Source organism: Rattus rattus, chromosome 12, assembly GCF_011064425.1.
Source record: "Rattus rattus isolate New Zealand chromosome 12, Rrattus_CSIRO_v1, whole genome shotgun sequence".
Taxonomy (NCBI): Eukaryota; Metazoa; Chordata; class Mammalia; order Rodentia; family Muridae; genus Rattus; species Rattus rattus.
In genome coordinates, this window is record NC_046165.1 from 72,432,395 (window position 1) to 72,490,085 (window position 57,691).

Below are 57,691 nucleotides of genomic sequence, written 5' to 3' on the forward strand. Positions count from 1 at the left end.
AGAGCTTGCATAACCTGAAGCATATGGCGGGCTTAATAGAGCTGAGTTCATAGGATAATTGAACAAGAACTTGAGCCGAACATGGTGATGCACAGGTGGAGACCAGATGACAACCATAGTTCTCGCTTTCAACCATATTAAAGGAGGGATGGGAGAACTTAGGCCAATCAGGAGAGCAGGAATATGCCCTACCAAGAGGGGCTGCGCCTTGCTTCTGATTGGTCCCTGCCATGATCCCAATTACTACAAATTATTAATAGCTAGAGAAAAAGAGCTTACCAAGGGAGGATACTGTCGGTGGGACAAATCAGGGAGAAAGAGAGGGAGTCAGGAAGGGGTGGGGCGGGGAGCCTACTAAGAAACCCACCCATGGGGGCTGGAGAGATGGCTCAGCAGCTAAGAGCACTGACTGCTCTTCCAGAGGTTCTGAGTTCAATTCCCAGCAACCACATGGTGGCTCACAACCATCTGTAATGGGATCTGATGCCCTCTTCTGGTGTGTCTGAAGACAGCAACAGTGTACTCATGTATATATAAAATGACTCTTTATACATATATATGTATATATATATGTAATCATATAATCATATCTATGACCTTACACAAAGCTCAAGTCCAAGTGGATCAGACACCTAAACATAAGAACCAAATACACTGAATCGAATAGAAGAGAAACTGGGAAAGAGCCTTAAACTTGTTGGCACAGGGGGAAATTTCCTGAACAGAACTCCAATGGCTCAGGCTTTCAGATCAACAATTGATAAATAGGACCTCATGAAACTGAAAAGCAATGTAAGGCAAATGTCACAGTTGATAGGACAAATCAGCAACCTACAGATTGGGAAAAAACTTTTATTAACCCCACGTCTGATACTAATATCCAACATATATAAAGAGCTCAAGAAATTAACCTCCAAACCCTCCAAATAACCCAATTTTAAAAATGGGGTACAGAGCTAAACAGAGAATTCACAGCAGAAGAATCTTGAATGGCTGAGAAGCACTTAAAGAAATGTTCAAAGTCCTTAGTCATCAGGGAAATGCAAATCAAATGACCCTGAGATTCTACTTTACACTGATCGGAATGGCTAAGATAAGGTGACCACAGATGCTCATGAGGGTGTGGAGAAAGTCCACTCCTCCATTGCTGGTGGGATTGCAAACTGGTACAACCACTCTGGAAATGAACCTGGTGTTTCCTCAGAAAATTGGAAATAGATCTACCTGAAGACCCAGCTCTAGCAGTCTTGAGCATATACAGAAAAGATGCCCTACCACACCACAGGGACATGTGCTCCACTATGTTCATAGTGGCCTTATCTGTGATAGCCAGAAGTTGGAAACACCCCAAATGTCCCTCAACTGAAGAACAAATACAGAAAATGTCGTTCATTTACACAATGGGATACTTTTCAGCTATTAAGAATGAGGACATCATAAATTTTGCAGGCAAATGGATGGGACTAGAACATATCATCCTGACTGAGGTAATCCAGGCTCAAAAGGACATGCGTGTTATGTATTACTAATAAGTGGATATTAAGCAAAAAGTACAGAATACCTAGGATACAACACACAGACCATAAGAACTTAAGCAGAAAGGCCCAAGTGAGGAGGCTCCAATCCCACTTAGAAGGAGGGGAAGAAAATAATCACAGGAGGCAGAGGGAGGAAGGGATCTGAGTGGGAGAAGGGGGCGTGGGATGGGGAACAGGATCAGGTATGGGGTGGGAGCCAGGAGAGAAGACCAGAAGGCCAGCAGAATGGATATGCAGCTTTGAGGGGTGGGAGGTGGGGGAAGCCTCTAGAGAGTACCAGAGACCTGAGAGGTGAGAGACTCTCAAGACTCAGTGGGGTGACCATAGCTGATGACCAACAATTGGGGGAGGGAACTTGAAGAGTCCACCTCTGGTAGATAGACAGGGCCTCAAGTGGAGGCAAGGGGTTACCAGCCCACAGTCAAAATTTCTGACCTAGAATTGTTCCTGTCTAAAAGAACTGCAGGGGAAAAAAATGGAAAAGAGACTGAACGAAAGGCAGGCCAATGACCAGCCATCTCATGGGGTTCGGGGGGCTGCCTGACACTATTACTCATGCTATGATGTGCCTCCAGATAGCCTATCATGGCTGTCCTCTAAGAGGATCCACAAGCAGCTGACTGAGACAGAGGCAGATACTTACACCTAACCATAGGACTGAAGTTGAGGACCTGTCTTCATTAGGGTTTTACTGCTGTGAAGAGACACCATGACTAAGGCAACTCTTAAAAAGAACAACATTTAACTGGGGCTGGCTTACAGGTTCAGAGGTTCAGTAAGTTATCATCAAGGCAGGAGCATGGCAGTGTCCAGGCAGGCATGATGCAGGAGCTGAGAGTTCTACCTCTTCATCTGGAGGCTGATAGAAGACTAGCTTCTAGGTAGATAGGACTAGGGTTTCAAAGCCCACACCCACAGTGACACACCTACTCCAACAACACCTCCTAATAGTGCCGCTCCCTGGGCCAAGCATATAAAAACCATTATATGTCCCCTATCATTGAATTAGGGGAAGGATTGAAGAAGCTGAAGGGGAGGGTGGGTGACCCCATAGGAAGACCCGAAGTCTCAACTAACCCAGACCCCTGGGAGCTCCCAGACACTGAGCTAATCCTTAAGAGACTTGAGGTCCCAGGGAGGGTAGAGGGCTGGTGGTGAGGAGCACCTTCTCTAAGACACGGGGAGGAGAAATGGGACGAGGAACTGTGGGAGGAAGGACTAGGAGGGGAGGCAAGGACTAGATTGTAATATATATTACAATATATTACAATTATATATATAATATATATATATATTAGCTTTGAGGCCCTTCCCATCTCCTTGATGGGAGCTGTTCCTGTTATTTTATGTTACTTTTTTTGAGATTATAATATAATTGCATCATTTCTCCCTTCCTTTCCTCCCTCCAAACCCTCTCATATACCCACCCCTCCCATTGCTCTCTTTCAGATTCATGGCCTCTTTAAAACTTGGTTGTTATTACACACACACATATATGTATGTATGCATATCTATGTGTGCATATATATATATAATAAATGCAGAAATATATTCCTAAATGTGTAAATGTGTAAATGCAACTGGCTCAGTCTGTATTTTATATATACATATATATATATATGTATATATATATATATATATATGTTTTCAATGCTGACCATTTGCTGTGCTCTTCCTGGGGAAGACTGTTTGTCCCAAGCCCAGCATCCTTTGGTTGTCTCTGTAGTTGTTGGTGTAGGGGGAAGCCTCCTTGGCTTTCCCCAATCTGTGTTAACATGGCTATTGGTGGCATCTTTGTTCAGGTCATGCTTGGGCAGCCATAGGGGACACTTCATGGGTATAGCCTCTGACATTTCTAGGAGACACAATCTCATAGCAAATTCCTCGATCCCCTGGGTCTTACAATTTTCCCATTCTCTCTTCCACTACGACCCCTGAGCCTTAGTTGCAGGAGGCGTTTGTAAATGTATCTGTTGGGATTGGGGTCCACAACTGCAATTGATTTGATTGGTTGCAGTCTTCTGCTATTGGTCTGTGTCTGTTGTCAAGAGACGTTTCCTTGACGAGGGGTGAAGTCTACACTTGCCTGTGGGTGTAAGAGAAAATACTTAGAATGTCCTTAGGGATTGTGCTGGATAGTTTATGTCAACTTGACACAAGCTAAAGTATCCGAGAGGCAGATCCTCGATGGAGAAAATACCTCCATAATATCGGGCTGTAGGCAAGGATGTAGGGTATTTTTTAAAATTCATAATTGATGTTTGAGGGCCCAGTCCATTGTGGGTGGTAACAGCCCTGGGTGGTGGTCCTGGGTATTATAAGAAAGCAGGCTGAGCCAGCCATGGAAACAAGCCAGTAAACAGCACCTTCCATGGCCTCTGCATCAGCTCCTGCCTCCAGGTTCCTGCCCTGCTTGAGTTCCTGTCCTGACTTCCGTGAACTCTGAACAGTGTTGTGGAAGCTTAAGTCGAATTAAACCTTTCCTCCCTAGCTTGCTTTTGGTCGTGGTGTTTCATCGAAGTAATAGAAACCTTAATGAAGACAGGGATCATGATGACTTAGTAACAGACAGTATGTCTGTCTGTTTTAATAGGTTAGCCTTTTTGTCTTTCCGTTTGCTGCCCAACATCTCCCACCTGTCACTTGCATTTCCATGGTGTCTGCTACTGCTCTTCCTTCCAGCGTTCTGCATACTGTCTTTTCCCAGAGGCCCAACCAATCCTTTGTTACCCACAGAACAAACTCAGCTGACTCCCTAACCTGCTCCCTCTTTTCCCCAGTCCACACTTAACAATATCGGTTCTGAGGATCAAACTCAGGGTGTCAGTCTTGGCAGCAAGTGACTTCACTCTCTGAGCCACTCAGTTTTTTTTTTTTTTTTTTTAAGCTTTAATGTGCAAATACAGTAAACACCAGAGGAGGCATGGATCCCGTTGGTTGTGAGCCACCATGTGGTTGCTGGGGTTGAACTCAGGACCTCTGGAAGAAATGCTCTTAGTGCAAAAAGAACTTACTATGGAAATTATGGAATGTTCAACACCTATGTTTCTAAAAAACCTAAGAGACATCAGTAGTTCAATGGTAGAAATAGAGAAATTCTCATAAATATCAGGGGATGGCGCAGGCAAGCATAGTTGGAAGAATGAAAGCTTATTATAAGCCAAAGTTTTTATTGTCTTCTCTGTTAAAATCTGATACATAGTCACTGTATGAACAGGATTATAATTTAACTACTGTTTCTTCCAGGTAAATATTTTAAGATTATATGTGAGCCTAATATTTTTGTAAATATAAGTAACAGAACCATGTGCAGAGTGGTTTTTTTTTTTTTTTTTTTTTTTTTTTTAAAAAAAAACGTTGATTTGTTGTTGACCGGGGTGTTTTCACTGGCTGATTCCCTTGTAAGCGTCTTTGCAGAGCTCTGTCCTTCCCTGTTCAAAGTCTATCTTCTCCAGGATATTGCTGGGAACTCCCTAAGCCCAACACACTGAGTATCCCTGTAGTTTGTGTGTTGTATCACCACCCTTTGCCCTTGACAAGGTTTGTTGAATCAAAGTGGAGGATAGCAAACCGAGGACAGCAAGCAATTTTAATAGATGAAACAGTCTTATCGAAAGGACTTCCGGGGCCTGCCAGATGGCTCTGCTGGTAAAAGCATGCTGCTAAGTCTGACAATGGAATTTGATCCCTGGAACCTTCCTTGTGGAAGGAGAAAGGCAACTCTCCAAGTTATCTGACCTCCGCATGTGTGCTACGGGTGTGCATGTATGTGTGCATACACGCAAAGTAAAAATGTAATAAGAATGTTTAGAAGGCTTCCAAAGATTGGAGGGATGGGATAACTGCCAACTTAGAGGCAAGTCAGTGTAGATATTACCCTTGTCCGATGGCCACCGGAGCTCAATGTCACTCAACAACTGTTGGGGTGGGGTTAATAGAGAAAGTGTGGTGGGGAAGAAGAGATCTTACGGGAAGGGTGGAGAAGGAAAGAAAGAAAGGCGATGGAGTGACGTAAAAGTAGAAGGGGAACTATTGGGGGAAAGGAGTGGAAAAAAGAGGGGGACAGAGAGTCAGGCGGTGGGGGAAAGGGTAAATGAGCATAAAGTATAATGATGCATACGAAAATGTCATAGTTATAAGGGGAGAAGTGGGGTGGATATAATCAACATACCCTGTATGAAATTATCTAAGAATTAATAACAATATTTACAAAAGAAAATGTCATAATTAAGTCCATTACTTTGCATGTTAATAAAAAGCAATGAATTTTAGAGGCTGGAGATATGGCTCAGTGGTTAAGAGTATGCACTGCACTTCCAGCAAACCTGGGTGCAACCCCCAGCTCTTATGCCAAGTGACTCATAACCACTTGTAACTCCAGTTCCAGGGATTCAATTCTTCTACACTACCCCTCGGAGGAGGGCACTCCTGCACCTGCATGCTTGCACGCGCGCATGCACGTGCAAACACACACACACACACACACACACACGCACACGCACACGCACACGCACACGCACAGATGTTTAAAATAAATGCGAAAAAAATAGAAATGAGTGGTTCTCTAAGCACTTGGAGATAAAGAAAATATGAGATTTTAGAACTAAACAAATTCAAGGTGGTCTCTTCAACTCTTGACTTGACAAAAACTCCCAATGCAACAACGATTTTCAGCTAAAGAAAGAATGCTTCAATTCAAAGAAGGCGCTGCTTGAAGTAGGGCATAAGGAAGCAAGTGTGAGCAATGAGCACTTAGCACCTCCAATTAAAATGCGGGCTGAGAGGGCTGGAGGGAGGGCTCAGTGGTTAAGAGCCTCCAGAGGTCCTGAGTTCAATTCCCAGCAACCACACAGGGCTCATAACCATCTGTAATGGGACCTGATGCCCTCATTTGGCACACAAGTGTACATACAAATAGAGCATCATATACATAAAATTTATCAATCAATCTTAAAAGGAAAGACAAGCTGAGTTTGGACTTAGTAACCATCTTTTTTAAAAAAAAAAAAAAAACTTACTTATTCTATATAAGTACACTGTCGCTGCCTTCAGACACACCAGAAGAGGGCATCAGATCCCATTACAGATGGTTGTGAGCCACCATGTGGTTGCTGGGATTTGAACTCAGGACCTCTGGAAGAGCAGTCAGTGCTCTTAACCACTGAGCCATCTCTCCAGCCCTCCGGCTTTTTATTTTTTGAAATAAGATCTCATCATGTAGCCCCAGGTGGCCTGGAGTTTGGTCTCAAACACACAGGGATTCTCTTGCTGCCTAACTGCTTGGACTATGGGCATATAATTATGCCTGTCAAGTTTTTAATGTATATGCTTATAATTCAGGCTGGACAGTGTACTCCTTATTACACTCGTTAAACAAAAATCACGGGAAGCCATTGTTTTGGATTAGGTTTCTACACCGTGGCTCAACCGGAAGTGGGGGCGGGGACTAAAACTGAGAGCTGGCATGGTAGAGCAGGCCTCTAATCCCACGGCATTGGGAATACAGAGGCAGGACTATATTCCCACTTCAAGTTCAAGGCCAGCCTAGTCTACATATTGAGTTCCAGGCCAACTGGGACTTTGTAGTAAGACTTTATTTCAAATTGCCAAACCAACTGACCAACCAAACAAATAAGAAAACAAAAAACAAAAAACAAAAACCCACGTTATAGCTTCACAACACTGAGCTGCTCGCCTGAACTGAGAAATCGGATCCCAGGGATGGTGGACACAGGTCACACAACCCAGTTTCAATTACTGTGGCAGGGAAGATTCCTTTGCTTTAACCTTATATAAAAGTCACTAAAATCACTTGGTGTTAACTAATTGTCTTTCTATTGTTAACTCTCCCTGCTCAGCAGCTGTAAGGAAAGTCACTGAAATGCCCAACCTGCCTTCTGTTCTCTTCTCTCCGCCTCCTTCAGCCTTCCTGTCTATAAAACTATTGTTTCCTGCTTAGCCTATGGGAATGCATATTTTCTGAAGTGTTGCTCAATTGGAGAATGACCTATCACTAAGATTGCAGAGCACTTCCACAGTGAGGAGCGTTTTTGTACTTACAACTTTGAATGATTCTGCCAGTCATTCATGCATATTAAAAATGAAGTTTTAATCCCAGCACTCGGGAGGCAGAGTCAGACGGATCTCTAAATTCAAGGCCAGCCTCCAGTGAGTGGCTACAGAGTGAGTTCCAGGATAACCAGGGCTACACAGAGAAATCCTGTCTCAGAACAACAACAATAACCCACTAAAATTACTGTTTATCTTTAGGGGGTTTTCATTAATTAATTAATTTTTATTTTATTTTATGGAGGCAAATGCTCCCTAAGGAATCTGGTTGGAGCTTGAGACCTTTCTGCTTCAGTCTGTAAAATCCCTGGAATTATAAGGTTATACTTACTACCTGGCTTACTTTACAAATAAAACAGACCTCTACCCCCCTCCACTTCGTGTTTATGAGTATTTTGCCTTTATGTTCATACCAGTTGCTCTTGGAGGTTAGAAGAGAGCATCATGGGTAATTAGAATTACCAATGGTCGTGAGGCATCAAGGTGTGGGTGCTGGGTACTGAACCTGGGTCTTCTGCAAAAACAAATTCTCTTCATTTCTGAGCCATTAGAAGTCAGCCTGGTCTACATTGTGAGCTGCAGGCCAGCTGGGGTTATATAGATAGACCTTGACTAAAAATGAGAGAGCCCAAACTCCCAAAATCAAAATTTAAAAAATGGTATTGCTGGACATGGTAGTGGTGGTACATGCCTTTAATCCCAGAATTTGGGAGGCAGAGGCAGGAGGATCTCTGTGAGTCAGAAGCCAGCCTGGACTACACAGTGAGTTCCAGGACATCTAGGGCTACTTAGAGAGTCCCTATCTGAAAAAGAAAGAAAATTTTAAGGAAAGGTATGGTTTAGTATCTCAGATAGTTTGTCGCAGTAAAATAACGTAATGATGACTCAAATACCATGGGCAGAGTTAACTCTATGAACTCCCTACCGGAGTCTTCTAAGTGCTGGGATTATGTTGTGCCACCATTCCGAATCGTGTTTTCAGAGGTTACAGTCAACAATCTCTTGTCCCTCTTGCTTTGGCGTATGGCAAAGCAGTTCATGGATGGGGTGAGGTGGGATTGAGTTGGGTGGTGAACACTGTCAGAGGAAAGTGTTCACTTCCGTGGTGGATGATAGGAAGCAAAAGGGAGAGAGGGGACCTGACTTTCAAAGTCCTGTCAAGGGCACACTCTCAGCGATCTCTCTTTCTAAAGGTTACCACCTCCCAACAGCTGCCCCAGGCTGGCATGATTTTTAGCACGTAAGACTCTGGGTTATTTTCAAGATACATATACCATCAGAAATGACTGTATTGGGTGGAAATACAACTCAGTAAAGTTGGCCTAGCCCGGAGTATGAATCCCTAAATCGTTCAAATCAAACCGGGTGTGGCCAGCACAACCCTGCAATCCCGGCGTTCGCGATTACTCTGCCCTCGGCAATCGCTCCCTCAGCTCCGCCCTGGTCTACCCCGCCCCCAGCTCTGCCCCTCCCCTTGCCCAGCCTCGCCCCTTCGCCTCCCTAGGGTGTTGGTTTCCTTTCAGTTCTCTTTCTTTAACCTATCCACTGGCTGACCTAGGCCGGTTTCTGCTCCTTGTTGCGGAGAACCAACGCGCCCCTCACTGTGCACAGCTTTTCCAGTCCCGAGCGCAGGTAGAGCCCTGGCGGAGACCTGTGTGACTGGACTCCGGGAAGGGCCTCAGGGCGAGCGTGGTGCCACTGCCTAGTCCTTCCGGGCGGCTGGCAGGGAGGTGGGGTGGCCTTGGTGGGGCCGAGGGATAGAGGCTCAGAGAGAATGAGTTCCTTTTGCCTTAAGTGCTCCTAGAGGGAGGGAGTGACCGTAGCAAATGAAGGGTGTTGCGGTCACTTTTAGCAACAGAAACTCACTTGACTGTCACGTTTAACAGTGATGGACACTAAGTTGCCAACATGGCAGGCCCTCACGACTTCCTAAGAAAAGAATAGCGTCTGAAGTGTGGCCCCAGGTGCGAGGTCAAAGAAAAGGGACAGGAGGTAGAAGTGGTGGCTGATATACATACTAGTATATGCACAGAATGCCAGTATAAAACTACCAATACCAGTTATCTCCGGAACTTGGGGAAAGAACTTCTAAGCTTTCAGAAGTTCATCAGAATCTCCATAAACTCCAAAGCGTGGGGGAGGGGCCGGGGGGGATTACAAGTCTTTATTTTTCTGTTAATTTAAAATTTTATTTGAGAACTTGATTTTCAGTCTTGGATTATGCCAGATGTGGCCGTATATGCCTTACCCCTGTAGAGGCGGAGGCAGGTGTTTCTCTGTGAGTCGGAATCTGTTCTAGGTCAGCAGGTCAGCCTTTTTTAGTGAGATCTTGCTAAATAAAAAAATAAATAAATAAATAAGATAAATAAATAAAATATTGGATTAATCCTGATATTCCTTATTACTCACTGTGTGTACGTGTGTGTACATCTTTGTGTGTGCAAGAGTATGTGCATATGGGGATACATATACAGGTATGTGGAAGCTAGAGGGGGACATCAGGCACCTTTATTCTCTTGCTTCCCATGTTACTTTTGGCAGACTGGTTGGCCAGCTTGCTGTAAGAACCGCTGCCTCCCAGTGTTGGGATTCTAGTCATAGGCTACTGAGCCTTACTTTCGTCTCAATGCTTTCTTTATCAACGGACCTATCTTTCTAGCTCCCCACCCTTTTTTGGGCAAAGTCTCCAATATTCCAGGGTGACTTTGATCTTTGAATTTGCTATGTAACCAAGGATGACCTTGAACTCCTAGCCCTCCTGCCTCCTCAAGCGCTGGGAGTGCTGCCCTCTCTGCTTTTTTTTTTTTTTTTTTTTTTTTTATAGTATAGGAACCGGGACGGGAGGGGAAAAGCAAGATACTTTCTCTTTTGAGAAAGAGAGTGTCAATGTAGCTCAGATGGACCTGAATTTGCTATGTAGCCCAGGCTGGCCTCCATGTTCTTACGGTTTCCTCTTCACTGTGATTCCAGACAGGTCACCGCCATGCCATGCCAGGCTTTCTTTCCCTCTAAACTTTTGCCTTCCCTTTTCCACCTGTTCCCTTAGAATTATGCCTGGGTAAATCAAAAAAGGGGGGCAGCAAAATGGTTAAGAGTGACTGCTGCACAATCCCGACCACCCGAGTTCAGTCCCCAGATCCCACTGTCAGGGGAAGAGCGCCAACTCCCAAGGGTTGTCCTCCAGCCTCACACATGCTGTGACACAAATGCCCAAACTTACAGACACACTTCTCTCTCCCTCTCTCAGCACACACACACACACACACACACACACACACACACACACTAATAATAGTAATAACAATAACATAATTTTAAAACCGTTCTTTGCATAATACTGGCACAAACAGAAGAATATGGAGTTGATATGTTTCTAATGCATCTCATTATCTGTTTTCTCTTCTAAGCACATATAGATTGTGCTGCCGCTATGGAGAAACTCTGTGGTTATGTGCCTGTCCACCCAGACATCCTCTCCTTGAAGAATCGGTGCCTGACCATGCTCTCTGACATCCAACCCCTGGAGAAAATACATGGACAGAGATCTGTCAACCCAGACATCCTGTCCTTGGAGAACCGGTGCCTGACCTTGCTCCCTGATCTCCAGCCCATGGAGAAAATACATGGACAGAGATCTGTCCACCCAGACATCCTCTCCTCGGAGAACCGGTGTCTGACCTTGCTCCCTGACCTCCAGTCCCTGGAGAAGCTATGTGGACATATGTCTAGTCATCCAGACGTCCTCTCTTTGGAGAACCGATGTCTTACTACCCTCCCGACTGTAAAGAGCACTGTTTCGAGTGGCCCCTTGCTCCAGTGTCTTCACAGATCTGATACGGCACAAGCTGATCTGCGTGACCCGAACATTCGCAACTGCCTGTTCCCTGAGCCTCCTACCAAAGAGGCTCCATGTTTCTTGAGGGAACTAGACCTTCCAAGTGGACCCAGGGCCCTGAAATCCATGTCTGCTACAGCTCGAGTTCAGGAAGTAGCTTTGGTATTTGCTTTTGGATACTTGACACTAACTTTTTGCTATATGTTCTTTTTTTTTCTGTTAATTAATTTATTTATTTTATGTGTGTGAGTACACCGTCGCTGTCTTCAGACACACCAGAAAGGGGCATCAGATCCCATTACAGATGACTGTGAGCCACCATGTGGTTGCCGGGAATCGAACTCGGGACCTCTGGAAGAGCAGTCAGTGCTCTTAACCACTGAGCCATCTCTCCAGCCTTTGCTATATGTTCTATTAGTAGATTTATTTCAGTACCTTAGTTTCCACCTCTGATGATCTGTGTCTAGGAACCTTCTGTTCTTGGCATTTTTGGTATCGGCCCTTTGGTTCGTTTTGGATAGTTCTAGGAATTGAACCCAGAGGAATGTACGTGGTAAGTAGGCACTCTATCGCTGAGCCTCTCATGACCCTTTCTGAGGTACTCTTTACCTTAGGGCTGTTTCCACGCTCATCTTTATTCTTACCAATATCTAGAGATTCTGGGTAATAGATCTCAAAAGTAGTCCTTGCCTCCAGAAAGCCTCTGATTGAGAGGAAATCCAGAATGGCTATTACAACAGAGTTAGCTGGGCGCCTTCGAGGTGAGACGTGCAGAATATCTAGTGTATCTGAGCTCACTTCCTGGCAATCTCATGCACTTACACATGTCCATGTAAGCACATTTAGTACATAGATCAGAATTAGCGACAGGACCACATTTCCTCGGTGGATACTTGGGGAGAAGTTAACCCAGACCTTATCGTCGTATCTCTGCTAACTATAAAGCATGTAGCCTTAGGCAAAGCTAGTTTCCCCCTGGAGCTTTAATTTCCTCATCTTTCAAATCAAGCCAGTGAAAAATGTGCTTCACAAGGTTCTGGTCCACTGCTGTTACCCTGCTGTGGTTAGCAGTTTGTAGAGTCACACATACATAATTCCATCGAATCTTTCAACAGTCCTATCAGGTAGGTAATAGTGAATGAAGAAGCTTGGGGCTTCTGGGGAGTCGATCTGGGGCTTGGCATTCTTCTGACTCAGAAAGCATCATAATGCGTGAGACGCCTTGGACTCCCAGACTTGCAATCCTGAGATGGCCAGGGGTGGGGGATTACAGAGCATCTGGGCAAAAACTCAGAAACCCGGATAGAGCAAGGCCATTCGAGAAAGAGTACCAAGCTAGAGACAGGATGGACTAAAGGCGATTAGTGTAGGGGTGAAGGGAGAGGGTTTATTACTTCAGAGATGTGGACCTTTCATATCTCTAGGACATACTTTCCAACCCCGCTGTTGGAGGGCCATGTGTACATGATGCGGGTTTATAACTGTCACTGTTTGTAGGGTCAGCGGTGCGTCTCAGAAGGAAAGGAATTGCAGGAAGAAAAAGAAAGCGCAGAAGTCCCGATGCCTTTGTACAGTCTAAGCTTGGGGGGAGAAGAAGAAGAAGAAGTGGGGGCACCGGTCCTAAAACTCACATCTGGAGACTCTGACTCTCACCCTGAAACCACTGACCGGATCCTGCAGGAGAAGAAGGTAGGACTTACAGAGTTGGGAGGTTGATGATGGAAGGAAGGGGGAGCATGGAGACCAGAATCAGGGCTTCTCCCCAGGTGGAAGGTGGCAGAGGGACATGATCCTGTTCTTGTTTCTTACTTCCTAATCGACTTGTTCAACCTCTCAGTTAGATAGACATCTTCCTGAACCCGGGTCCCTGCTTCCTGTGCCTTTTTATTTATTTATGCCTATGAGTATCTGCCTACATTTGTAGATAAGCGCTGTCTGTGTGTGTGTTGTGCTTGTGGAGGTCAGGAAGGATGTCAGACCCTTCTGGGCATGGTGGCACATGACTTGTAGTTCAGGTACTTGGTAGGCAGAGGCAGGTGGATCTCTGGGAGTTCGAAGCCAACCTGCTCTATAATAGTGAGTTCTAGGTAGGGCTACAAACTGAGATTTTTCCTGCCCCACCCCCTGCAAATGTTCTGTCCTCTGGAGCTGGACTTAAAGGAGATCATGAAGCAATGTGGGCACTAGGAACTAAACTTGGGTCCTCTGCAAGAGCAGCAAGTGCTCTTAACCACTGAGGCATCTCCCCAGCTCCTCTGTCCTTGGCTGTACAAGTTGGTCTGTGTAGATCCGCATTTACTCCTTCCTTCTACGTTTCCCAATTCGTAGATGGCTCTCTTGACCTTGCTGTGCTCAGCTACGGCCTCAAGTGTGAATGTGAAAGATGCCTCCGATCCCACCCGGGCATCCATCCATGAAGTCTGCAGTGCGCTGGCCCCCTTGGAACCTGAGTTCATCCTTAAGGTATAAAGGAGTGGGGAGAAGAGGGAGATATTAATGTAGTTATGGTATGAGGAGCTGGTTATTGGCGCCCTGTGGGGTGGAAGGAACACTTGCTCAAGAAGGGAGAAAGACGTCTGGGTGAGTCTGGGGCCTAGTCCCTGGGGTTGTGTGGAGTGGAGAAAGGGGAGATGGGGAAGGTATACTAGGGTTGGTTTGCACAAGCTAAAAGCACAATACTAGGCTGTGGGAGTCTTGTTAACATGATGAAACTTGGATCTGGTCCCATGGGTAAGTAAAACTCTTCCCCAGATACCATGTATGGCGTAGATAAATAATGTCTGCTTCAGAAGCAGACAAGAAGCATGTTCTAGTTTCATTCTGTGTCTGCGATAACCAGAGGCAACTTAGGAGAGGAAAGAGGACGTTTTTGTTGTTGCTTACACTTCCAGGTCACAATCCCTCGCTGAGAGAGGTTAGTGCAGGAACTTGAGGTAGTAAGCATGGCAGAACACCGCTGGCTAGCTCACACAGACTCATGTTTAGCTTTCTTCTTTCCTTGCTTATTTTTTTTTAAAGATTTATTCATTTATTATATATAAGTACACTGTAGCTGTCTTCAGATACACCAGAAGAGGGCATCAGATCTCTTTACAGATGGTTGTGAGCCACCATGTGGTTGCTGGGATTTGAACTCAGGACCTCTGGAAGAGCAGTTTAGTGCTCTTAACCACTGAGCCATCTCTCCAGCCCTCCTTGTTTTTTTTTTTTTTCTTTTTTAATTTTTACTTTTATTTAATCTAATGAAACTATGTATGATATACAGATCAAAGGACTGTCACAAAATTGACACAGTTGTTTAATCTGGCTAGCGAGTTCCAGAATCAGAACATTACTACAGTCTCTCCCAGAACCTACTTTAGGCCCCGTCCCTGTCACTTCCTCCTTCAGCAAAACAGCCACCACCCTCAGAGAAGTTGACCGGGAAGGAAAAAAAGCAGCCCTCAGTTAGGTCCTCCTTGTTCGGAGGGAGGAAGGGGTGGGGACAATTAGGATACTGACTTCAAACACCGATTCTCAATGTCATATATATATTTTTTTCTATGGCATTTATTATGTATGTAACATTATAACATCCATTCACAATGTTACACACAGCTGAGTTCACTGTTGTGCTAAGTCTGTATGCCACAGCTTATGTATGCTACAGTTTAACATTGAGTTGTTTGCACCTCTAGGCCATCACAAATAATGTTGTCATGACCATATATGCTATTTCAGTGCACTCACACAGGCAGCTTTATTATATTTCAGGACTGAAAATTTCAGATACCGATCAACCATTATTGAAAAGTATTTGTACCAGTTCCAACTCTTTAACCAGCTTTCTTTTTTTTTCTTTCTTTTTTTTTTCAGAGCTGGGGACCGAACCCAGGGCCTTGTGCTTGCTAGGCAAGCGCTCTACCACTGAGCTAAATCCCCAACCCCTTAACCAGCTTTCTTATTCAGTACAGGATGACCGGCCTAGAGATGTGCCACCCGCGATGGGTCAAATAATAAAGACGGTCTCCTCCCAGACATGCCCACTGGCCAATCTGATCTAGGGAGTCGCTTCCTTGTGGTTTCCCTCTCAGATGACTCTAGGCTGTCAAATTGACTTAACTAACTTCACAAGGGGAACATGTTTTCTGGGAAGCTTTGGAAGGTGACAGGTTTAATCAGCAATGAAACCCTTGATAAACTAAAAAAAGAAAAAAAAAAAAAAACCTAATAGTACTTGATGTTACCAAGTAATAATCTGTATTCCGCGTGTCTTTCTTTTTTTTTTGGTTCTTTTTTTCGGAGCTGGGGATCGAACCCAGGGCCTTGCGCTTCCTAGGCAAGCGCTCTACCACAGAGCTAAATCCCCAACCCCCCGAGTATCTTTCTTAATATAATTTAGCGTAATTTTAAGGCTCAGAGTTACCAGAAGGATTTCACAAACTGCCTTCAGGAAGATCATAACTAGCTATCAGCTTGTTATTTCTCTCCCTTTTACAACACGCCCAGGTTGCAGTCAGTAAGTTTTTGGTAGATGCCGGTATGAGGGCTCTTCCAAAGAAGGCTAGGCCTGGTGGATGTAGATGGTCAGGAGATTAAGTGATGCTGCCTGCGCCTTATCTTTTGCAGGTATTGTGTCACACTCAGAAATTATTTTATCTGGCAGATTCAATAAGCAAGATAGTTTAGGGCGTGGAGCTATGGGATCAGTGACCAACATGCCAATCTCTTCTACCCCCTCTCCTAGGCATCTTTGTATGCTAGGCAGCAGCTTAACCTCCGGGACATAGCCAATATAGTGTTGGCCATGGCTGCCCTCTTGCCAGCCTGCCGCCCCCACGTACGACGGTATTACTCTGCCATTGTTCACCTGCCTTCAGACTGGATCCAGGTAGCCGAGTTCTACCAGGTATGGTACTTAGCACCCTGCACTGAGACCTTTCCCCTTTCCCCCTTCGTTCATAGAGGACATTTCAGACCTGTTAGCCTTCCCTCAGTGTTCCTGCATCGTTCCCTTGCATTCCTGTAAGTGCCCAGAGAGGATACATTTTCTCTGTAAGAGTTGAGCAGACTAATGAGATGAGGGCTGGATCAAAGTCTGAGAAAAAGGTTGGTTTATTCTAGACTTTATTTTTTAATTAATCATTTTATTTATTGTCATCCCAACTGTTGCTGCCCTCCCCTTGACTTTATATTTTAATTTTTTATATATTTCTTTTTTTTAAAAATGTATTTTTCTTGGATATTTGATGTATTTACATTTCAAATGTTATCCCCCTTTCCCCTCTCCCATACTCCCTCCCCCTGCTTCTGTGAGGACGCTCCCACTCCCACCCACTCCCACCTCAATGCCCTGGCATTCCCCTGCATTGGGGAAATGAGCCTTCAGAAGACCAAGGACTTCTCCTATTGATGTCAGACAATGTCATCCTCTGCCACATATGTGGCTGGAGCCATGGGTCCCCCTATGTGTACTTTTTTTTTTTTTTTTTTTTTTCCCGAGCTGGGGACCAACCCAGGGCCTTGCGCTTCCTAGGCAAGCGCTCTACCACTGAGCTAAATCCCAACCCCCCCCCCCATGTGTACTCTTTGGTTGGTGGTTTAGTCTCTGGGAGTTCTGGTGGGGTCTGGTTGGTTGATATTGTTGTTCTTCCTATGGGGTTGCAAACCCCTCAGACTTTCTTTAGTAATGATGATGTGCTTAGAAAAGACTGCTGACTGCCTTGTATACAGAAATGTCATGTTGGACATGGGATTAGGAAATCGTTCCCTGTTCTTGTTCCCATGTAACTCTAGGATCTGTGTATGCGTGCATGTGCGTGTGTGCGTGTGTATGTGTGTCTCTGTGTCTGTGTGTGTGTGTGTGTGTCTCTCTCTCTCTCTCTCTCTCTCTCTCTCTCTGTGTGTGTGTGTGTGTGTGTGTGTGTGTGTGTGTGTGTGTGTGTGAGAGAGAGAGAGAGAGAGAGAGTATTGGGGGTGGTGGGTTGGGTCTCACTTCTTCTGATCTCTTTTTTTTTTCTCAACAGAGCCTGGCAGAAGGGGATGAGAAGAAGTTGGTGCCCCTGCCTGCCTGCCTCCGTGCTGCCATGACTGACAAATTTGCCCAGTTTGATGAGTACCAGCTAGCGAAGTACAACCCACGGAAACACCGATCCAAGACACGCTCCCGCCAGCCACCCCGCCCTCAAGTCAGTCTTTGCCTCAGCCCTGGGAGTTCATGCCCCCTTTTCTCTGGGGAGGGAGGGAGAGGAACATGCTGAGCATGGGAGCCCCTACACAAGAGTAACTGACATGTTCATAAACTAGAGAGCAAAGGAGCCGGAGAGGCCCAGATAACTTGTGTGGAGCTCAGGGCCAGAAAGAACAGGGCCTCCTCTCTTCCTGTTCACAGCAGAGATAGTCTTGCAGGGTTACCTGAATGGGCAACTTCCGTTTCCCTGTTTGAAATGTTTTCTCCTATCCCTGTAGAGGACAAAACGTCCATTTTCAGAGAGTGGGAAATGTTTTCCAAAGAGCCTTTGGCCCCTTAAAAACGAACAGATTTCGGTGAGTTCCTTGATTGGGAGGTGTGTATGTATGTATGTATGTATGTATGTATGTATGTATGTATGTATGCATGTATGTATGCATTATCTCTTCTGAACGTGAATTTAGAAATAGAACCCCATCAACTTTAAAAACTCCAACAACCAGTGTAGTAAACACTTTCTTTTCTCAGTTGTGATTGTGTGGTTTGGTTCAGAGAATAAAGGGAATTTTTTCTCCTCTGGTGTTCTTGGCTTTATAGTTTTTATACAGATAACATATACAGTTAGATATGTGATTTTAAAAATGTCAAAAAAACATTTCCACTTCATACGAAGTTTTTAAATTTTTATTTATCTGTTCTGTGTGTATGAGCGTGTCATCTCTGGGTGTGTCTGTGTACATGTATGCTCTCTCGGAGCCCAGAAGATTGCATCAGATCCTCTGGGATTAGAGTTACAAGACAGTGTGAGTCACCGGGAGGATGCTTGGAGTTGAAATGGGACCTCTGGAAGAGCAGCCAGTGTTCTTGACCACTGAGCCATCTCTCCAGCCCCTTGTAGAAAGTTTTCGAAACAGATGCCACCACAATGGAGGCTTATGATATAGATAATACTTGCCTCCTTTTCCCTCTCTGAGAGACTAAGGATGTTCTCTGTTGCCATTGCCGCCTTGTTCTTCATAAGCCAGTCACTCACTCTGTAGTTACTCTGAGAGGTCAGTCTTGTATGAATGAAGCACAAGAGCTCTCAGAAAGCGCTTGTCGTCTTCCTCCCTTCTTTTTTTCTTTTGGAGCTGTAAAAGCTACAATCCTTTGTTTCTTTTTCTGTTTTGAGATGGTCTACAATGTAGCCCGTGCTGTCTTACACTCTCTGGATCTGTTGAGGAGTTCTTAGCCTCTCAAATTGCTGCGACTGTAGGAGTATTGTTACTGCAGCCTTTAGCTCCATCTGTGTCCTTGGGAGCTTCCACAGGGTTTTCCTGGATGTTTCTATTCTTTGTCGGCATCTGTTTTAGAGAATGAAATTACCTCAGGGGTATATGGTCATTTTATGCTTTACTTCCTGATACTGGACGGTAGGCTTATGTCTTTATTTCTCATACCCTGGGATCGTGGCTGAGATGAACCCTGTGGTACTTGGGGCTGTTTCCACAGTTTGAAGCAGCTTATAATGCAGTGCCAGAGAAGAAAAGGCTACCAAGGTTCACTCTGAAGAAGTTGGTAGAGCAACTGCATATCCACGAGCCTGCGCAGCATGTCCAGGCCCTGCTGGGCTACAGGTGAGACACAGTATCTCAAATGTATCCCACTGACCGATCATTCTGGTTCATTCATGGCTCCAGTGCTGGTCGTTCTCAATCCCAGCAGTCTGAGGTTAGTCAGACAGTGATGTGGACATGACAGGCTGACTTTGGCTCTTTCCAAATTTGTGTAAGCTTCGGACTGATAGGTACTTTCTTCCCTCTCTCAGGTACCCATCCACCCTAGAGCTCTTTTCGCGGAGTCATCTCCCTGGGCCATGGGACTCTAGCAGGGCTGGGCAACGGATGAAGCTTCAAAGGCCAGAGACCTGGGAGCGGGAGCTGAGCTCGCGTGGAAACAGAGCTTCCGTGTGGGAGGAACTCATAGGTAGGTGGCTGACCGTCACGTTCCTTTCCTGCCTTCCCCCTTCCCGCGCCTGTATTTTAGATCCCACCTTGAAGAGTTCCACAAAACTGGTGCAGTTGTTTTGCAATTTAATTTATATAACCAAAAAAAGGTTGCATTTTTGAGGTTTGCCATTTACCATACTGCTGTGGACAGTGGGATTTGCTTTAAATAGTGTTGATATCATAGGTTGATCTTGACTCCAGATGTGTGTAGGAGAGACACAAGTCTTCAGAAACACAGGGTAGAAAAGTGCTACCTCTTTCCTGTTTGCGCCTGTGTCAGCACAGCTGTAATATATTGCAATGGAGTGGGGTTAGATCTTGAGACGACAGGACCTCTACAAAAAATCATGTAGGATCTGAAAACTTTAATCATTTCCCTCTACTGGTAAAGGAAGAAATTCACTCTGGGGACGACCAAATTACCTTCAGTGTTTTCTTCCTCCCTTGGTTGTTGTGGGTTGTTTTTTTTGTTTTTGTTTTGTTTTTTGTTGTTGTTGTTGTTTTTGTTTTTTTAACTATGGAAACTCTTTCATGCTTTCTTTAAATATTTAAATTTTATTTTTAATTGTGTATGTGAGTCCAGGTGCCCTCAGAGACCAGAGGTAGGCATTGAATATCCTGGAGCTGGGGTTATAGGCTAACTGTAGGTGTTGGGAATCGAACTTAGTAACACTGTAAGAGCTGTACTCTTTCTTGATTGTTAATTTATTCTCGTCAGCCCGTTTTGAAGGGGTGGAGAGATGATGTAGCAGTTAAGACACTTGTCGCTCTTCAAGAGAACCTGGGTTTGAGTCCCAGCACGCATGTGGTCGATCACAACTATTTGTAGTTCCAGTCTTAGAATAATTCATGCTCTCTCCTGATCTCCACAGAACCAGGCATGCATATGATTCACAGACACACATGCAGGCAAAGCACTCAAACACATTAAAAAACTAATAAATAATCTTAAAAAAAAAAAAAAGGAAAGCGTTGTTCTCTCTTTTATACCCCTTTCCTTTTGCTTTATCTTTTGTCTTTGGAAATTCAAACTTATTTCTGTCTTTGTTGAAATTTATGTAACATTAGACCTTGGTGAATGTGGTGGTTTGAATATGCTTGGCCCAGGGAGTGGCACTACTAGGAGGTGTGGCTTTGTTGAAGTAGGTGTGGCCTTGTTGAAGTAGGTGTGGCCTTGTTGGAGGAAGCAAGTGTGTTACTGTGGACTTTGAGACCCTCCTCCTAGCTGCCTGGAATACAATCTGTTCATGGCTTCCTTTGGATGAAGATATAGAACTCTCAGCTCCTCCAGCACCATGCCTGCCTGCACGCTGCCATGCTTCCTGCCTTGATGATAATGAACTGAACCTCTGAACCTGTAAGCCAGCCCCTATTAAATGTTGTCCTTTTGTAAGAGTTGCCTTATAGAAGAAAGCATTTAATTGTGGACATGGACTTGCTTATAGTTTCAGAGGTTTAGTCCATTATTACCATAGAGGGAAGCATGGTGCTGGAGCAATAACTGAGAATTATATCCTGAGAGAGAGAAAGAGAGGGAGAGGAGAGGAGAGACTGGGCCTGGCATGGGCTTTTGAAAACCTCAAAGCCCACCCCCAGTGTCACACTGCCTCCAACAAGGCCACACCTACTCCAACAAGGCCATGGCCCCAATCTTTATAATCTTTTCAAACACCGTGCAAATATATGAGCCTACGGGGCCATTCTTATTGAAACCACCTCAAAGGGAGTTTTTCTTATGTATATGTCTGTGTAATGATTTTGTGCTTGGTGCCTGAAAATGCCAGAAGAGGGTGTTGGATCCCCTGGGACTGGAGTTACAGAGGGTTGTGAGCCACCATGTGGGTTGGGGGAATTGAACCCAAGTTCTCTGGAAGAGCAGTCAGTGTTGTTAACTGCTGAGGCATCTCTCTAGCCCCCTCCCCCCCTTTTTAATTTTGAGATGGACTTTCTTTATACTGCCCAAGCTGTTCTTTTTCTTTTCTTTCTCTCCCCCACCCCCCGGGGCTGGGGATTGAACCCAGGACCTTGCACTTCCTAGGCAAGCGCTCTACCACTGAGCCAAATCCCCAGCCCCCCAAGCTGTTCTTAAACTTAACTATTCTCCTTCTTCTGAGGCTGTGGCATGCACCTAGCCCAAAAGGTACTTACCTTCTTTTTCTTCCTCTCTCTTTACCTCTCCTTTTGAGAATGCCTCCCTGTGTAATCCAGGCTCCTCTCAACTCCCAGTCCTTCTGCTTCAGGGTCCCTAGTGCTAAAATTATGCTTCCGTGTGTGGTCACTTAGAGTGCACAGGACACTGGTGGAGCCGGGTGTGCTGTCACCCACCTACAATCCCACTGACTAAGCTCCACAGCCAAACACCCGATTCCCCTTTTGTTTCTGAATCTTTTAAAAATTTTTTTTTTTTATTTTTTTGAGAGTAAAATATAATTACACAGTTTTCCGTTTTCCCTTTCCTCCCTCCAACTCTTCCCATGTTGTTTGCTGTCTCTCAGGTTCATGGACCTCTGTTATAGTCCTAAATATATAAATACAATCTGCTCAGTCTGTATAAAAAAGTTACTTGTATGCACAGGATTTCAAGGCTGAGCACTTGGTATTGAGTAACCAATCTGGGGATTCAGAGGAGAAGCTACAACCTCCACTTTACTAAACCAGAATAAGTATTTATCACTATATACCCACTGAAAAGTATAGAGCTCACTGCTCTTTCTTTAAAAAAAAATGTTACACTTGAGGCTAGAGAGGCAAGTCAGCAGTCAAGAGCACATATACTGCTCTTGTAGAGGACCCGAGTTCAATTCCAAGCATGCACACCAGGCGACTCATAACCACCTATAACTCCAGCTCCAGGGCATGCCTCTTCTAGACTCTGTGAGCACTTGCAAACAGGTGGTGTGTATTCTCTCTCTCTCTCTCTCTCTCTCTCTCTCTCTCTCTCTCTCTCTCTCACACACACACAGACACACACACACACACACACACACACACACACACACTTTTGGCCTGTGCAGATGAGATGAATACAAATAATTTTTAACCTTCTTTTTTTTTTTTGGTTCTTTTTTTTCGGAGCTGGGGACCGAACCCAGGGCCTTGCGCTTCCTAGGCAAGCACTCTACCACTGAGCTAAATCCCCAACCCCAAAATAGTGGGCTGAGCCTAGAAAGCCATGTTTTTTTTTGTTTGTTTGTTTGTTTGTTTTTGTTGTTGTTGTTTTTTGTTTTTCTGGAGCTGGGGACCGAACCCAGGGCCTTGTGCTTGCTAGGCAAGCGCTCTACCGCTGAGCTAAATCCCCAACCCCCCAAATAATTTTTAAAAGAAGAAAATCTGGGCAGTGGTGCAACATACATGCCTTTAATCCCAGCACTTAAGAGGCAGAGGCAGATGGATCTCTCTGAGTTCGAGACCAGTGTGGCCTGCAGAGTGAGTTCCAGGATAGCCAGATCTACACAGAGAAGCCCTTTCTCAAAAAAAAAAATCTAAAAGTTATACTTATTTATTTATGTGTGGGGTGTGTGTGTGTGAACGGTCAAAGGGCAACTTGCAGTAGTCCTCTCCTTCCATCAAGTGGGTGGGAAAGAAGAGTACACTGTGCCAGTTGAACCAGTAATTAGAGCCAACAGATATGACATAAGTTGTTACTGAAACAGCTATCGGTACACATTGTTATATGTTATAAGTTGTTATTGAAACAGCTCTGGTACACATTGTTATATGTTTTTACTCTCCGGTTCAGGCCAATCCTTGCTTCATTTTTCTGGATCTTTAACACATTTTGACTAGAGCAGATAGCATTCTCCCATTTGAGCTTCTGTGTGGCTTCCTGCTGTGGGGTGCAACTTTGTATCACTCACTTGATTTATCCTGTCCCCCGTGACTGAAGACAATGGGAAACTCCCCTTCATGGCCATGCTCCGGAACCTGTGTAACCTGCTGCGGACTGGGATCAGTGCCCGCCACCATGAACTCATTCTCCAGAGACTCCAGCATGAGGTAAGTGTGATCACTGGGGAGTGTGTGGCTTGGCTGGAGAATTCGTACCCGGAGGCCAGGCTCTCCCATGTGGCTGAGGCGGTCATGGCTACCAGTGGGATGTAAGAGGTATGGAAACTTACATATGTTGGGAAGGACAGCTCTCCAGGCTTAGTCGATCCTCCAGAGATTACAACAGAGAGTAATAATTTTCATGTTTACTTTGTGAGCTCAAAAACATACAGAGAGATCCCCTCTATGAATTAACTCACTTCAGGAGCAGTGTAAGAAAAAGAAACAGGGCTCGGTGGCTGGAGAGATGGCTTCTTTTTTTTCTTTTCTTCGGAGCTGGGGACCGAACCCAGGGCCTTGCGCTTGCTAGGCAAGCGCTCTACCACTGAGCTAAATCCCCAACCCCTGAGATGGCTTCTTGAAGTTGGTAAGGGCACCGGCTACTCTTCCAGAAGACTTGGATTGATTCCCAGCACCAACATGGCTGCTGACATCCACCTAAAACTCAGTTTCCAGAGGATCTGGTGCCCTCTTCTGTCCTCCATAGTACCAGGCATACATGTGGTGCACATGCATACCTGCAGGCAAAATGCTCACAACACATAAAATATCTTTCATTTAAAAAAATAAATAGGGGTTGGGGATTTAGCTCAGAGGTAGAGCGCTTGCCTAGGAAGCGCAAGGCCCTGGGTTCGGTCCCCAGCTCCCAAAAAAAAAAAAAAAAAAAAAAAATAAATAAAAAAAAAAAAAAAAAAAAAAATAAATAAATAAAAGAGAAATGGGGCTCCTCAATTCCTCTTTACGACCTCTTTCATACCTTTCTTCCCTCCCTCTTCCTCTTCTTCTTCTTGAGATCTGTTTTTCTCTCCTCACCTTCCTGCAAGCCTGGTAGAGTTACTGCATCATTGTCCTGGTTCTGTAGCCCCCTGGCTCCTCCTCTCCCCTCCTCCTCTACTCACCGTCCTTCTTGTTTTTCAGAAATCTGTGGTTCACAGTCGGCAGTTTCCATTCAGATTCCTTAATGCTCATGACTCTCTCGATAAACTCGAGGCTCAGCTCAGAAGTAAAGGTATTCTTTCTCCTCTGCTTCCCGTTTGCCCCTCGTGTGTAAACGAGACCACACTCAGATATTCTCAGCCTCTCGCCCTGCAGGCTTAGGGTGTGGTGTAATCAGTAGCCAGACACTTACTAGCCCTAAGGGTAAGGGTTTAACATACGAAGTGAATAGACGTGGTCCGACTTGCTATCTTCCTATCACCACGCAGCATCGCCCTTCCCTTCCAATACAACGCTGATGAAGCGGATAATGATTAGAAACTCAAAAAAAATCAAGAGGCCTGCTAACCCGAGGCTCCTCTGCACCCTGACGCGGCGGCAGCTTCGGGCGGCAATGGCTATCCCGGTGATGTATGAGCAGCTCAAGCGGGAGAAACTGAGGCTGCACAAGGCCAGGTATGTGCTTGCTAGCTGGGGAAGAAGTAGGACAAAGGAACTGAAGGCTGACGCTAAGGATCCGTCTGGGAACCAGCCATTCATTATCCTCTCGAGATACGCTCGTCAGTCACTCAGTGCTGCAGACTTTTGGTTTCCCGTCACTTTTACACCAAAACCCAGTCGTTAGCACTTATACTGACCGTTGTCCTATGGAAACTATGAAACCTAAACGTCTCCAGCTTCCACTTTGTTGCTTGAGATTGTTCCGTTGGTCCCGATGGAGTCAGGAAATGTATGTAGCCTCCCTTGTTGCATGCCAAGTTATAAGCCGGCGTGAAGCACCTGATGTGGGTTGTGGGGAGTCGGAGGCTTGAAATTGGTTCCTCTGAAAGAGCACACTACACATTCTTACTCGCTGAGCCATCTCTGTAGCCTGAACTGGAGTCTCTTGCTGTCACCTAAGTTGGCCTTGTATAGCCCAGGCTGGTTTCCCATGTGAGATCATCTAGCCTCAGATACCTCAGTACCTAGATTATAGCTATGTGCCACCATGCTCAACCTAATCTCGTTAGTGTAGTTGATGGCTTATGCCTTGATGGTTTTTGGCTTGGTTTGCATTGTTGGCATTCAGAGAACGAATTTCCTGTCATTCTGTTGTATTTATTAGCTGGAAATCTAAAACGTGTTTCCTTCATCAGCTACAATTATTGGGAGGTGGAGGTCCGAGGATCAGGAATGTGAAGTCAACCAGGTCTATGTGAGACCTTATCTCAAAAATAAGTCCCCTCACCCCCATCCTGTGGCTGGAGTTCAGTGTTAAGAACACTGGATGCAAATGCCAGCCCTCAGAGCTCAGGGAACCCTACAGAAGAGGAGGCAGGAAGACAACAAAAGCCACAGGGGATGGAGGACACCGAAAAACGAGGCCTCTAATTCAGTGTGGTCAAAATTCATACGAACTCGCAGAGGCTGAGGTCACGTGCCCAGTGCCCCATGGGTCTGTTCCAGGTCCTCTGTGTATCTATTACGGCTTCCAGCTTAGTGTCTGTGCAACTCCTGCGTTTGTGAACAAGTGGGTCATTGATTCTTTTTCTTTTCTTTTCTTTTTTTTTTTTCTTCAGAGCTGGGGACCAAACCCAGGGCCTTGTGCTTGCTAGGCAAGCGCTCTACCACTGAGCTAAATCCCCAACCTCAGGTCATTGATTCTTGAACCTTCTCTCAGGCTCTTTCCCTTCTCTTTGCTTGTCTTCTTCAACTTTGGTGTGACCGTCCATGTTTTATCTTACATTTTGATTCGTTATATTTTATTATCTCTTAGAGGCTTGCTCTTTTTTAATAGACAGAGAGGGAGTAGTGGATCTGGATCGGAGAGAAGGTGGAGAGGAACTGGGAAGCGTAGAGGGAAGGAATCTGTAATCAGGATGTATTTTGTGAGAAAACAACCTGTATCTAATAACGGGAAAACAGCAAAACCGCCACCTATAACAACAACAAACCCATCAAAAAAAGTTAAAAAACAAACACTGGCTGCTTTCCAGAAAATCTAGGTTTGAATCCCACTCACCATGCGGTAGCTCACAGCTGTCTTTAACCCCAGTCTCAGGGGATCCAACACCACCTTCTGGCCTCTGCAGGCACTGCCCGTGGGTGGCGCACCGTTACACACGTAGGCAAAACGCACACCCATACAACAATAATAAAATGATTTTGAAAAGTGAATACCCCCTAATGAACTTGTGTCCGCTAAGCCATGCCTCTCAGAGCAAATCCAGATGAGCATGGCAGGTGCTCTCAGCGCTGGCTTTGCTAGGGACGCCCACTTGCCTGCCGCGGTCTGTGTAAGAGTCCTTCGGTGTGGAGAAAAGTAAAATTTCTCTCCCAGCAGTGGAGGTGGGCTGTGGGAGGATGGGATAGTGCGTAGGGAGGGAGAGAGAGGGTTTAGTATTGAAGCAGCATATTTTGTCTTCCCGTCTGGTTCAGAGTCACAGACGGACGAGCTTCTGAGTCCCGTGTCTCTGTCTTCTCTTGCTGCAGACAGTGGACCTGTGACGTTGAGTTGCTGGAGCGGTATCGCCAGGCCCTGGAAACGGCCATGAACCTCTCCGTAAAGCACAACCTTCCCCCACTGCCAGGCCGAACCCTCTTGGTCTATCTCACAGATGCAAATGCCGACAGACTTTGTCCCAAGAGTCACTCCCAAGGGGTAAAGGAAAAAAATACATCTTCCCAGGGGCTGCCAGGATGTTGGGTCTTGAGAGGGTGTTGTTTCCCTCTAGTTCTCTGAGAAACGCACAAACCGAAAAAAATGGTGTGGGCTTGCTTCTAAATGCTATCCTGGAACAGTTTTAGTCAGTCTCGCTTATGAATCGTAATACAAGCATTTCAAGCTTGACTAGCTAACTAGGATCTCTGAATTTCTGTCACAAGTATGTCTCGCACCCACCTTACTGTGCACCAGTATTGACTTGGGCAGGGATTCTGCCGTCTTCCTGCCCCCCCCACCCCCACCCAAGTCACTTCTTCCAGAGAACGGCTGAAGACGACCCCTCCTGAGAGACCCACAGTCTTTATTTCCCCAAACCAGGCGTTTGGCCTCTAGAACTGGGGAGGCAGAGGTGGGTTCTAAAGTCTTTTTCCCCCGACCATGCTCTGCTCCGTCAGCCTCCCCTGAACTATGTGCTGCTGTTGATTGGGATGATGATGGCTCGGGCGGAGCAGACGACAGTTTGGCTGTGTGGGAGAGGAACTGTGAAGACACCAGTACTTAGAGCCGACGAAGGTATCCTGAAGACTGCCATCAAACTTCAGGCTCAAGTCCAGGTCAGAAACACGGCCCTGCTATCCAGAAATATATAAATGACAGAAGGCTGGGCTCATCTCGCTGAATAATAGTAATAGTAAAAGCGCACACCTTCAATTCCAGCACAGGGGAGCAGGAGAAATGCAAGTTTGAGGTTAACCTGGGATACATAGCGCTCCCTCCCTCCCTCCCTCTCTTCCTCCCTCCCTCCCTCTCTCATTAAGCCAGGCATGCTGGCACATAACTTTAATCCCAGCACTTGAGTAGCAGAGGCAGGCAGATCTCTTTGAGTTCAGCGTCAGCCTTACGTACATAGTGAGTTCCAGACCAGTCAGGACTACATAGGGAAACACTCTCTCAAGAAAGGAGAAGGAAAAAAAAAAGCACAGATGTATTTAACTTTGAAGACTTCTCAAACAAATGGACACTTGCTTTCTTTATTGGTTATATTAGTCCTTTGTTGCCGTAGTGAAATACTGGAGGCTAGTTAACTTTGTAAAGGAAAGATGTTCCTCTTGCTCACAGTTCTTGAGGCTAGAGGGTATGGCTGACTCTGGTAAGGATCTCACAGCAGGCGGCGGCGTGTGGGAACACACATGGAAGACAACTATTAGGATTAAGTCCTGGGGGTTGGGGATTTAGCTCAGTGGTAGAGCGCTTGCCTAGCAAGCGCAAGGCCCTGGGTTCGGTCCCCAGCTCCGAAAAAAAGAAAAAAAAAAAAAAAGATTACGTCCTGAACCAAGGGAGAAAGTGATGGTTCAGGTTCAGGTTTTTACAACTTACGTTTGCAGGGATGCAGAGACACCTTAGAGTCTTCCCAGAGTGCTTCTAGAATACCCTAAGGTCATCTCGATGGGTCTCACCTATCAATACCACAGACCAGCTAAGCCCCCTCTCTTTACCTCACAGTGGGATCAAATTTCAACCCAGGAGCCAATGCTCTGCATCCAGAGCCGGCCACTGACACCTCAGAACAGCCTTGTAATCCAAGTTTCTTTCCTTCAGGAGTTAGAAGAAAATGATGAGTGGCCCCTGGAAACTTTTGAGAAGTACCTGCTATCTCTGGCTGTGCGAAGGACCCCTGTGAGTCCTACTCCGTTCCTAGGAAACCCCTCCTAGCATTTCCCGGACAACCTGCTCTTGTCTGTTGTCTCCTGTAGCTGAGGCTAGCCTTCCATATCTGGTTCTCCTGCCTTCCACCTCCCAAGTGCTGACTCACAGATGTGGGATATGTGCCTCGTTGCCTCTTATTTCTTGACCTTTCTAAACAATCCGTCATACTTTGCGGTGTTCTGTCAGTTCACTGCTTAGTGTAGTCCCTTGGACAGGGCACTCCGAAATCTTTAATAATGAATGGAAAATGGGAATGTTGTTTCATAATGTTTGCTAGTGCCTGGGGTATAAATTGTTCCGCTGTGGCAGCCTTCAAGCTACCGGCATTGTGCCATTGACCATAGAGCTGTGCAGAGATACTCAGAAGCTTGTCCATTGCACTGTATTTCCACAGTACTGGGGTGGAAATCTTCTCAGGGTTAGATCATAGTGCGACGAAGTAAGATAATTAGAAGACGATATACTTGGAGAACGTATTACCAGTGTCTTAAATATGGTAGAAATACTGAGGCATTGAGAACTGAAGTCAGGGCAAGTGCTTCACCCTGAACTACACCCATAAGCCCTTTATTTATCAAACCGAATGTTTAAAATGGCCATGGAGAGAATATACTTAACTGAGCATGCCCAAGGCCCACACCAATAAATATAAAATAGCCACCCTTAAGAACTAGCCCACAGCCAGGCATGGTGACACACTCCTTTAATCCCAGCAGAAATAGGAGGTAAGGTGATCTCTGTGAGTTCAAGGCCAGTCTGGTTTACATAATGAGGTCCAGAACAACCAGAACTACACAGAGAACCTGTCTCCAAAAACAAACAACAAACAAACAAACAAACAAACAAATACCAACAAAGTCACAAAACGAGCTTTCTTCTCTCACGAGCATGAATGAGCTGTACAAAACGATCCCTCCCCCTGGAGCTGAGGACTGAACCCAGGGCCTTGCACTTGCTAGGCAAGCGCTCTACCACTGAGCTAAATCCCCAACCCTTCTTTTCTTCCCATCCTGCTGTCCCTGATTCTTTGATGCCACCCTAAGTTGGGGTGTAGGGGCATCCCTTCTAACCATTCTTCGAGCTGCACTTTCCTTTCCCCTCAGAGTTCTAACCCTGCAATCCTTAGACACATCGATGCTCTGAGCCCATCCGTGTCTATTTTAGCCTCGATCCCTGGTCTCAGCCTCCTCTTCATCTTACAGATTGACAGGGTCATCCTGTTCGGCCAAAGGATGTATACCGAGCTGCTGAACGTAGCCAAACAGATTATCTGGCAGCATGTGAATTCCAAGTGCCTTTTCGTTGGTGTCCTCCTACGGAAAACGCAGTACATGTGAGAATGCTGATTGTTCTTGTCCAGGGTCAGAAGTCAGTGACCCATATCCTGTCTGCTCCTGCCAAAGTCTCAGTTGGTTGATGCTCTTGTCTCTTGCCTTCTTGCTTTATTAATTCTATTGAATTTAAGTTTCCAGGACCTCCTTTGAAGTCTTTTTGCCCCTGTGTGCTGATAGATAATGGATCTAGAGTTTTGCTCCTTCTAGACAAGCATCCTATCACAATAATTCTATTCAGACAAGATTGGGTGCACTCAGGGTAATACGGCTATTGATCACAAAACCGTTATACAGAGGTGAGGTGTATATCTTAAGCGTTGAGGAGTAGAGTCTATATATGTAGCCTTGGCTGGCTTTGAACTTGCTATCTTCCTGTCTTCCAGGGCAGGTGCTGGGATTGCAGGTGTAAGCCACCACACCTGTCTCCAGGCATGGATTTTGGTGCTTAGTGACTGCTTCTTCCTTTGCCAGATCACCAAATTTGAATCCCAACGATGTGACGCTCTCGGGCTGCACTGACGGGATCCTGAAGTGAGTACACAGTGGGCATCAGAGGGGGATGGAAGCTACATTAGGATGAGCTTAAGGGGTTCTCTACGCCTGTTAGTTTATTTATTTTCCAAAATACGATGGTTTATTTTCTTGCACAGATGTCTAGACTTATCGGCAACCCAGTGTGATAGTCGTAATGTTTGATCCCTCTCAATGGCCTCTACCTGCTGGCTAAAGATGGTGCCTCAGCTCTGTGTTATATCCATCCAAGTTTATGCTCTATCCAATAAGAAAGAGGAAAAGTGGGCTGGAACAGTGGATCATCACTTAAGAGTACATACTGCCCTTGCAGAGGTCATGGATCTGGTACCCAGTACCCATGCCAAGTGGCTCCCAACTACCTGTAATTCCATCCAGCTCCTACGGGATCCAGCAACATTATGCAACTCCAGGAGATTTGATGCAAGTGCAGACACTGCACTTGGGCACACAAACCCACAGACATACATGCAGGCACATAATTAATGTTTGAAAAGGAGATCTTTCCAGTCTTTTATTGAGTTATAATTTGCAATGATTACATATAATTTTTAATTCAGCACCTTATTTATTTCCTTATATTTTCTAGCTTTTGAAATTAAGTTATAATTACATCATTTCCCCCTTCTCTTTCCTCTCTCCAACCCCTCCTGTGGTTTCTTCCTCTTGCTTCCTCTCATATATATAGTCTCCTTTTCTCTGTTACTATTACACACCCACACACACACACACACACACACACACACACACACACACACACGACTATAACTGGCTCAGTTCATTTAGTGTTACTTGAATGTGAATGATTTCAGGGCTGAGCACTGGTATTGGATAACAAAGTTAGGGCCCTCATCCCTGCGGAAGAAGACTTTCTTCCACCCTCAGCATCCCGTAGCTGCCTATGGTTCTTTGTTTAGAGTGGGACCCAGTGAGCCTCCCAGTGTGTACTTGTTCAGGTTTTGCTTAGGCAGCCACACGGAGACATACACACAAACACATAATTGAAACTTAGAAAAAAATTAAAAAATGAAAGCCGAGTATGGTACCGCATGCATTTCTCCCCTGAGCAGCAGTAGCAGGCAGATCTCTCTGAGTTTGAGGTCAGCTTGGCCTACATAGTGAGCTCCAGGCTAGCCAAGAGACCCTGTTAAGAGAGGGAGAGATATGAAGAAATGATATTACTTTTATTTTATGTGTATGGGTGTTTTGCCTGCATGTGTGTATATGCCTGATGGACAAGGCCAGAAGGGGGCATTAGAGTCCATAGCACTGGCATTACAAACAGATGTGAGCATCTATGTGGGCATGTGATGTGGGTGGTGGGAACCTTCCTCTGGAAGAGCTGCCCGTGCAGCCCGTGCTAACCTCCGCGTTTGTCTCCTCTCCTCGTTTTCTTTGGATGTCACTCACACTCTTTAACTCGTATTAGGAAGCCTCAAGCAATAGGGGGGTCACTGTAGCTGATCACCCAGGACAGGGATGGTCTTAACCTGTAACTTTGGCTCAGCCCAGTTTCCTAACAGGGATCTAAGCTCACCGTGCACAGTGAGTGGGAGGGGCTGGGGCTGGTGACGTCATTCATCCCTGGTGTTCTGTAGTCTTATTTTCCAGTATACTTTCCTGGCTTATGGTTATCTTTTTAGTTTGGCTTAGTTTTTTTTGTTTTTTTTTGTTTTGTTTTTTTTTTTTTTTTTTTGAAATGGGGTCTCAGTATATAGCCTGGGCTCACCTCGACTTGTGATTCCCCCAGCTCAGGTTGAGAATGTGAACATGACGTACCAGGTCTGCTCTATGGCTGTCTTCCTAAGGGGAGCCACTGGACCGGGCAGGCATGTCTTTGCTGTCTGCTTCTCTTGGGACACCTTCCTGCCTCTGATCGCTAATATTCTGTCTTCATCACGCTTTTTTTGTCAGGTTCATTGCGGAGCATGGAGCCTCTCGTCTTCTGGAACATGTGGGCCAACTAGATAAGATATTCAAGATCCCTCCACCCCCAGGAAAGACAAAGGTCTCACCTCTCCGGCCGCTGGAGGAGAATGTCCCTGGTCCCTTCGTTCCTATTTCCCAGCATGGGTCAGTCTAGGCTGTGTGATTTTGTGAACTGGGAGGGTTGCCATGGGAACCTGGAGAAATCCCGTGACGGCCATTCCGGCTGCTACGGGGGCGTTTGTGTTTGTTCTGTTTACTGAGGTATTTGTTTTCTTTCCCAGGTAGGGGCTTCCTGGAAACTGTCAGACTATGAACATATCCCTTGCTTTACTAGAGGAAAAAATGTTTGAATGTAGGGAGGGCAACAGGCTCCATGTTGATATAGCCAGGGCTTAGGCAAAAAGTTTAGAGCACAGGCTCTGGCTTTGCCGAATGATAGCTTGGTTGTTTTAATGCCTTTTTTTTTTTTTTTTAAGATTTCTTTATTTTATTTATATGAGTACACTGTCACTGTCTTCAGACACACCAGAAGAGGGCATCAGATCCCATTACAGATGGGTGTGAGCCACCATGTGGTTGCTGGGAATTGAACTCAGGACCTCTGGAAGAGCAGTCAGTGCTCTTCACCATTGAGCCATCTCTCCAGCCCCTGTCTTAATGTCTTAAAGATAGAGCTAAGAATAAGGTTAAGGTTTGCCTCAAAGTATCAATCGCACTGTCGAATAATAACTTTTTAATAGTGATTTTTCTGAAGAAAGAGGCACATAAGAAATAGCAAGTGGGGCTCAAGCTTCAGGTTTCTACCATTGGTCCCACAGCTAGAATACAATCCAGAGGTCTGTAGGACACCCGTCTGCTGTCTGCCTTAGGGTTTGCGCCCAGTGAGTGCAGAAGGGTCATTGCACCTGTAACTGTGCTCTTGACGCTGACCCTGACCCTGACCGCTAGCCTGAGCCCGACCCTCCACTTACCCCAGATGGCGCAACATCCGGCTTTTCATTTCGTCCACTTTCCGAGACATGCATGGGGAGCGAGACTTGCTGATGCGATCTGTTCTGCCAGCACTGCAGGCCCGAGCGTTCCCCCACCGCATCAGCCTTCACGCCATTGACTTGCGCTGGGGAATCACGGAGGAAGAGACCCGTAGGAACAGGTGCAGGGCCACGGGGAAGAGGGGCTGGGTCAGGGGCGAGCGGACTGAGTGGTGGAACTCAAGGGACCAGGATTGGGACTACAAGAACAAATGAGGGTGAGGGCGGGCTTACCTACAGGAACTTTATCTTCATTTGCCCAGTGTGATTCAGGGGCCCACCTCCTCTGTATTTGTGCTTGTATTGTTTGAAACTGCCCCCCACCCAGTGACTCCTTCCCATTCCCTTAATCATACCTACAGACAACTGGAAGTGTGCCTTGGGGAGGTGGAGAACTCACAGCTGTTCGTGGGGATCCTGGGCTCCCGCTATGGCTATACTCCCCCCAGCTATGATCTGCCTGACCACCCCCACTTTCACTGGGTAAGGCAGACGAAGTTGGAGGGGCTGGGGAAGAAACAGGGATGGGAAAAAAAACCCTGACGGGAGTCCAGGGATGATGTGCCAGCATGTCCTTGAGTCTTGATGTCAAACACTGACGGACAACTGTGCCAGACCACAGCCTAGATGAAGCAGTTCCTGTGAGAAGGATTTCTGCCCTGGGTTCTCAGAGGGTTGAAGGTTGATCACTTAGCCTTTGCCATCAGATAGATGGTTTAGGTAAAAGAATCAGGAGTTCCAGGCTAGCCGGGGCAACTAAGTGACATTGTTTCAGAATATAATGAAAAAGGTCAGGGTAGCCGGGCATGGTGGCTCATACTTTTTTTTTTTTGGTTCTTTCTTTCGGAGCTGGGAACCGAACCCAGGGCCTTGCGCTTCCTAGGCAAGCGCTCTACCACTGAGCTAAATCCCCAACCCCAGCTCATACTTTTAATGACAGCACTGGGAAGTGACAGACAGAAGGCTCTCTGAGTTAGAGGCTAGCCTGGTTTATGTTAGTAAGTCCCAGGCCAGACAGGGCCACATAGTGAGACTCCCCGCCCTCTACCTCCCTCTCTCTCTCTCAGTCTCTCTCTCTCTGTCATACACACACACACACACACACACACACACACACACACACACACACACACACACGGGTCTGGGAATATAACTTTGTGGTAGAATACTTGCCTACCACATGTATGGTTCTGAATCCAATCTTCAACACTGAGGAAAAAAGTATATTTTCAAATACCCAGTACCTGTCAATCCTTTGAAATCGTTAGCTGGTAACCATATTTTACTGCCTGTCTCTGGGGTAGGACACAAGCTCACTGAGATAAGGGTGATGTCAGGCATTCGAAGGCTTCCGGAGATGGGTTGATGCTCGGGGCTGACGGCCTGTGTCTTCCCTCTCCGTGTAGACCCAGCGGTACCCTTCAGGGCGCTCTGTAACAGAGATGGAGGTGATGCAGTTCCTGAACCGTGGCCAACGCTCGCAACCCTCTGACCAAGCTCTCATCTACTTCCGAGATCCTGGTTTCCTTAGGTACCCTCTGTTGCTACCAGGTTAACTTTTCCTCCAGAGAAAGTCAGACAGGTCCAGTTCTCAACCCCCACCATTCGGTGCTGAAAGAGACAGGCCTCAGAAAGCATGCTTTTGGCAGCTCAAGTCAGATCTCAATCTGAATGCAAAGTTTCAGGGGGCCAGAGCCTTACCTCCTGGCTGAGGACAGGAGATGAGGGTCTGAGTCTGGCCCCACCCCTGGGGTGTCTTTTGTGGTCAGCTCTGTGCCAGATGTCTGGAAACCTGACTTTATTTCCGAGTCAGAAGAGGCTGCCCATCGGGTCTCAGAACTGAAGAGATTCCTACAGGAACAGAAAGAGGTTACCTGCCGCAGGTAAGCTGACAGAGGTGGAGGCACCTACCCATTGGAGGTGTGGTGCAGGGAGCCAGGCTTACTCTGACTGCTTGGGTTCTGTTTTCCCTACAGGTACTCCTGTGAATGGGGAGGCGTAGCAGCCGGCCGGCCCTATACTGGGGGCCTGGAGGAGTTTGGACAGTTGGTTCTCCAGGATGTGTGGAGCGTGATCCAGAAGCGTTACCTGCAGGTCGGCAGGGATGCTAATGACAGACGGGGAGCGAGCTTGGTAGTTCTGCGTGGGAAGCAAGTTGCTGGGTTTTAGGACAAGAGGTCCCAAGAAACACGGAAACATCATCAGTGCTCTTTGACCCTCAGCCTGGGGCCCAGTTGGAGCAGCCAGGATCCATCTCAGAAGAGGATTTGATCCAGGCCAGCTTTCAGCAGCTGAAGAGTCCACTGAGTCCCGCACGGCCACGCCTTCTTCAGGATACGGTGCAGCAGCTGATGCTGCCCCACGGGAGGCTGAGCCTAGTGATTGGGCAGGCAGGACAGGGAAAGACTGCCTTCCTGGTATGAGCCTCAGTCAGGAGGAAGCGCTTTGGGGCTAAGGGCGGGAGATCGCGCACATACCGAAATGTAAACGTGGTTCCATTTTGCCCCACGCAGGCATCCCTTGTGTCGGCCCTGAAGGTTCCCGACCAGCCCAATGTGCCCCCGTTCGTTTTCTTCCACTTTTCAGCAGCCCGCCCTGACCAGTATCTTGCTTTCAACCTTCTCAGACGCCTCTGTACCCATCTGCATCAAAAACTGGGAGAGCCGAGTGCTCTCCCCAGCACTTACAGGTGTGTACCTCAAGATTAGCCAGTTGTGTCGCCGTTCCTGCTTCCCTACCTCTCTGACCCTGGCGTCTCCACACACAGAGGCCTGGTGTGGGAACTGCAGCAGAAGCTGCTCGTCAAATGTGCCCAGTGGCTGCAACCCGGCCAGACTTTGGTCCTTATCATCGACGGGGCAGATAAGTTGGTGGACCATAATGGACAGCTGATTTCAGACTGGATCCCCAAGTCTCTTCCGCGGGTGAGTGTGAGGCCAGGCTGAGACGGGAGGAAGGTTGGAGAGAAAGGTGCCGTGGGCGATCAGGATGGGGACCTCTCTAATGCTGTTCTTTTTCCCCCCTCTACCTCTCTGTTCCTTTGTGCGAATGTCACAGCGAGTACACCTGGTGCTGAGTGTGTCTAGTGACTCAGGCCTGGGAGAGACCCTTCAGCAAAGTCAGAGTGCTTATGTGGTGGCCTTGGGGTCTTTGGTCCCGTCTTCAAGGGCTCAGCTTGTGAGAGAAGAGCTAGCACTGTATGGGAAACGGCTGGAGGAGTCACCTTTTAACAACCAGGTTGGACCCAGACCAGGGCTTGCGGGGACATGGGGAGCATCAGGGAGCCATGAGGGTGCAGCTGCAGAGGCCATTAGCTGCCTTTTGGATTTCTCCAGACCTCTCTGCTAGGGGACGTTGTTCATAAGATACCTCTGATGTGTCATAAGCCCACCCAGACTTTTCCATGGTGAACAGCCTCTCCCTGGGGAGGATGAGTGGAATTATGGCTAAGGGGTGTTAGGCTGAGGAGTGGAAGTTTTCCTGACAGGATCTAGCTGGGATGTAGGAGTTGGGTATGTTTTTGAGGTGGTGTTATATGCCCACCCTTCCATTAGACTCTCAGAGGAGGAGACCCTCGCCAGTAAACTTGGTGCTGTAGCAGAGGCAGCTGTGGTAGGCTTCCTCAATCTCCTCAGTAATGCTGAGCCCTCCACATCCGACCAGATGCGGCTGCTGCTGGCAAAGCAGGGGTCAAGCCTGCCACTGTACCTGCACCTCGTCACTGACTACCTGAGGCTCTTCACACTGTACGAACAGGTTAGTTGTTCCTTAGCTACAAAGTCTTAATGCATTTCCCATTGCTGTCAGCCATTTTGGGCTCCATTTCCCCATCTCTGACTGTCTTAGCTGCCTTTCTGTTGTTATGATAAAATACCCCAACACAAGCAGTTTAGGAAGGAAGGCTTTCTTTGGCTTACAGTTGGAGTTTATAGTCTGTTGTTGCAGGGTTATAGTGGCAGGAGCTTGGAGCAGCTGGTCACATTTGTTGAGAAAGAAAGAGCTATAAATGCTGTGCTCAACACATTTTTAATGTGCAGGATATCAGCCAAGGGAATGATGCCACCCACAGTGGATAGGTCTTTCAAGCTCAAGTTCTCAGGACATGAGCAGAATGAAACCTGATTCTTGACTAAAATATTACACAAGTATTCCCTATGCAAGTTTTTGATGAAGTGCTCTTGCTCTCTGAAGCTTCTGGTATAATTTTTTTCTTAGGTTTATCTTCCATTGCCGTGATAAAACACTGACAAAGGCTACTTAAGGGTGTAGGCAGTTCTTTGCTTACAGTTCACAGGTTTAGTTCATCATGGTGGGAACCAAGAGGAGCTTGAGTCAGGAAGCAGAGGACAAATGCATGTTGCTCCTCAGCTTCCTTACTTTAAAAATATTATTAAATCTATTCATTTTATTTTATGTGTGAGTGTTCAACCTATATGTACACTGTGCATATGCTTGGTGCCCAGGGAGGTCAGAAGACGGCATCAGATCCCCAGGAACTGGAGGCACAAATGGTTGTGAACCATCACGTGGGTCTGGGCATTAAACCTGAGTCCTCTGCAAGAGCAACAAGTGCTCTTCACTGCCGAGTCCACTCTCCCATCCCTTAGCGTTCCTTCTAGGCCAAGATTCATCCAGGGAATGGTGCTGCCTGTAGTGAGTAGGTCTTCCTCATGATAATTCCTTATGGGCGTGGCTAGAGACCCATCTTTCAGGTGGTTCTAGACTCTGTCAGATTGAAAAAAAAGTTTTATATTTATTTATTATATATAAGTACACTGTCGCTGTCCTCAGACACACCAGGAAGAGGGCATCAGATCCATTACAGATGGCTGTGAGCCACCATGTGGTTGCTGGGAATTGAACTCAGGACCTCTGGAAGAGCAGTCAGTGCTGTTAACCACTGAGCCATCTCTCCACCACCCTCACATCCCCCCCTGGGGACTGAGCCCAGGGCCTTGTGCTTTCTAGGCAAGCGCTCTACCACTGAGCTAAATCCCCAACCCCACCACCCCCACTTTTTAAAGCAGGTTGAAAATTAACACTATCTATCATATCATCTTTCATCTTTTGCTGTCTTTGGCCACCCGTTCCCTATCTTTGTCTGATTCTGACTTCTCTCTCAACTGTTTTTCTTTACCTTTTCATTCCCTCCTGCTGTAGTTCTTGCTACTCTGCCCTCTCTTGTACTGCCTGAGTCACCTGTCTGCCTCCCACCCCCGCCCCCCATACACAAAGCCTCCACTTCCTTCACTCCCAGGTGTCTGAGAGACTTCGAACCCTGCCCGCCACTCTCCCACTGCTGCTGCAGCACATCCTGAGCACCTTGGAGCAAGAGCATGGCCATAACGTCCTTCCTCAAGCTTTGACTGCCCTTGAGGTCACGCACAGTGGTCAGTGATTGGCAAAGGATGGGAGGCAGAGGGTCAGCTATTGGTTAACCTTAGTTCTGCTGGGATATCAGCCAGAGATGCCAGGAGGGGGTCATGTATAATGGAGAAGGGCTCCCTGTGTGGTTTGGGCTGTCAGAGAGTTTGCATTTTCAGGTCTGACTGTGGACCAGCTGCATGCAGTCCTGAGCACGTGGTTGACTTTGCCCAAGGAGACTAAGAGCTGGGAAGAAGCAGTGGCTGCCAGTCACAGTGGAAACATTTACCCCTTGGCTCCATTTGCCTACCTTGTCCAGTGTCTACGCAGGTAATGCTGCCCCAGCTGAGCTCTCAGCAGCCTCACCGCCTCTCCAGTCAGGACATCAATGGAGTCTTTCCTCATCCCACCCATTCTTTGGTATAGCCCCACGCTTGCCTCCCAGATCCTGAACGCTGATCTACAGTGGGAATGCCGGCACATCGCTGTGCCAGCATGTCCACTGAACGGCTCTGTTTCTCCTCCCTCATTCTTCTCCCCTCTTCTCTTGAGGACAGTTTACTAGGCGAGGGCCCGGTGGAGCGCCCTGGCGCCCGTCTCTGCCTCTCTGATGGGCCTCTGAGGACAGCAGTTAAACGTCGCTATGGGAAAAGGCTGGGGCTAGAGAGGACTGCGCATGTCCTCATTGCAGGTGATTACAGCCTGAGTCGGCCTGGCCAGGAGTACAGGGCTTGGGCCTGGAGGTCAGGACCACACACTGGCCACTGGGTAGATAACTCTGTGGCAGCCTAAGAACTCACATACTGCAGCGGAACGCCCTTCTCAATGTCTGTTCTTGCAGCTCACCTCTGGAAGATGTGTGACCCTGATGCCTCAGGCACCTTCCGAAGTTGCCCTCCCGAGGCTCTGAAAGATTTACCTTACCACCTGGTTAGTCCCCGGACCTCTTAGATTCCTTAGTCCACACATCTGCTTGGGCTGTTCTTAGATTGCTCTCCGCTCTCTCACCAACCCCACCCGGTGCCAGGTAGCCTCTTACACACTCCCTCTACCTTCTTTGGGTTTTTCTGCTGTCCTTCTTCTGGTTCTTTCCCCAGGTCCTGGGTGTAAGTCCTAGGTGCACAGGCATGATCTAACACTAGCCTACTCTTCCTCACCAGCCATTTTATATTCCTCATGAGTCCAATCTGCTCTCCCCAGTTCCAGAGCGGGAACCATGGTCTCCTTGCAAAGTTCCTTACCAACCTCCATGTGGTGGCTGCATATCTGGAAGTGGGTCTAGTCCCCGACCTCTTGGAGGCTTATGAGCTCTATGGTGAGATGTCATTACATTCTGTCTTTTGAGAATGGGACACCCTGCTCAAGGGGAGGCGTGAACAGCAGCTGGCCAAGTTTCCATCCCAACCTAAAAATGCCCTAAATGTAAGCAAATGATTCTGAGGAAAACCCTTTGCTTCTTCAGTAGCATTTCTCAGTTTGCACTGTACAGTAAATTATCTAGGACGTTTGTCAACATTTCAGATTCTGAGGTCACAAGATTTCACCTGCCTAGGTCTTCAGTGGAAGCCAAAGCTCTGTGTTTTGAGTAGGTGCTCCTGGTGTGATACTCCCTTAGAGACTTAAAAACTTAAACACACCGTATAATTATCCTTGGTGCTGAGGTTAATGGAGTCTAGGCTGGCTTCCTAATGATACTGTGTTTTCTGACCTCCACTCCCTTTGTGTGTGTGTGTGTGTGTGTGTGTGTGTGTGTGTGTGTGTGTGTGTGTGTGTTTGTGTGTATGTGTGAGCGTGTGCATGCGGATGCTTGTGTGGTTTTGTATAGGTGTGTATATGTTTGTGTGTGCGTGTGCGTGTGTATGTGTGTGTATGTATGTGTGTTTTTGTAGGAGTGTGTATGCATTTGTGTGCATGTGTATATGTGTGCTTTTGTATGTGAGTGTGTGTGTATGTGTGTGTATGTACATGTGTTTGTGTGAGTGTGTCTATGTGTGTTTTTATAGGTGACTGTGTCTATTTCTGTATGAGTTTGAGTGTGTTTGTGTGTTTGTGTGTATGTGTGTTTTGTGAGTGTGTGTATGTGTGTGTGTGAATATGCACACAGTCACCTACAGAGGCCAGAGTAGCTGTTAGTTGTCTGTTGCTCTCCACCTTATTCTGCTGAGGCAGGGTCTCTCACTGAATCTAGAGCTCACTGTTTCTTGGTTAGGCCAGCAAGCTCCAGCACTGGGGTTACAGGCACATGTGGCTGCTGGGGATCTGAACCTCTCTCTCTCTCTCTCTCTCTCTCTCTCTCTCTCTCTCTCTCTCTCTCTCTCCCTCTCTCTCTCCCTCTCTCTCTCTCTCTCTCCAAAAATAGCTTCTTCAAAGCCTGAAGTGAACCAGAAGCTCCCAGAGGCAGATGTTGCTGTATTCCATAACTTCCTGAAACAACAGGCTTCACTCCTTACCCAGTATCCTTTGCTCCTGCTCCAGCAGGCAGCTAGCCAGCCTGAAGAGTCACCTGTTTGCTGCCAGGCCCCCCTGCTCACCCAGCGGTGGCACAACCAGTGCACACTGAAATGGATTAATAAACCCCAGACCTTGAAGGGTCAGCAAAGGTAAGACCCTTGAGCCTAGCTCTGGTAAGCCTTTCAGAGCCACGGCCTTTTCAGAGAAAAAGGCAGGACAGACTAGAACTATTGTGGAGAGAGGGAAATGCAGAACTTGATTCCCATTGGCTTTCTTTTCCTCACTTCCTCTTTCTCCCTATTTTTTCTCCCTCTCTAGCTTGTCTCTGCCAATTTCCTCATCCCCAACTGCTGTGGCCTTCTCTCCTAATGGGCAAAGAGCAGCTGTGGGGACTGCCGGTGGGACAATTTACCTGTTGAACTTGAGAACCTGGCAGGTATGACACCGAAGGCAAGACAGAGTGACTGTCAGAAAACCTTCAAGCAGTTCCCTGAAGGTCTAGGCAAGCCAAACACATCCCTAATACTCTGGCTGATTCAGCAACTTCATTCAACTTATATCAAATTAGACATCTCAGTGGAAGGCTCATTCAACAACAGCTGGGTATGAGAGTTCACACTTGTAATCCCAGGATCAGGGAGACTGGGACAGGAGGATTGTGCGTTCAAAGCCAGCCTTGGACTGTGTAGAGCAAAAACGGAACCCAAACAACAGATCTGACCGTGCAGCGTTGCCGCTCAGCTTCCACATGACTTAGTGTTTTGAGGAACACAGGGCTTAGAACCGGGACCCAGCTGTTGACATCAGACAATCTCTGAGAGTTGTGTAGGTAGAGGAGGACTTTGAATGGAGAAAGGCAGGCCTTCTGGCAAAGACACAGGAGAGAATGGTTCTGTAAATGGCTGTGCACGATCACAGCGGTGGGTAATACCAGACAGGAGAGGGGAGACAGCTGCAACTTTCTCTCCTTCCTCAAACCACCCCCTCACCCCTGTGCACTTGCAGTCATGTAACGCCTTTTCCCTAGAACCCTGAAGGTCACCCCGCTTTGATTACGAGGTACACTTGAGCCTGTGTTTGGGCTGGGAATGTAGATAGCCAAGGACTTAAACCCCCTTTGCCTTGGCCTCCTTTTTATGGCTGGGGCCTGCAATGGGTTGAATTTGGAGGACTAGGGGGTCACCTGAGCCCCACTTCCCAACTGGCCATTTCAGGAGGAGAAGGCTCTGGTGAGTGGCTGTGATGGGATTTCCTCTTTCGCCTTCCTGTCGGACACTGCTCTTTTCCTTACCACCTTCGATGGGCTCCTGGAGCTTTGGGACCTGCAACATGGTTGTTGGTAAGACTTCCCCATGACTCTGAGTGAGAAACCCTGAGAGAAATGAGTGAAGAGGGAGCCTAATTGTCAGATGACCCCAGGACCCTGACTTTGTCTTCCTGGGGCAGGGTGTTCCAGACCAAGGCCCACCAGTACCAAATCACTGGCTGCTGCCTGAGCCCAGACCGCCGCCTGCTGGCCACCGTGTGTTTGGGAGGATACATAAAGGTAACAAAAAGTGGCCCTCGGCCATGAGCCAAGTCTGATTTTGTTGCTCACCGTGGCATGACTGCTTGTCCTAGGGAAGCCTAGCTGAGGCAGGGGACTAGATAAGGTAACCCCCAGGAGCTCCAGGGCTGAGAGGCTCTCTCTGCCATTTGTGTCCAGTACCCTGGTTTCTCCTCTCTCTCTTCTCCAGCTGTGGGACACAGTCCAGGGCCAGCTGGCTTTCCAGTACACCCATCCCAAGTCTCTGAACTGCATCACCTTCCACCCAGAGGGGCAGGTGGTAGCCACAGGCAACTGGTCTGGCAGTGTGACCTTCTTCCAGGCAGACGGACTCAAAGTCACCAAGGTAGGAAGGTCCAGGAGAACACGCGGGACCACACAGTGAAAGTGGAGAATGACAGCTGCATGTCATTTTGAGCCCATATTGAGAAAAGGCTCTGTTGTTTCTATCTTTACACCCACGTCTAGGAACTAGGGGGCCCAGGACCCTCTGTTCGTACGCTGGCATTCAGTGCACCCGGGAAGGTTGTGGCTCTAGGCCGGATAGATGGGACAGTGGAGCTGTGGGCCTGGCAAGAGGGCACACGGCTGGCAGCCTTCCCTGCACAGTGTGGCGGTGTCTCCACCGTTCTTTTCTTGCATGCTGGAGGCCGGTTCCTGACGGCTGGGGAAGATGGCAAGGTGAGTTTCCAGAGGGTCTGTGGGCTCAGGGACAGAGGAGCGAAAGTAGGGATGTATTCACGTAATGTTGAGGATCCTGGGGGAGTTTGCATGGTGTGAGAGAGAAGACTTTTGAGGGAAGATGTCACGGGGCGGGGACAGTGGAGGTAAGTACCTTTAAACTTTTCTTGCATCCTAGGCTCAGTTATGGTCAGGATTTCTTGGCCGGCCCAGGGGTTGCCTGGGCTCTCTTTATCTTTCTCCTGCACTCTCTGTGGCTCTCAACCCAGACGGTGACCAGGTGGCTGTTGGGTACCGAGAAGATGGCATTAAAATCTACAGAATTTCTTCAGGTATCAGAGGGGGAGTAGATGGGTTTACACCCTTGGAGGTTCCTACGGCCTCGTTTCTTTCCCCAAATGTCTTTCTTTCATGTCCTCTTCCGTTTTCTAGGTCCCCAGGAGGCTCAATGTCAAGAGCTAAATGTGGCGGTGTCTGCACTGGTCTGGCTGAGTCCCAGCGTCTTGGTGAGTGGTGCAGAAGATGGCTCCCTGCATGGCTGGATGCTCAGGAGAAACTCCCTTCAGTCCCTGTGGCTGTCATCCGTGTGCCAGAAGCCTGTGCTGGGGCTGGCTGCCTCCCAGGAGTTCTTGGCGTCTGCCTCAGGTACTCCTGGACAGTGCTATCGAATCATTTCTTTGAAATATGCTGGTGTCAGCCTTCGATTTATAACTAATTGTGCACGCTTATCGAAATCCATGCACATACAGTGTTTATTTACAGCTTTTGAATCCGTTCTGTCGGAGAGTCGTTTTTTTACGCAGCTGGGGCTTCTTAAAAGCCTTGCCTCTGCTTTGTCCCTCTGGGGATTTAATGTTGGGTAGGGGTCTATTCAAGAAGCCCTGAGCGTTTGACTCCTTTGCTTTCTTGCTCTTTTGCTGGGAAATTGCCTTTGGTACCAGGGAGTGCTTGTTCTCACTTTCTCCAGGAAATTTTAAGGCTTTAAGCCTTTTTTTTTTTTTAAGTTTAGATTTCTGTCCCAAGTTTGGAGTCTATGCAAGTGCTTGCCCCATAGGGCATCGGTTATTAATGTAATTTTAAAAGGGTGACAGTTTCTCTCTCACCCCCAACTAACTCCCAAGTAATTGAGACAGAGACTATGTTTTTATATGATATGCTTACAACACATAGCTGAGTTATTAATGTACTCTAAATCTCTAATCTCATCTGGCTACCTCCCAGCCAAAGTGCCCATGATACTTGCATTTTAATATTGTTCTAGGTCTCTCTGCTTCAGATATTTTCTTCCCATGCTGCTTCTCACACTCTCTCCTCACGACTCTATCCCCCTCTTCTCTTCTCTTCTCTTCTCTTCTCTTCTCTTCTCTTCTCTTCTCTTCTCTTCTCTTCTCTTCCCTTCCCTTCCCTTCCCTTCCCTTCTCTTCTCCCCTCCCCCTCCTCTCCCTTCCTCCTCCTTTCCCCTCCTCCTCCTCCTCCTCCTCCTCCTCCTTCTCTCTCTCTCTCTCTCTCTCACTCACTCTCTGTGTCTCTGTCTCTCTGCTCAGCTATTGACTAATCAGCTTTATTGACAAGTCAGAGAATAAATGAGGAGGAAGAATGTTTACACAGACTTGAAACAGGAGATACTTGGAATAAACATTATAATGCCATGTCTAGATATGGGGGGCAGGGAAATCAGCATTTGAATAATACACGGATAATCTTTACACGCTACACAAAACCATTATGGCTACAGTGTTCATCGCCCATGATTATTCTAGACTGTTTCTAGAGGGAGGAGGAGGAAAGGCACCGCAGAACCATACTGGTCCTCTGGAAGCAGAGGCTTGATCCTCACAGATGGTGAGATGAATGTGAGTTGAGGCCTTGAGAAAAAGCTTCTGCTGCAGCTGCTGTGAGAAGTGTGGTGGGCAGTTACAGACACACGGAGCCAAACTCTTGACTTGAGTTCTGCCATGCAGAAGCTGGGGTACATGCTGTGCGCTTATGTAGTGACTGCCCCTTGCCCGGGATCTCTGCACATTCTGGTGACTCACCATCCCACTTCCTGGGAGTTGTACTCAGACACTGGGCTCTGCTCCCACAGTTTCCTCTAGCTCCTAGGCCAGTCTAGCTTCTGCTTTCAGAAAGCACTTCCCTTTCTGTTTCATCAACACAGAGGACTTCACGGTGCGACTGTGGCCAAGACAGCTGCTGACACAGCCACATGCAGTAGAAGAGTTGCCCTGTGGGGCTGAACTCCGGGGACACGAGGGGCCGGTGTGCTGCTGTAGCTTCAGCCCTGATGGACGCATCTTGGCCACAGCGGGCAGGGATCGGGTGAGCTACAGAAGGATGTAACCCCAGGGCCCCACAGCCCCTCTGTTCCCAGATTCCTGAATGGTCTATTTCCCATTGCCCTCTTGAACTTTTTGATCTGTCAGATGTGCAGATGGGTCTACCTGCATGCCTTACGCTCTCTCTCCTTTAAAACTCCCTGTGGTGGTACTTACCTTGGTCTCAGTACTTAGGAGATGAAGGCCCGAGGATCAGATCATTATCTCGGGAGGTAGTCCCGGGCCTCATGAGACACTGTCAGATATAAACAACCCCTCTCTGAAGTGGCTTCAGCACTCCACGGTCTGTGTCCTGAGGAGTCCCGTCCTTACCTTCCCAGAATCTCCTCTGCTGGGACGTCAAGGTAGCCCAAGCCCCTCTCCTGATTCACACGTTCTCGTCCTGTCATCGAGACTGGATCACTGGCTGTACGTGGACCAAAGACAACATCCTGGTGAGTGAAGGAATGGGAAGGAGTAAGCAGGGCCCAGCAAGTATCCTGAGGGAAAACCATAATCTGCGTCTCAAACTTTTCCTAGCATCTGTTAATGACAGCCACGCTAACCTTCGCTGGCTACGTACATAGTTTATTACCACAATTAATCTTTACAGTATCCTGAAAAGTAGACCCTACCTTTATGTCTCCTTCCCAGAGAAGAAAATTGACCCCAGAAAAGCATTTTTTAAGGTCATGCCAGAGATAAAGCTGAGATGGGAGGCACTCTTTTTATTTACATTCCTTGCCCTTTTGTGTGTGTCTGTGCGCGTGGGCAGAGGGATGTGCCGTTGTGCCATGCTATGCACATGGAGGTCAAAAGACAACTTGTAGTAAGTAGTCAGTGTTCTCTTTTTGCATATGGTTTCTAGGGATTGAACTTAGGTTGTTAGGCTTGGTGGTAAGCAGCTTTACCCACTGAGCCATTCTACCATCTCAGAGCCAATAAACGTTCTGATAAGAAAGCCCTCTGCCTTTTTTCAGTGTTGGATAGTGAACCCAAGGCCTTGCACATACTTGGCAGGTGCTCTTTTTTATTTTTATTTTTATTTTTTAAAGATTTATTTATTATGTATACAGCATTCTGCCTGCAAGTACACCTATACACCAGAAGAGGGCACCAGATCTCGTTACAGATGGTTGTGAGCCATCATGTGGCTGCTGGGAATTGAACTCGGGACCTCTGGAAGAGCAGCCAGTGCTCTTAACCACTGAGCCATCTCTCCAGCCCCCAGGGGCTCTTTTTTAAAGACTTACATTTTTTAAAAAAAATATTTGTGGGCTGGAGAGATGGCTCAGCAAGTGGTTAAGAGCACTGACTGCTCTTCCAGAGGTCCTGAGTTCACAGGATGATCCAGCAACCACATGGTGGCTCACAACCATCTGTCATGGGATCCGATGCCCTCTTCTGGTGTGTCTGAAAGTAACTACAGTGTACTCATACATTAAATAAATAAATCCTTAAAAATAACTCTTTAAAAGTGTGTCTTTGTGGGTCTGTGCATGTGAGTACTGTCCCTGAGGCCAGGAGAGAATGATGGATCCCCTAAAACCAGAGTTCCAGGTCATTATAAGTTACCTGGTCTGGGGGGGCTGAGGAGCAAATTCATATCTTCTAGAACAGGGTAGTTTTGCAACCGTAGGCATTTCTAGCCCCAAAGCCCATGTTCCTAACAAGATACAGTACTGTCTCTATAGTTTTGGAGTGCCTGAGAGTGAAAGATTTATTTGAGAGTGAGAAGCTGTGATTTATTTGCTCCTAAGGCGTAGAATTAATCTCAGATTATTTTCTTGGGGTTTGTGATGTTCATTTTCCCTATGTAGAAGTCTTGTGTTGTTTGTAAAAAAGATATAAGAAAGGACCCAGGCATGGTGCTGTATGCCTTTAATCCTAGCATAGTGAGTTCCTGGCCTACCAGAGCTACCTAGTGAGACCCTGTCTCAAAGTCACACAAAATGACTTTGTGGAATGTTGACGTTCTTGTTCCTCTCACTTGTGACTGCAGATCTCCTGCTCTAGTGATGGCTCTGTGGGACTCTGGAACCCAGAGGCAGGACAGCAACTTGGCCAGTTCCCAGGTCACCAGAGTGCCGTGAGCGCTGTGGTTGCTGTGGTAAGGCGATGGACTGTACCAGCATTCTCTGGGAGAGCCAGGAGGATCTGGGAGATTGGATGCACTAGGTGTCTAATCTCAGTGGCAAATAGTAAAACTGTGATACTTGGACTGGGTTCCAGTGTTGGGCCTGATGGTCGGTGTGCTGGGTGGCCCGTGAAAACACATCCTCCTAGTGTTATGGATTTCTGGCAAGACTTTCTGAGCCACTCAATGCCACAGTTCTGCATCCCTCAGCCTTTTACATCTTACAAGTTTCTGATGTTTACCCTTCTCTCTCTGGAAGGGCCAGAGGTCTTAGCCAGGTATTTTCTAAGTTCTTGGTGTCTTAATCAGGAATTAAATAAAAGCACATGCAGAATGGGCTGGAGAGATGGTTCAGCAGTAAGAACGCTTCCAGAAGACCTGGGTTCAATTCCCAACACCCATGTATCTCCAGGGAGACCTTGAAGCCTCTGTTCTCCTTGGGCACCTCTACTCATGTGCACAGAATGCCTCCCCCACCAATTAAAATTTTAAAAAAAGCACATACACATAGACTATGAAAGCAGAGAGATAATTTTATGCAAAGCAAGTTAATACATAGGTAAGATATGCCGCCTCTGGGCAGTGTCGTGCATGCCTTTAATCCCAGCACTCAGAGACAGGTGGATATCTATGAGTTCGAGGTCAGCCTGGTCTATAGAGTTAATTCCAAGACAATCAGGACTAAACAGAGAAACCCTGACTCAAAAAACAAGCAAGCAAAACGACATGCTGTCCTGAGTGAAGGGTAAGGTCTGAAAGAGGGAGGAGCTGGATTCGTAGGGGTATAGGGTATAGTCTGAGTGGTTCTCTATTGTTATCAAGAGACTTGGATTAAATACGCTTTCACTTGATGCATATGTCATTTGCCACAGTGTATCTGCTTTTAATCACATGCACACCAACTAGTGACACAGATTGCTTTATTACACATGCATCCAAAACCAGTTCGGGCCAGATCAGTCCTACTACCTTCAAAGAGAGGAGCGTGGGCAGCTCTGGGCACGTGGGGGACTTGGGCTGGTGACAGGGTTGTTTGGTGTGTGGTTTGGAGAGGGGAGTATGCTTAGTACATGCAGGTCAGGGTCTCAGGCTGCCAGGAGAATTATTACAAGACAATGGTATGCATACTTCAGGCTAGTGCGGTCCCAGGCTACTAAACTACTTCCTTCCTGCTTCATGTCCCATGTCCTGCCCACCATGACTGTCCTCTGACACTGTGATCTGCGGACAGGAGGAACACATTGTATCTGTGAGCCGGGATGGGACCTTGAAAGTGTGGGACCGTCAGGGTGTGGAGCTGACCAGCATCCCTGCCCATTCCGGACCCATTAGCCAGTGTGCCGCTGCTCTGGAACCCCGTCCAGGTATCGACCTGCTAGCCTTTTCCCTTTTCCCCTTTTATTTCCTCCTCTTCCATTTCCTGTTCCTCTTTTTCAGTACTAGAGTTTAAACCTAGGACTGGTGCTTGCTAGGCCAGCCCTCTGTTATAGGCCTTTGACACTGGGCCTAGCCATTCCTTCTGAGTTGGTTTCCCTGTCTTTTCAGCTGGACAGCCTGGATCAGAGCTTCTGGTGGTGACTGTTGGACTGGATGGGGCCACAAAGCTGTGGCATCCCCTGTTGGTGAGTTCTCTGCAAGAACTGGAGTAGGGACATGACAGAGAAGGTGTACGGGATGACCTCTGCAACCCTCTTCTTCCTAGGTGTGCCAAATACATACCCTGCAGGGACACAGTGGTCCAGTCACAGCTGCTGCTGCTTCAGAGGCCTCAGGCCTCCTGCTGACCTCAGATAATAGCTCTGTATGGCTCTGGCAGATCCCTAAGGAAGCAGGTGAGGGAGGGGGAAAGGGAGGTCACATAAAGGAAGGTGAGTGGAACAAGGGATACCAGGGTAACCTTATAACTCTTTATCCCATCCACCCATCCAGTTGCCCAATTTTGTTCTCCCCCTCCCCCTCCCCCTTCCCCTCCCTTTCCCTCTTCCTCTCCCTCTCTCTATGTCTCCAGTGTCTCACTCTGTAGGCTTAGCCAGCCTAGAACTTGCTATATAGACCAGGCTGGCCTTAGACTCAGAGAGATCCCTGGTGCTAGGATTAAAGGAGTGCACTGTAGGGGTTGGGGGATTTAGCTCAGTGGTAGAGCGCTTGCCTAGGAAGCGCAAGGCCCTGGGTTCGGTCCCCAGCTCCAAAAAAAAAGAAAAGGAAAAAAAAAAAAAAAAAAAAAAGTGCACCGCCCTGAGAGCCCAGTGCAGAGTTCTTAGTGCGTTCTCTCCTTTCTTCTCCAGATGATACCTGCAAACCTAAGAGTTCTGCAGCCATCACCGCTGTGGCGTGGGCACCAGATGGTTCTCTGGTGGTGTCTGGAAATGAAGCTGGGGAACTAACGCTGTGGCAGAAAGCGCAGGCTGTGGCTACGGCACGGGTATCTTGGTCTATATGAATTCTGTCCACCCGTGTGTTTAATGGAACCTCTGTGGGTTGGAGTTTTGCCTGCATGCCTGGGAGGTGAAAGGTTTATGCTCGTCCTTCAAAAGTACTGAACTAAACCTGCTTCGTACACAGGCTCCAGGCCGCATCAGTGACCTGATCTGGTGCTCCGCAAATGCATTCTTTGTTCTCAGTGCTAATGAAAATGTCAGTGAGTGGCAAGTGGAACTGAGGAAAGGTTCAACATGCACCAATTTCAGGTGAAGCAAGGAAGCCGCTGATGGGAATGGTTACGTATACCAGGATTTTGTTATATGATCTTTCTATGCCTGCCTTCGGGTGGGACTGTGCTAGGATGTCAGCTGCCCCTGGCTTTATTGGTTGTTTTATTGATCTCTGTGTGTATATGTGGCAAGGAATTGGGGCAGCAAAGTCATTTTGCTTTTATTTGTGAGTAGCCCCAGTGGAGTTGAGTAGCCTGAGGGAGGTTAGCCAAAGTAGTGCCTTTCTCGTTTGTTCTGTCTTTATAGTCTTCATCTCAGGGGTCAGAGAACAATCTGAGGGAATTGGCTCACCTACCAACATGTGGGTTCAGGCAATCAAAGTCAGGTAGTCAGGCTTGTTGGCAAGCGCCCTTACCCACTAAGCCCTCTCTCCTGCCTCAGTCTTGTCAGTTTAAATGAATAATTCTTTTTCTTTTTAAGATTTATTTATTTTATTTATATGAGTACACTGTAGGTGTGTCTGACACACCAGAAGAGGGCATCTGATCCCATGACAGATAGTTGTGAGCCACCATGTAGTTGCTGGGATTTGAACTCAGGACCTCTGGAAGAGCAGTCAGTGCTTTTAACCCACTGAGTCATCTCTCCATGAATGATTCTTAAATACCTACTTGATGACAAGTTCTGGGCCAGACAGTATGCTACCAGTGAATTGTTTTTATTTATTTGTTTGTTTTGCTTTTGTTTTTCGAAACAGAGTTTCTGTGTGCTCCTAGATATCTTGGAAATTGCTGTGTAGATCAGGCTGGCATCAAACTCAGAGATCCACCTGCTTCTGCCTCCTGAATGCTGGGATTAAAGACATGTGCCAGCCATGGTCTGGCTTTATTGACCAAGCCAGCTCAGTCAGTCAACAGGGTCTCAGTGAGGATTAAAGAGAGAACAGACAATTAGACAACATTATAACATGACTCCAGCCAGTGCTGAAGCTGAAGCAGGTTTCTTTTTTTTCCTGTCTGCTTTTATATCATTCTGGGTACATACAAAGAATAGGGTCAGTTCTTAGATCAAAGGCAAAGTAGTCAGACAAAGCAATAAACAAAGTCCCATGGTGACTGTGTAAAGGCTTGTTAGGATGACCAAGATAAAAGGAATATCATACGTTTCTCAGCTGTATTTACCTTGAGCCTACTTCCTTGTCCTAGCCCAATGTCAAATTCCTGCTAAATTCCTAGAAGGCAGCACCAAGAGCCCACACTTTATTCTTTGGGGGTTTGATACTGGAATCAAGCAGTGCCCACGCATGCCTAACACAGACTCCAGCGTTGGTCAATGCCCTGCTCTGTGATCTGAGTTTTAGAGCAGGGACATGATGGTAGGGAAGAGGAGAGAGTGTGGTAAAGAGATGGTGAAGGTAGGGAGACCTTGTACAGCTCTGCTCTGCCTTGTAGAAAGACTTAATATGGGCCCTGGCCTGGGCGGTAGGCAGGAGAAGATGCAAAACTGAGCGTGTGCTGAAGGTGTTGTGGGGTATCCACCAGAGAACACTACTTGGGCACGGGTCTAAGCCAATAGAAAGTCTTTATTGCTGGTCAGAGACTACACTGGGTATTTGGGATCCCGAGCCTCTCTCAGGGTGAGCTTTTAAGCACAAAAAAACATCCCTTGGGTTGACATATTTCAGTTAACAAGAACAGTTAGCCAGAAGCGGAACTGCAGAAGCCAAAAGGCAAAGTTAGTACACATAGATACTTTTCCAGAACTATCTCTGGGATGGATTAGGCCTTTCTGCTGAGTTTCCCAGCCTAAAGGGCACTGCCATTATGGAGTCAATTGTGCTGAGGTTGGAGGCCTCTGTGTTACAGAGGAAGCATCCACAGAACTTATTTTTTTTTTTTAAATATTTATTTATTTATTATGTATACAGTGTTCTGCCTGCATGTATGCCTGCAGGCCAGAAGAGGGCATCAGATCCCATTACAGATGGTTGTGAGCCACCATGTGGTTGCTGGGAATTGAACTCAGGACCTCTAGGAAGAGCAGTCAGTGCTCCTAACCACTGAGCCAACTCTCCAGCCCCACAGAACTTATTGATGGAAGTAAAAGACAGCAATGTTAGAGCATCTTCTCTCGAGCAAGTAAGGGAGAATGATGGTGGATGTTGACATAAGGAGGACAGGTGTTGGGAATAGAGCTCAGGTCTCGAGTGCTTGTCTGAATCCCACCAGAGGCTCTGGGTCTGATCCCAGTACAGGAGCAGGCAAGCATGCACACAAATGGTTAGGAGCGGATATCCGGGGCAGGTCAGCATGTTTTATACTTCATTCGTGAGGAGAGTATGGGAAAGCACATTCATGAGGAATACGTGAGCATCTGAAAGGTTAGCTTAGGGATTGCCCTTCTCGGTTTGTTTGTGTCTTCTGCACTACAGACTTTATCTGAAGAGAGTTCTGCAGGAGGACTTGGGAGTCTTGACAGGTCTGGCTCTGGCCCCTGACGGCCAGTCTCTCATTTTGATGAAAGAGGATGTGGAATTGCTACAGATGAAGCCCGGGTCTACTCCATCTTCGATCTGGTAAGATCTAAAATGCCTTTTCCTTTGGGTTGAAAAGAAGGAAAAGAAGTGGGTTAGTGGTTACCCCGAGACTGGGTCAGACTCGGGGTAAAGCACTGGGGTCTGGAGAGGCAGTCCTGGGCTCAGTCTCTTCCGTTCTTATAAACAGCAGGAGGTATGCAGTGCATTCTTCTATACTGTGCACCAGCAAAGACTACGGCGTGTTTTACCTGCAGCAGGGAAACTCTGGATCGCTTTCTATCTTGGTGAGCCCTGTTTGGGTGTGTTAAAACAAACATTTGCGTAGAACCAATGCATTTAAACACTGGATCCCATCATGGAGGATATGGGGAGGGAAAGGCAGGTGGCTCCAGTGCTCTCACTGCTCTTCCCCTGGAGCAATCTTTGGATGCGCGTTTCCATGTAAGATTTCACTATGCGAGACAGAGTTGTAAAATTTTTTGCAAGTCAGAAACCTAGGAGGTCTTTCTTTCCCTCACTCTTCCTTTCTCTTGTTCTTCTCTCTCTTTTTCTTTGCCTTTCTTGTTTTCTTTCTCTTCTCTCTCCCTCCCTCCCTCCCTCCCTCCCTCCCTCCCTCCTTTCCTTTCCTTCTTCCCTTCCTTCCAGTCATTTTGAGGCAAGGGCCCATTATGTAGCCATGACTGACCTGGAGCTCACTGATACCTGCTTGCCTCTGCTTCCTGAGTGCTAGGAGATGTGTGACACTGTGCTCAGTTCTTTTTTTCATCTTTAAATTATGTGTGTGTGTGTGTGTGTGTGTGTGTGTGTGTGTGTGTGTGTGTGTGTGTATTTGGGGGCACTTGTAAGCCATAGTATGTTTGTGGAAGTTAGAGGACAACTTGTTGAGGTTAGTTCTCTCCGCCGTGTGGGTTCTAGAGAGCAAACTCAGAGTTACTCAGTTGTTCAGCTTGCTGGCAATTACTCCTACCTGCCGAGCCATCTCTCTAACCCTCTATTCCCCCCACCCCCAAGGCTTTCTGTGCAGCCCTGGCTGTCCTGTCTGGGGACTCACTCCATATAGCAGGCAGGCTGGTTTAGAACTCAGAGATACTCCTCCCTAATTCTGGGATTAAAGGCTTGTGCCAGCCACCATTTCAGGCCTGTGTCCTAGTTTTCTTAATTGTGATTTTTTTTTTTTTGACCTCTGTCAGTGTTAGCATTTTGAGGTCAAGGGCTACATTATGTTTCTGTCATGGCGCATGGTGCAGTTACCTCAGAGATGCTTAACTGATTGGGGTTCTGTCAGAGCTAGATTTCATTCCTGAGATTCCTGAGGTCTCTTGTTTCTGGAAAGTTTAAGAAATCCCAATCTGATACCTACTAAGTCACCTACAAAGTCTGTCTAAGTAGCAGTGATTCTGTTCCTAAATACATACTTAAGTGAAGTAAGTGGACATGGTCCCCAAATGCCAGGCACAGGCACATCCGTGTCAGCCTAATTCAACATAGCCATACCTGGACATGTAACTCTCAGCATATAGCTGTGTGACGGAAAAGGCAGAACATGACACTGAGTGTTGACACATGAGAAAACACAGACATGTTATTCTGCAAAGGAAGCCAGACACAAAACATGTCCACACTACCGAGATCTCACTTAAGTGGAGTTTGTAATAATTGGAGTACGTCATGACACTAAAATCTGCTGCCAGCTTTGGGGTCTCTCCTACCAATTGGGATGGGGGCATGAGAACAACATCAGATGTTAGAAATGTTCCCCAGCTCCACCTCAGGGAACTTCATGAGTGGATTCTGCATGCGTCCATTTGATGCACGTACTTTATTCGTAGGTGTGGTGGGTTTTTGGTTTTTGTCTTTTGTTTGTGGTTTTTTAAAATATATATATAAAATATATATATAAAATATATATATATATATATATATATATATATATATATATATATATATCCTGACTATCTTAGAGCTTTGGTAGTGGAGTTGTGTCATGAACTAAACAAAGTTACCTATCCACCTATCCCTTCACAGGAGCAGGAGGAGTCAGGGAAGTTTGAAAAGACCCTGGACTTCAATCTGAACTTAAATAATCCTAATGGGTCCCCAGTATCAATCACTCAGGCCGAACCTGAGTCTGGTTAGTGGCAGTAGAAGGACCAGAGTGGTCTTTCTGGGCTGGCTTAGGGGAGGCTGGTGGGTCCTAAAGGCCTGAGCCCTGGCTAACTCTGCTCTTAAAATGGCAGAGTCCTCGCTTTTGTGTGCTACCTCTGATGGGATGCTGTGGAACTTATCTGAGTGTACCCCAGAAGGAGAGTGGGTCGTAGATAACATCTGGCAGAAAAAATCAAGAAACCCTAAAAGTCCAACTCCGGGGACAGATTCGTCCCCAGGCTTATTCTGCATGGATGGCTGGGCAGAACCCACACATTTAAAGGCACGGCAGTGTAAAAAGGTGAGCTTGGAGGGAGGCAGTTCCAAATCTGATGCAGCAGCCCTTGCTGCTTCTGTCATTGAAAGGCCTCCCTGAGAACTCATGCTGTTCTCCTCCTCTCCGAGATTCACTTGGGCTCTGTCACGGCCCTCCATGTGCTGCCCGGATTGCTGGTGACTGCTTCAGAGGACAGAGATGTTAAGCTGTGGGAGAGACCCAGTATGCAGCTGGTGAGTGTGGGTCTGTGTGTGTGTACGTGTGTGCACAAGCTAAGAAGGGACTAGTGCAAGAAAACGAATGTAGGATAAGGTGTGAAAAAGAGATGAAAGTTGTTTTCTTCACTCTCTCTTGGGGTGGCCTAAGGTATTTGAGAGAAAGGTAATAAGGAGACCGCAGGCTGATAGCCTCACCTCCCCCATTTCTCTTCCTGCCTCAGCTCGGCTTGTTCCGATGTGAAGGGCCGGTGAGCTGTCTGGAACCTTGGATGGAGCCCAGCTCTCCCCCGCAGCTTGCTGTGGGAGATGCACAAGGAAACTTGTATTTTCTATCTTGGGAATGAAGATGCGGTAATCAGGACAAAGATGGTGTCACCAGATGATGGTCACCTGAAGACACCAGTGTCTATATTCTTAATAAGATTATAAAATAAAGTGTTGGAAGATCTAACGTGTAAGCCTGCTTGTCTTCTCTGGTGGATTTAGATCAACAGGGAAGGATACGAATGCTCTTTTCCAATTTAAACATTCATTCTTATAAGAACCGCAAGAAAACGAGCCACGTCTTTAATAGGTGGGCTCTATTCCTGTGTCCCTTTCTGGCCTAAGTTCTAAGGTTCCATTCTGGTCAGAAGGGAGGAAGACAGTACTTAGCTTGACGAGACCTGAGGGGCTCTTGTTTGATCATGGGAGGAGGTAAGAATGAGTTAAAGTCAGTAGACCTGTGAGCATTTAGGAAGAAACAGACAGACCTAGGACAGTGCTGGGTTCCTGTCACAGACACAGTCCTCTCCCCAGAGCTAACTGGCCAGAGGGAGAAGTCGAGGCATCAAAGGCAGAAGAGTCTTTTGACTTTACATTCAACTTGTAAGCACTCGTTAATAGACTAATTGGCAATCTTGGACGAAATCACAAACCTATTTCTCCCTCAAATTGAAGTTCATGGAGCTGGAAAGATGACTCTATGGTTAAGAGCACTGGCCACTCATACAGAGGACTGGGTTTTGAGTCTCGGTGCCTACATGGTGGCTAACAGCTCGCTGTAACTCCAGTTCCAGGAAGTCCATCGCCCTCTCTGGCCTCCATAGGCACTGTACACATGTGGTGTACATGTAGCCAAAGCACTCATAAAATGCTTTTTTTTTTTACACATAAAATAAAAATAGATCTTTTCATCAAGTGTTCTTTTAAAAGAGTCAGCTATGGTATTCATAATTTCTGTTCAGAGGCAGGGGCATTTGGGAGGTAGATTTTTAATTCGAGGCTAGCCTGGTCTATAGGAAGAGTTCCAGGACAACCAGAATTATATAGAGAAACCCTATTCTGAAGAACAAAGGAAAAATGAAACCACAATGAAATCGATAAAGTTTACATGCTGACAAGTGGAATAATCATGTCACAGATTTACATTGATACTTACTTATCATGTTCTGTCCTTGAACTCAGAGTTCTGTCCAACTCCTTCCTCACCTCCCAAGTGCTGGGATTAAAGGTGTGTGATACCATGTACTCTGTAAACATTACTGTAAAGCATAGCATGTGACTGTGTTAGGAGGCCAAGGAAGGAGGCTTTCTCTTGAAATCTAGGCCATCCTGGCCTATGTAGCCAGTT

At 46.9% G+C, this 57,691-nt stretch overlaps 1 protein-coding gene across 1 annotated transcript; it reads left to right on the plus strand.

Annotated features, from left to right (window-relative positions):
- Positions 1-9,095: 9,095 nt before the first annotated feature.
- On the plus strand, positions 9,096-56,530 carry Tep1 (telomerase associated protein 1). The gene is made up of 55 exons (XM_032917620.1): positions 9,096-9,239; positions 11,014-11,604; positions 12,940-13,131; positions 13,771-13,905; positions 16,169-16,330; positions 17,448-17,609; positions 17,890-17,967; positions 19,103-19,227; positions 19,419-19,576; positions 23,486-23,595; positions 24,565-24,655; positions 24,852-25,038; positions 27,055-27,223; positions 27,682-27,840; positions 28,826-28,903; positions 30,136-30,266; positions 30,739-30,798; positions 32,713-32,871; positions 33,704-33,880; positions 34,121-34,241; positions 35,165-35,289; positions 35,528-35,641; positions 35,735-35,852; positions 35,981-36,175; positions 36,272-36,447; positions 36,526-36,682; positions 36,816-36,995; positions 37,422-37,514; positions 39,016-39,148; positions 39,302-39,452; positions 39,680-39,813; positions 39,964-40,052; positions 40,323-40,437; positions 41,482-41,722; positions 41,892-42,009; positions 42,788-42,912; positions 43,020-43,119; positions 43,310-43,465; positions 43,588-43,800; positions 43,979-44,132; positions 44,233-44,445; positions 45,959-46,119; positions 46,457-46,570; positions 48,118-48,225; positions 49,484-49,616; positions 49,798-49,874; positions 49,955-50,084; positions 50,538-50,674; positions 50,815-50,939; positions 53,335-53,478; positions 53,627-53,723; positions 55,465-55,570; positions 55,677-55,885; positions 55,990-56,094; positions 56,301-56,530. The coding sequence occupies exons 2-55, from the start codon at positions 11,038-11,040 to the stop codon at positions 56,421-56,423; spliced, it is 7,890 nt and encodes a 2,629-aa protein (XP_032773511.1). The 5' UTR covers positions 9,096-9,239; positions 11,014-11,037; the 3' UTR covers positions 56,424-56,530.
- The last annotated feature ends 1,161 nt before the right edge of the window (positions 56,531-57,691 follow it).

Bases quoted from the DNA above. Each gene is read 5' to 3' on its own strand.
- Tep1 (XM_032917620.1), top strand. From the start codon at position 11,038: ATGGAGAAACTCTGTGGTTATGTGCCTGTCCACCCAGACATCCTCTCC. The intron at 35,290-35,527 runs GTACCCTCTGTT...TTTTGTGGTCAG, and splicing joins CGAGATCCTGGTTTCCTTAG to CTCTGTGCCAGATGTCTGGA. The intron at 46,571-48,117 runs GTGAGTGAAGGA...TTGTGACTGCAG, and splicing joins GGACCAAAGACAACATCCTG to ATCTCCTGCTCTAGTGATGG.